This window comes from Phyllobates terribilis, unplaced genomic scaffold (genome assembly GCF_046119375.1).
Source record: "Phyllobates terribilis strain yellow unplaced genomic scaffold, ASM4611937v1 Scaffold_5__5_contigs__length_657084704, whole genome shotgun sequence".
Lineage (NCBI taxonomy): Eukaryota > Metazoa > Chordata > Amphibia > Anura > Dendrobatidae > Phyllobates > Phyllobates terribilis.
This window is the reverse complement of record NW_027362765.1, coordinates 55164207-55236192: the sequence shown is the minus strand read 5'-3', so window position 1 is coordinate 55236192 and position 71986 is coordinate 55164207. Positions and strand designations below refer to the sequence as shown.

The window sequence follows — 71986 nt, the reverse complement described above, 5'->3', positions numbered from 1 at the left end:
ATGCCCGAAGTGACGTCTGTAACTAAACACTCTCGATGTTTCCAAGGTTTTAGCAGGTATACATGGTAAAGCTGCTCAGGTTTCCTTCTTCCAGGCTGATACACCCAGTAATTTACCTCCCCCACCTTTTCTCGAACCTCATATGGCCCTTGCCACTTGGCAATGAGCTTCCTCTCGGCTGTGGGTACCAGTACTAACACCCGATTGCCATTGTTAAAAGACCTGACCATGGCTCTTTTATTATATGTGCGCCTCTGGGCTGCCTGGGCATCTAACAGATGATTTTTCACAATGGGCATGACCGCCGCAATCTGGTCCTGCATACTAGCCACGTGTTCAATTATACTTCTATGTGGAGTCGGTTCTTGTTCCCACGTCTCTTTGGCTACGTCCAACAGACCCCTAGGATGTCTGCCGTACAATAACTCAAAGGGAGAGAACCTTGTGGAAACCTGTGGTACCTCACGGACAGCGAACATCAAATAGGGCAGCAACATGTCCCAATCCCTTCCGTCCTTAGAAACCACCTTTTTTAACATGGACTTGAGGGTTTTATTGAACCGTTCTACTAGCCCGTCGGTTTGAGGGTGGTACACCGAGGTGCGCAATTGTTTAATTTTTAGCATTTTGCACAGTTCCCTTGTCACCTTGGACATGAAAGGGGTCCCTTGATCTGTCAGGATCTCCTTAGGTAGTCCAAGGCAACAGAACATGGCAAATAGCTCCCGTGCAATCAGTTTCGCCGAGGTGTGGCGTAGCGGTATAACCTCCGGGTACCGGGTGGCATAGTCGACGACCACCAGTATATGTTGGTGGCCACGAGCTGATTTTACAGTGGGCCCTACCAAGTCCATTGCAATCCGTTCAAAGGGTACCTCTATCACTGGCAGGGGTACCAATGGGATTCGGAAACTTGCGGTGGGTGTGGTCAACTGACATTCGGGGCAGGATTCACAGTACTTTTGGACCTCCGCATAAATCCCCGGCCAAAAGAACCGCTGCAGGATATGCTCTTGCGTCTTTTTAACCCCTAAGTGTCCACCCAGCAGGTGTGTGTGTGCCAACTCCAGAACCGCCCGACGGTACGACTGAGGTACCAGTAACTGTTCCACGACCTCGTCCCTGATTTTGTCTACCCTATAGAGCAACTCACCGTTGACTACCATGCGTGGAAATACAGTATCTGCACCGGTCTGTTGAGCTACGCCATTTACTTCTAACACCCTTTCCTGCGCCCAAGTCAGAGTGGGATCCTGTAGCTGAGCTGTTCCAAACGTGCCCCAGGACACTTCCAGCTCAGGGATCAATGGGGTCTCCTCGTCCTCTCCTGCCAGCACCTCTAGGGGAGACCTATCGGGGTCACACTCTGTCCTTAGGTTGGATACCCCTACGGCAGATACCCCTGACTCGGGTTCGTCGGATACCTCGCCTATAACAAATTTTACCAGGGGAGAGTGGATTTTGTTTTTCCACAGAGTCCAGAGCAGGGGCTAGTCTCTTCCCAACACAGTCCCATAGGGAAGAGATTTTACCACCCCCACCACATGTTTTATGTTGCCACATGGCGTGGACAAAACTACCTCTGCGGTTGGGTACTCTCAGAGGTCCTCATGGATACACACCACTGGGGTTGTCTCCTGCCACCAGCGACCCATGTACCAAAGTCACTTGGCTCCTCAAGTCTAGGATGGCCTCCCTGGGGTACCCATTAACCAGTACTTGGCACAGTTGGGGTCGGCGCTCGCCGTGCAGATGGTATGGGCATACATTGAGACCTGGCGGTTATACCTGCAGTCCATGAGCTCTGTAGTCAGGGGGCAGTTAGCAACCACATGTCCCGGCCCCTGACACCGCCAGCACCTAATAGTGGAGGTACTGTTAGGTCTTATGACCGTTTGGGAGGTAACCGGTCTCCTGTCACTCTCACTCCGGGGTACCCCTTCAGCACGGGTACGGTGCTGACTGTCCTCAGCAGAGGGACGCGACCCCTTTCCCGGTTCTTGGGTTGGCAGGGATTGGCGTGACAGCCACGAGGTGGCAGAGTCTCGGACGAAGTCCTTAGTAGCCGAGCAGCGAGACTGACCACCAGGTCAAGGATGCCGGGGTCCCCTTGCCCCACCCAACGTTGGATAGCGGCTTGCAGAGTCCTCAACAGCCGGTCGACCACCACCCTCTCCACCATCTGGGCTGGAGTCAAAGACTCAGGCTGGAGCCACCTCTTTTCCAGCTGCAAAAGGTCATAAGCCTGAGACCAGGCGGGTCAGGTCTCCACATAGGCCCATGTAAATACGCGCTGAGCCCTCATGCATGTATTGACCCCCAGTCGGGCAAGGATCTCACCTTTGAGCCTCTGGTAGTCCTGGGCGTCCTCCCGACTGAGGGTGAAGTAGGCCTTTTGGGCATCGCCGACCAGAAACGGAGCCACCACTTCTGCCCACTGGCCAGCTAGTAGGTTTTCCCGCTTTGCTGTGCGCTCAGAAATAGTCAGGAAGGCTTCCACGTCGTCCTCCCGTCCCATTTTCCATAACGCTGAGTGAACCTTGTCCCGGGCCTCTCGACATTCCGGAGCTGGTGCAGTCGGCGTCTCCCGCAGGGCAGCAATCTGTTTCAGCAACAGTTCATTTGTTTTTTGCTGCTGCTGGTACAGTAGCTGCTGCTGCTGATTATGCTGCTGCTCCTGCTCCAGCCACTGGAGACTCAGGTGCTGCTCCTGCTGTTGCCACTGGGTGAGTACCAGCTACTTTAACAGCTCCTCCATTTTGTCCACGGGGTGGGGCTGAAAGGTGGTAGGCCGGATTGTGGTCATGCAGCTGCCGGTGGGGGTATGCCTCAGTCACAATGCCCGCATTCTCCACCAAGCTGTAAGGCGGCGGTGTTCACACCGTGCTGTAACTGAGGCAGTGACCCAAGCAAGTCAAACATAAACAGCAACTCACCGGTAAACAGAAAAGTCCTCCGGTTCGCAGCCAGGTTATTGGGAGTCATTAAACAACGGTTGCCGTGGGCAACAGCGGCGTCGGGCCACTTAGAGCCTGACAGGTGCAGAGCCTTCCCAGGCGTGGGTTCAGCTGCTCACAGACCCGCCAAGCTTATCTGCTATGTTTTCTGAACAACATTAAAGGACCTGTGGCAAGAGCCACTGGAAAATCCGGGTTGGAGGGAGGAGGCCGCCCCACTGCCTTCCTGTAGCCCCCTCCAAGAAATGAAGGCCATGCCGGGTTTTACTAATCTGCCTTGGCCAGACCAGGTCAATGCTCACCTTCATTCCTGCATTGCAGCCGCAGGTGAGTTTGTGACTGCAATGCACTCCAATGGATTTAATAGGTCTCTGTACACATTCTGGGGGATATATAACGTCCCTCGTATACGATCCCGGTCACTGCCTCACGTGTCATATACATATTACATCATTTTTGCCTATGGGAATAACAGATGGACAGAATTGGAGAGGTGAGGACTCTGGAAATGTCTGTGGTGAGATTTATTAATGTGTCTCTCTATAACCAGGATTACACAGTAGTGAAGAAGACCTCTAGAGAGCGCTGTCAGGACCCTGTGTCTGAGGGATGGGGAAGACCCCTGAGCCCTCTGATGGGACCTCCACCTCAACGTCTGATACATGAGGACATCAATGGCCAGAAGATCCTAGAACTCACCTACAAGATGATTGAGCTGCTGACTGGAGAGGTCACACTGCTGGGAATGCTGGGACATTATACAGTAACGCTATGAAGGGCTCGAGGTGATGACAATATAATTGTATGTGTCAGGTTCCTATAAGGTGTCAGGATGTCGCTGTCTATTTCTCCATGGAGGAGTGGGAGTATTTAGAAGGACACAAAGATCTGTACAAGGACGTCATGATGGAGGTTCCCCAGCCCCTCACATCACCAGGTAATAGAACTAAATACACATGGCCAATAATTATCTGTATGTAAAGAATGAATTCAGTCCCTGTATGTGTTTCCTCCAGTTCTATCCAGTAAGAGGACAACACCAGAGAGATGTCCCCGTCCTCTTCTTCCACAGGACTGTAAACCAGAAAATCTCAATGTTCCTCAGGATCATCAGGTAGATGGAGGGAAGGTGTCATGAGATCTCCCCTATGATGTGTAGACGGCTGTGAAGGTCTTGTGTTCAGTCTTGTTTTATCCACCAGTATTATATGTTTTATACTTGTGTAATGAGAACGATGGAGATGACAGGATTAGAGCTGATCATAGATGTGACTTCTCCATCTGTCTGTGACTTTTACAATATTTGTTTCAGGGTAAAGATCTGACCCATATTAATACTACAGAGACATATGTGAGGGGTGATGAGCGGTGTAAAGAGGAGATTCTTATATATGACTATGTAGGCAAGTAGTAACAAATGCAAAGATAAGTAACATATTTTACCCATTCACTGGCTGCTACAATTTAGTGGTGAAGTTTTTAAAGGCATGATCATAGAATTTACTAGCAGAAAAATCTGCAGTAGAAACGCATAGAAACATTGTTTGTTCACAAAAAGTATAAGTGGATAGAATTGACATGGAGATTAATTTACCATGCAGAAAAAATCTCAGGACCAGTCTCTGTTTAGACCGAATAATTCACCCTTACTGAGACATCTGTATATTAACGGATATGCTAACGAGGCTGTAGATCTTTAGCATTTGTCTCTCCAGCTCTATTTCCGCGCAACATCGCCACCTCCTGCTTGACTGGCAGCTCCTTTGACTAAACTCACACATAATAGAGGCTGTCAGTCAAAAAGGAAGTGGTGGTGCTGGGCGGGGAATAGAGCTGGAGTGACAAAGGCTAAAGATCTACAGGCTCATTTGCATATCAATTAAAACACAGATTACTCAGTAACTGGGGAAGGGACTGGCCATGTAAAGGTGTTGCTGGACTTGTCTTTAAAAGTGGTCAATGCACATAAAAAAAGTTTGGGGAGTGAAATCCTGCTGACAGATCCCTTTAAAAAACTACTGTTGCCACTAGAGATGAGCGAGCCTGCTCGTTACTCACTCGAGCATCATTGTGCTTGAGATGCTCGTTTTTTTTAATGCTCGTGCACAAGCTCAAGTCCTCTCCCCACATGTTTGGCGCTTATTAGACAGCCAATAAACATGCAGAATTGCCTGCCAGTCACTATAATGCTGTAGCCATGTTGGTAGTGGCATTACTGTGATTTGCTGGCTGCATAGCATCATTGTGTCTATATAAGACCTGTGACCTTATGCTCGTCAGTCTACCCCGGAAACACAGTAGGGAGAGCTACTGCAGTACAAGGGACAGAGTTTTAGCTGTGGATAGGCAGTGACTCAACGCCAATTTTATTTCTTTCATCTGCAACAACAGCTCTTATTAGGTCTCATTATAATCAATATTAATACTGCTGTTAGCAGTAGTTAGGGAGAGCTTGTGCTGGAGGCAGAGTGTAGGACAGGGTAGGGTTCATTGGCCGTCCTTTCTGCTGCTGGAACTCATATCAATATCCCTTCTCAGGACTACTAATATTCTTTTTGCTCTTAATCTTGCAAATTGTTGTGAAAAGAGATATTACACACCATTTATATTGCTCAAGTTGTGCGTTAAAAGCATACAGTCAGACTTGGTTGATTGGAATAGCATTGCTATACAGTATAGTGCAAGCAGTGAAAAAGTCCATCTGAGGTGTGCTAAATTTGCTGCGATACAAATACTGCAAAGTTTTCTCAGCCTCAAAATATTATACGTCATGTAAACTGCGTCAGTTGTGCCTTGGAAACATACATCCAGACTTGACCGGTAACCAATAACATTGCTATATTGCTACTGTAGTGTAACAAGTCCATCTGAAGTGGGCGAATTTTACTTTGATAATAATCCTGAAATTTTTTTGAAGCAGCAATATATTATACACCATTTAAACTGCGCCAGTTGTGCATTGAAAACATATATCCAGACTTGGCTGGTAAACAAGAGCATCTCTGAGATGGGCAAATTTTACTGCGATAACAATTCTGCAGAGTTTTTGAAGCAGGGAAATATAATACGTAATTTAAAATGGCAAGGCGGGTGGTAAGGGACAGGGAAGTGGACGTGATGCTGATGGTGAGCGCAGAGGCTGAGGCCATGGGCAAGGTGAAACTGTTCCTGCTGCGGAAGCACAACAAACACACACATCATGTCGCCATAGCTTCCTGTCACACTTTTTAGGGGGGTGCGGAACACCACTGTTGAAGCCAGACCAGTGTGAAAAGGTTGTTGGTTGAATAACAGATAATGCTTCCAGTCAGTTTACTTAGTTTGCCAGCACCACCCTGTCTTCCGCACAGTCCAGTCTCAGTAGCCGTGATTCTGCAACACAATCCTCACCTTAATCTTCCTTCCTACCCCCATGCCAAGTGCCTGGAGACAAGTGATCCCACATTTGAACACTCCGAAGAGCTGTTCATATTTCCATTTATAGGTTCTGGACTCTCGCCCTTGCTGTTTCAAGAGGGACATGAGGAGATCACGTGTAGCAATGCCCAAATATTTGAGCAGCCATGGTCACAAGAAGGCAATGGTGGGAAACTGCAATTACTGTTGCAAGAGGTGGATGATGATGAGACACAATTGCCAACAAGTGATGTTGTTAAGTCAGCAACTCAGGAGGAGGACCAGGGTACGGAAGTGGAAGACGAGGTGGCGGACGATGAATTCACTGACCCAACCTGGGAAGGTGAGATGCAGAGCAAGGACAGAAGCGCAGAGGGGGAGGGATCCATAGCACCACAACAGGCAGGAAGAGGCAGTGGGGTGGCCAGAGACACAAGGTGGGCAACTGTTTTCCAGAACACAAACACAAGGGAAGTTGCTAGACCAAGGGTTTTGTCTTCTCAAGTCTGGCACTTTGTTATAGACTGTCCAGTTAACACAAAAAAGGCCATTTGCAACATCTGCCATGCCAGCATCAGCAGGGACAGCACAACTACCAGCCTGACCACCACCAGCATGCTCAGGCACACGACAGCAAAGCACCCGACTAGTTGGGCCGAATGCCAGGGTCAAGAAACACTGTCTGTAGGTGACACCACTTCCTGCAGACTGCTTGCACTGGAAATGTTGCCGGTTAGGCTTGTGGAGATGGAAGCTTTCCGCAGCCTCATGGTGGTGGCCGTCCGTCGGTACTCTGTCCCAAGCCGACACTATTTTTCCCGATGTGCTGTTCCCGCCTTACACAAGCATGTGTCCCATAACATCAGCCGTGCCCTGACCAACACTGTTACTGGAAAAGTCCACTTAACCACAAACATGTGGACACGTGCTTGTGGCCAGGGATACTACATTTCCCTGAGAATACTGGGAGAATATTTTGGAAGCCAGGTCCCAGTCAGACCCTGGGATGGAACATGTGCCACCGACACCGAGGATTGCGGGCCCTGGTTCAGTCAGGGTTGCCTCACTTTCTACAGCACTTCCTGCACCACCTCCTCAGCCTCCATTTCTAAAACATCAACATCAGTCACAAACTGGAAGCACTGCCTTTGGCCAAACGGCAACAGGCTTTGCTGAAGCTAATCTGCTTAGGTGACAAACCGCACACTGCCGCAGAATTGTTGAAAGGTCTAACAGACCAGACTGATCTGTGGCTTTCGCCCCTGAACCTACAGCCAGGCATTGTCATGTGTGACAACGGCCGAAATCTGGTAGCGGCTCTGAAGCTTGGCAACCTCGCACACGTACCATGTCTGGCCCACGTATTCAACTTAGTGGTTCAGCGATTTCTCAAAACCTACAGAGATCTGCCTGAGCTACTTGTGAAAGTACTCTGTGTGCGTGCCCATTTCCACAAGTCACCTACAGCTTCTGCCACCCTGGCAGTACTGCAGCAGCGTTTGCAACTTCCAGCTCACCGACTGGTGTGCGATGTTACCACTCGTTGGAACTCAACGTTACATACAGTACAGACCAAAAGTTTGGACACACCTTCTCATTTAAAGATTTTTCTGTATTTTCATGACTATGAAAATTGTACATTCACACTGAAGGCATCAAAACTATGAATTAACACATGTGGAACTATATACTTAACAAAAAAGTGTGAAACAACTGAAAATATGTCTTATATTCTAGGTTCTTCAAAGTAGCCACCTTCTGCTTTGATGACTGTTTTGCACACTCTTGGCTTTCTCTTGATGAGCTTCAAGAGGTAGTCACTGGAAATGGTCTTCCAACAATCTTGAAGGAGTTCCCAGAATGTCTCCTTAGGTATGAGGAGATCCAAGATAGGGCCAAGTCTGTGATGACGAGAGATGGGAGAGTCTGTAGTAAGAGGGAATGGGCTACTGTATCAAAGGCAGATGACAGGAGGAGAAGGACAGAGTAGTGTCACTTGGATTTGGCGGTTAGTAGGTCATTGGTGACTTTAGTCAGGGCAGTTTCAGTAGAATTGTGCGGTCAGAAGCCAGATTAGAGGCGGTCAAAGAGGGAGCAGGAGGAGAGGTGGGAGGACAGCTCAAGATGGATGTGTTGTTCCAGTCGTTTTCAGGCATAGGGTAGATGTGATATGGGGCGATAGCTAGACAGAGAGGATGAATCAAGGGATGACTTTTTGAGGATGGGTGTGATCGAGGCATGTTTGAAGCATGAGGGGAAGACACCAGTTGTTAGTGAGAGGTCAAAGAGGTGGGTTGGGGTTTGGATGAAGACTGCGGTAAGGTTGGGGATGAAGTGGGACAGGATTGGGTCAAGTTCACAGGTGGTGAGATGTGACTTGGAGAGTAAAGAGGAAAGTTGATCTTCCGTGATGGCGGAAAAGCTGGTTTTAGAGGCGGAGAGCTGAGTAGTTGTGAGGAGGGACTGTGGGGACTGAAGGCTTTTGCCATATGTTGTCAGTCTTTTGCTTGAAGAATGAGGCAAAGTCTTCAGCTGAGATGAATGAAGAGGGAGGGAGAACTGGGGACAGAGGAGAGAATTGAAAGTTCTGAATAGCTGTTTAGGGTTGTGAGACAGGGAGGATATGAGAGATGAGAAGTATGTTTGTTTTGCTGCAGTGAGTGTGGTCCTCAAAGTAGTAGGGCTTGTTTGAAGGCGATAAAGTGCTCTTTGGAGTGGGACCTTTTCCAACTCCGTTCAGCAACCCTTGAAGCCCGTCTCAGTTCTTTAGTCATACTTGTGTGCCAGGGTTGCCTTTTGATTTTGCAAGCTTTGGTACGTGTGAGGGGGCGACCGATTCAAGAGCTGCAGCTGTTGTGGTGTTATATAAGGCGGCAGCAGCATCTGCATCGTGCAAGGAATTTACATTGGGTACAGAAAGTATTCAGACCCCTTTAAATTTTTCACTCTTTGTTTCATCGCAGCCATTTGGTAAATTCTGAAAAGTTCATTTTTTTCTCATTAAAGTACACTCTGCACTCCACACACAGAGTGGAGCACAGTGCACAGAAATTTAGAAATTTTTGCAAATTTAGTCAAAAAGAAAAACTGAAATATCACATGGTCACTACATGTGAACCAAAATCCTTTAGGAATCTTCACATTTCATGATGCCTTGCACACAGTGCCAGAAGCAGCAAAACAACCCCTACATATCTTTGAACCTCCACCATATTTCACTGTAAGTACTGTGTTCTTTTATTTGTAGGCTTCATTCCACTTACAGTAAAGAGTTGAATGATGTGCTTTAACAAAAAGCTCTATCTTGGTCTCATCTGTCCACAAGACGTCTGCTGTCGACCTAAAAATAGTGGGGGTCCGCCTGCTGGCCCTCCAAGTTTCAAACTTTACAGAATATATACGAAAAAGGAAATTTGACCACCTCAGATGGGATACATTATATTGCAGTAGCATTATATGGCTATGCAAAGCAGCCGACTGCTGGCCCTCCAAAAATGCTTACTGAGGGCAGGCTTCTGGCCCTCTAAAATTAGAGTGAAGGCCGCCTGATGGCCCTCTAACAATAGTGAGAACCACCTGCTGGCCCTTTAACAATAGTGAGGGCCAATTGCTGGACCTCTAACAAATGTAAGGGCCACCTGATGGCCCTCTACAAATAGTGAGGGCCGTATGATGGTACTGAAAAAAAAATTGTGACTTTGAGTCCCTCCTTCATAAATTAAACAGGATGTGTCTGATCATGTCTCACACACACGGCCAGATAAGGTAGTAAAATGTTAAAGTTACATTTCCTGGTGAATGCTTTTTTCACTATTGAATGTGATGCTTCCATGGGTCTTCACCATGCTGTTCCCATGCCATTTCATTGCTGTTTTCAACGATTTGAGCCATTTTTAGTTCCCCTCCAGACTTCTGTGGAGGGGGGGCCGCCGGAAAAAGTTTCCCATTGACTTCCATTATACGCCGAGCACCCAAGCATTACGAATTTGCTCAACCAGAGTAACTAGTACCCGAGCATTTTAGTGCCCGCCCATCACTAGTTGCCACCAATGTCTTTGTTGATATTTGCAATTTAGTACTATTAATATAGAAATATTTTTCTAGAAATCTTATAATTTTATGGTACTGTTATTGAAAAATAATAAAATCTGTTATTTTCTTGGCAGGTGACTGTACAAGGGGCTCAGTGGCACATCTACTATTTACAGAGCTTAAAGCTAATAGTCACAGTGTCACTGAAGATGCATATAAATAGCATGCCATTATCCCATATATACCTCCAGATCTTAAAAACAAAAATCTATCATGTGCTAATTTTCAACGGCTCCAATTTTCTGATGCACCACAGACTGTTCAGCCAAATGAAAGTCAGAGAAGGGATGCTAAACATCAAAGAGTTCACCGAGGAAAGAAGTCAGGTTCAAGTTCAGAATATGGGAAGTTTTATAGCTATAAATCATCAACACTTATTACAAATCAGAGAATTTACTCAGGAAAGAAGCCATATTCATGTTCAGAATGTGGGAAAAGTTCTCCTTACAAATCACATCTTGTTATACATCAGAGAACTTACTTAAGAGAGAAGCCATATTCATGTTCAGAACGTGGGAAAAGTTTTCCTTTCAAATCACATCTGCTATACATCAGAAAATTCACTCAGGAGCGAAGTCTTATTCATGTTCAGAATGTGGGAAAAGTTGTGCTTTAAAATCACATCTTGTTATATATCAGAGAACTCACACAGGGGAGAAACCATTTTCATGTTCAGAATGTGAAAAATGTTTTAGCAATAGATTAAATCTTGTTAGACATCAGAAAAATCACACAAGGAAGAAGCCATTTTTATGTAATGAATGTGGAAAATATTTTAACCAGAAATATTATTTAGTTACTCACCAGAGAACTCACACAGGGGATAAACCATTTTCATGTCCAGAATGTGGGAAATGCTTTATCTCTAAATCATAGTTTCTTAGACATCAGAGAACTCACACAGGCGAGAATCTATTTTTATGTTCAGAATGTGGGAAATGTTTGAACCAGAAATCACATCTTGTTGCACATCGGGGAAGTCACAAAAAGGGGAGAAGCCATGTTGATGTACTGAATGTGGAATAAATCATAAAGCTAAAACATCAAAGAACTCACACAGAGGAGGCACCATTTTCATGTTCAAGTGTGAGAAATGTTTTATAGAGAAACTGAAACTTACTAGGCATCAAAAAACTCAGAGGGAAGTAGCCGTGTTCTTTTTTTTTTTGAACGCGAAAAAAATTACAAAAATTATTGTTGATATAAAGTAACACATCTGCCAGAGGAAGGGAGAGCCATTTATAAAATGAAATGTAAACTATTACTCATAAACATATTGAAAAACAATTTGCTAACAAAATAACCTACGATATCTAGTGCCTCACTCTTCTGCCCGATCTAATATTAGCAGAAATTCTGCTAAACGTGATCAGGACAGTTGCTGAGACAACCATCCAATGCCAGCTTGTCTCGTCCATTTAAGAAGTTGTCCTATTATATGGGACTAGTTGAGAATCGAGTGATTGCTTCAGCAACTCTCCTGATCAGATAAAGCTGCGTGATCACCACACCTGATGTCCAACCAGGTGGAAGAGAGAGAGGTTGGGCAGCCTTTTTTAAATGATCCAATCATTATAAAACATCTTTTTTAACTTCTTCTCATTTCATACATTATATTTTATGGGAGATTTAGGAGGACATATGCTGCTGGATCCTCTCATCTGAAGCATTCATATATTAAATATTTGAAAGAAGATTAGAAGCCTGTTTAGCCCTCTGGGCATGGGTGTATGGAGCTGAACCTACTATATACACGTCAGCATATAGCAGAGATTGGAGATGGTTGTCCATTACTGGATAATCCCTTTTTAATAACTCCACTCTGCAGCACAAAATAATTAACGTGCATACTTAAAAAATATATAAACATTATAATAGTTTGAATAATCCCAATTTTTTTCCCACAGATCATTTTAACTGCTAAACAAAATGTCATAAAAAAAACTAGCTCCAAAAAATAATGGCAAAATTGTGTTTTTAATTATTTCAACTTGTTTTTCTCCTGGTGTTTCAGTATATTATATGGCAAAGTGAATTATCCCCTCCCCCCCCCAAAAAAAACAAAAAAAAAAGGCACTATGCAGTTATGTTGATAGAAAAATAAAAAAATTATGACCCTGATTCATAAAATCAATTTTTCCAGAATTGTGGCATAATTGCTTTGAAAACTTGTAAAATTTTCACTCAAAATTGTGCAAAAATTTTGCACGTTTGGGTAGCTTCACAACTGTTTTTCCAAGCTCCACCAAAATAGGCAGAGTTGGGGTGGAGGTGCAGTGGTGCCATAATGCCATAGCTTGTCTTATTCATGATTAGTTTTAACATAGAGTAAGATTTTTGGTGTGGCACATGGAGGCACATGCCACTTGTCAGACACTCCTGATTTATTAAGAGGCAAGCACCTCTTAACGAATAGGGAGCCTCTGACTTCAACACGCCCCCTCATCAAATTGGTGAGAAAATCACCAGTCTTGATGAATTGGGAGTCTAGGTCTCTTGGAAGAAGAGTAGGAATGAAAAATATATATATATATACCCAGTTGGGAAGTTTTTAAAACTTATATTCTAGACGGATAGGGATTTTAGAGGGGGGGGGGTCGAGCAGCGGCTTCTCACAGAGTCACTTTTGCTTCCCTGTATTTACCCACTGCATATCAGGATGGGGCTCTCTGCACATACTTTGAACAGATGACATTGTTTGCAAAGGGTATGATGGCCCTAAGTAGACAACAGTAAAGGGTTACATGGTCTTTCATACCCAATGCAAAAACGAATATTGGACTGCCTACATGAACGCCAACCGACTGATTAGTGACTTCTTTATTCAACGGATAGAGACTTCTCTTTTCATTCAGCCTCCCATGATGCATACACGAGGATTGATTATTTATTATTAAGACACCAGACGCTCTGCTAAAGTTGGCATCTTCTTTTCAGACCATGAACTTATTAGTATATCTATTGAACTACCTATTTTCATGATTAAGAAATGTCATAGGCAATTAAATTCATCTTTTCTTGCAGACCCTATTGTGAGTAAAAATTACAGAGGACACCTATTTTTGCCGTTCGCTCTGATATGGAAACTGCCCCATGTTTAGTCTGGGAGGCTGATGAATGCATGGTGAGAGGGGTTCTTATAAAACACCGTCCTTATATTAAACGGAAACAAGCTCACAAGATCTCCCAACTGTTGGAGTAGATGGCGGAGATGGGCGTAACTGATATAAACTACGGCAAAGGTCGCAAAATTTTTGTTCAAGAATTTTTGCAAATTTTTAAAGCAATTACGCCAGAATTCTGACAAAATTTCTTTAATGAATCAGGGCCATAATCTTTTTATTTTTCTGTCAACATACCAGCATTAGAATAGAAAGGAGTAGCAATATTTAAACACAACAGCTATATCTGGTCTAGAATTGTTGGGACTGCAGGAAGTTGATTTAAAAGAAAACAGTTTGGTTTTGTGATCAATGTTATCTGTTAGGCCTCATATAGACATCTGTGCAAATCAGGCTAAGTGACTAACTCCTACACTCACTTTTTTGGGATTTCTTTCTGCCCTACCCCTAAACCCCCATCCCTGGCTGCCTCCTTACTCCTCAATATCAATATTATTTTCTCTTCATTCTCTCATACTAAGTTCAGCTGTCTAGGACAGCTAGGTTTAAGAGAAATTGTCAGTAGGATCAACCTTCCTAAGCCGTCTATATGGATATGTAGGTCATAGAAAGTTGAATAAAATGACACCTTCATATCTGCAATCTCATGTTTTAGTCCAGACAAATCCACATTTTTCATAATGTGTGTAACATTCCTGGCGGCGTGCTTGCATGGTGCACCACCTCCCACCATGCAAGACCGCAATCTTACCTCTCAGTCCATGCTGCACTCTTTGCTCCAGTACCTGCTCTGTCCATGTCTCTTGTCTGATTGCTTAGGGCGTCGGAGTGGCTTTCTGCTTGTTTCTTATAGCTACTGTGTGCACAGTCCTAATGCGTCCCCAGCCTATTGCTGTGAGTCACTGGATACTTAAACCCCCTCCACCCAGTAGGAGGTGCCTGAGCAACACTTTCACTCAGTTTGTCTTTTGCAACTGAATTCCCAGGTCCTGTCCTGTATCTAGTCTGTTCTGCCACCCTGGGGGCTGAGTACCCAGGGCCGCTACCTGTACCTCTGACTTTTAGTCTGTTCCCGCCACCCTGGGGGCTGAGTACCCAGGGCCGCTACCTGTATCTCTGACTTCTAGTCTGTTTCCGCCACCTTAGGGGCTGAGTTCCCAGGCTCGTTCCTGTATCTGGTTCCCGGTTCAGTTCCTGTCTGAATAGTGTCCTTGCCCGTTACTTGTTTCTCTCAATGTCCGTACCTTCTCTTTTCCTGCAGTGTCTGAACCTGCACCTAACTCCAACTCGTTGTCTCTGTACTTCTGTTTGTGAGTTTTGTGTCCACTCGCTACTTCATTGTAAATACTTTGTGGGTATCTGGTTCTGCTTGTCCCCTTTTCCCTGCCTCCGTATCTACCTCCTGTGTTCTAACCATCTTCCTGTATTTTCCAGTCTGTTCCATGTGAACAGAGCCCTGTCCTGTTTGCCTTCACCTTCTGCTCTGCTTGTTCACCGCTCCGGCGGTTCCGCTCTTCCCGCTTGTCTACCGCACCTGCGGTTCTGTTCTGCTCTGCTTGTTCACCGCTTCGGCGGTTCTGCTCTGCTCCACTTGTTCACCGCACCTGCGGTTTTACTCCGCTCTGCTTGTTAGCCGCACCTGCGGTTTTGCTCCGCTCTGCTTGTTCACCGCACCTGCGGTTTTGCTTCGCTCTGCTTGTTCACCGCACCTGCGGTTTTGCTCCGCTCTGCTTGTTCACTGCACTTGCGGTTTTGCTCCACTCTGCTTGTTCACCGCACCTGCGGTTTTGCTCCGCTCTGCTTGTTCACCGCACCTGCGGTTTTGCTCCGCTCTGCTTGTTCACCGCTCCTGCGGTTTTGCTCTGCTAGTCCACCGCACCTGCGGCTCTGTTCCTGTATCCCAGTCTGTACTGGTTCCTATCCAGCCTGTGTTCATACCTGCCAGTATCTGCCTGTCTACATTCCAGCCGTGCCTGTCAGCACCTGCCTGTCTGCATACCAGCCGTGCCTGCCAGTACCCACCTGCCTTCATACCAGCCGTGCCTGCTAAGTACCCACCTGCCGTCATACCAGCCGTGCCTGCCAGTACCCACCTGTCTGCATACCAGCGAACCTGCCTGTTCCTGCATTCCCCAGTGTGGGTCAACAGCTGTGACCGTGGTTTGACCTGGAGTAGCACCTGGTCCCTCTGCTCGGTTCCTCCCTGGTTCACGGAGTCGACTGAGCCGCCGTGCGACCTTGATCGGACCGGGTTGATACTTAGTTACGCCCCTCCAGGCACTCCTCGGTTCATGGTCCAGTGGGATCACTAATCACGCTCACGCCAGTCAGTCCGGGCGCGAGCGTAACAATGTGTAAATGAGCTGTTAAGAGCTATGGGCATGACACAGATCTCCCTGAGAATCTGCCTCCAGAGCTTATTTTAAAGAAAGGGGGTGTTACCAGTGTGAGACATATAATGAATTGACAGTTTCTCTTCTGATCTACATGTATCACAATAGTAATACCCCGTTCCATATAAAATAATCTCTCGTGGCAGATTCTTTGGGAGATTTATGTCCAGCCCATAGATCTTTACAGCTAATTTACATATTAAGAAAAATGTGGATTTCTCTGGAATAAGACATCGAATCACATGTCAAGATATCATTTTATTCGGATTCCTATGATCCACATGCCAATATAGACGCTTTAGGGGGTTGATCCTACTGACAGATTCCCTTTAAGGGGCATTATTTCTTTGAATTAACTTTTTATAATTAAATACATAACTCTTTGACATGGAATGAAGCTAGTGTGGTTCGCTATCTCAACTTTTCCCTGTGTATAATTAGTTTTGAGATGTATACATAACCTTACAAATTCACATGTTTTAGAATCTTGCTGGGAGTTGGGTGTTGCATGTATGATTTTGTACTGTGTTCCGTCTTCTTTCTTGGTCTTGTATAAATAAAGAATTTTTATATATACAGAAAAAAATTACATCCTTATATTTTGCATCTTTATTTTTTTATTCTTTAAAAGTTAAGATATTGCTCTAGTGACCAAGGAGTTGAAGGAGAGTTGGTAGGGGTTTTGAATATACAGGTGCTTCTCAATAAATTAGAATATCATCAAAAAGTTAATTTATTTCAGTTCTTCAATGCCAATGAAAACACAAAAGTCATTATCTCAGTAAATTAGAATACTTTATAACAACAGCTTGAAAAATGTTTTTAAAATCTGAAATGTTGCCCTACTGAAATGTATGTTCAGTAAATGCACTCAATACTTGGTCGGGGCTCCTTTTGCATCAATTGCTGCATCAATGTGGCGTGGCTCGGAGGCAATCAGCCTGTGGCTCTGCTGAGGTGTTATGGAAGCCCAGGTTGCTTTGATAGCGGCCTTCATCTCATCTGCATTGTTGGGTCTGGTGTCTCTCATCTTCCTCTTCACAATGTCCCATAGATTCTCTATGTGGTTAAGGCCAGGCGAGTTTGCTGGCCAATCAAGCACAGTGATAGGCTATGTGCCCACGATGCAGAAATGCTCAGGATTTTTCCTGAGCGTTTCTGCATCTCCCTGGCAGAAAAAACGCATGCGGATTGTACATGCGGATTGTACATGCGTTTTTCCTGCCAGGGACATGCGGATGTGAAGCGTTCTTGACAGTATATCAAGGCTGCATTATACAATATATGTACTTTTTACCTTCTGTGTCTCCCCCACTTCCTCATAGACTGTAAGCTCGCGACCAGGGCCCTCACTCCGTTCGATATGAGATATGCTTATTCTGTATTGTCTGTATAAGTCCCCCCTAAAATTTGTAAAGTGCTGCGGAATATGTTGGCGCTATAAAAATAAACTTATTATTATTATTATTATTATTATTACATGCATTTCCGCATGCGGGTTGACAAGCGCTTTCCAAGCGATATTAGCATCACTTGGAAAGTGCTTGACAACTTGGTCACACTATATAAATCCATGCAAAAGGCATGGATTTATATAGAGTAACCTTAAAGAATGGTAAAAAATAAATCTATACTTACCTTCTGATGGCCCCGGAGTCTAGCTTCGCTCCGTCCTTGCTTGCCGGCAGCTCGCAGTACACTACACTGAAGGACCTGCCGACGTCAGCGTTGCGTGACCCGTCACATGACTATGACGTCAGCGCAGGTCCTTCAGTCCACCGCGAGTTGCCCGCAAGTGAAGACAAGGAGAGAGGGGGCCATCAGAAGGTAAATATAATATTTATTTTTTATTTTATTATTTTTTTCACAGGTTCTATGGTACCCGAGTCCGGAGGGGAGTCTCCTCTCCTCCACACCCGGGTACCATCCGCTCATTGGAACGCATGGATTCCGCATGTACAGATGCAGTGATGCGGAATACATGCGTTCCAATGCAAGTCAATGGCGGCGAAAACGCAGCGCTTCTGCAAAATAATTGGTAGTGCTTCTTTTTTTTCCGCAATGATAACCCGCAGCGGAAATTTCCGCAGCATGTGCACAGCACATGCGGATTATCATTGGGGAACATGGCAGGCCTTCTACCATGTGTTTTTTAAGCGTTTCTGCAGCATCTTTGCTGCTGCGGAAATGCTTAAAAAATGCATTGTGGGCACACAGCCATACTGTTGTTTTTAAACCAGGTATTGGTACTTTTGGCAGTATGGATAGGTGCCAAGTCCTGCTGGAGAATGCAAATTCCATCTCCAAAAAGATTGTCGGCAGAGGGAAACATGAAGTGCTCTAAAATTCCCTGGTAGACGGCGGCACTGACTTTGGTCTTGATATAACACCGTGGACCACCACTGATGATATGGCTCCTGTAACATACCTGGCGGCGTCCTTGCATGGTGGTCCATCTCCCACTGTGCAAGAGCGCGCACTTGATCTCCAGTCCAGAATGTCTCTCTGGCTTCCCTCCATGCTGTCTGTTTGTGTCTGTTTCTGCTGCTTAAGGGCGGCGCCCGATCACTTCCTGCTTTTTGTACCTGCTGTGGGTCACACCCCTTGTACGTCCTCAGCCTATTGCTGTCTGTCACCTGGTATATAGCTCAGCTGCTCCCATCTATCACTGCCTGAGCATAGTGTTTCATTCAGTGTGTGCTTTCACTCTGAAGGTGCCAGGTCCCGTTCTTTGTCTCCTGTCTTGCTGTATCAGTTCCCGTGTCTGAACTGAGTCCTGTCTATGTCTCCTGCCTTGCGGTATCAGTTCCCGTGTCTGAACTGTGTCCTGTCTATGTCTCCTGCCTTGCGGTATCAGTTCCCGTGTCTGAGCTGAGTCCTGTCTTTGTCTCCTGCCTTGCGGTATCAGTTCCCGTGTCTGAACTGAGTCCTGTCTGTGTACTCTTGCCTGCTGCCTTTCCTGGAGGCTGTATTTCCAGGCCTGTCTGAACACGCTCCTAGCCTGTTCCTCCCGCCTTCTAGGGGCCGATTACCTAGATCCGTTCCTGTATCTTGTCTGTCCTGTCTGAACACGCTCCTTGCCTGTTCGTCCCGCCTCTCTGGGGGCCGATTACCCAGACCTGCTCCTGTATCTTGTCTGAACACGCTCCTTGCCTGTTCGTCCCGCCTCTCTGGGGGCTGTATTCCCAGACCCGCTCCTGTGTCCCGCTGCAGTGTCGGTCTCGTCCGTACACTCAGTTCCAGTCTGTACTCTCTCCTATCTTTCATCTGTCTTTTCTCTATGTCCGTTCCTTTCCTTTTTCTGCAGAGTCTGAACTCGTACCTAACTTCTGCCTGTTGTCTCTGTACTCCCGTTTGTGAGTTTGTGGTCCACTCGCTACTTCACTGCAAGTACCCTGTGGGTGTCTGGCTCTGCCTTTCCCTTCCTGTCTGTTCCGTGTGAACAGAGCCCTGTCCCCCCTACTCAGCCTTGCCTGCTCTGACTCCTTTGCTCACTGCTCCGGCGGTTCTAGCCTGCTCTGACTCCTTTGCTCACTGCTCCGGCGGTTCTAGCCTGCTCTGACTCCTTTGCTTATCGCTCCGGCGGTTCTAGTCTGCTCTGACTCCTTTGCTTACCGCTCCGGCGGTTCTAGTCTGCTCTGACTCCTTTGCTTACCGCTCCGGCAGTTCTAGTCTGCTCTGACTCCTTTGCTTACCGCTCCGGCGGTTCTAGCCTGCTCTGACTCCTTTGCTCGCTGCTCCGGCAGCCTTGCTCCGCTCTGACCCTTTTGCTCGCTGCTCCGGCAGTCTTGCTCCACTCTTGCTCACCGCTCCAGGCGGCCTCATCCTGCTTTACTCTTGCTCACTGCTCCGGCAGTCTCGCTCAGCTCTGATCCTTTGTTCACCGCTCCTGGTGGCCTTGTCCTGCCCTGTTCTCGCTCACCTCTCTGGACGGCCTCACTCTGCTGTGTTTGTCCGCCACATCTGTGGTTCTGTTCCTGAGTCCCAGTGTGTACTGGGTCCTATCCCGCCAGTGTCCCTACCTGCTAGTGCCTCCCTGTCTGCACTCTAGCTGTGCTTGCCTGTACCCCTCTGCCTGTATTGTTCCTGAGTCCCAGTGTGTACTGGGTCCTATCCCGCCTGTGTTCCTACCTGCTAGTGCCTCCCTGTCTGCACTCTAGCTGTGCTTGCCTGTACCCCCCTGCCTGCATACCCGCCTGCCTGCATACCAGTCGTGCCTGCCTATACCCACCAGTCTGTGTGCCAGCCTACCAGTCTGTTCCTGTATTCCCCTGTGTGGGTCAACCCCCGTGTCCGGAGTTTGACCTGGAGTAGCACCTGGTCCCTCTGCCCGGTTTCTCCCTGGTGCACTGGCGTCGTATGCCGTCGTGCCACCTTGGTCGGATCGGCCAGATACTTAGTCACGCCCCTCCAGGCACTCTTCGGTCCATGGTCCAGTGGAACCACAACACCCGCACACGCCAGTCAGTCCGGGCGTGTGCATTACAGCTCCCCAAATCATCACTGATTGTGGAAACTTCACACTAGTCCTCAAGCAGCTTGGATTGTGTGCCTCTCCACTCTTCCTCCAGACTCTGGGACCTTGATTTCCAAATGAAAATTGGAACTCTGGGACCTTGTGGAGTGTGTCAATGACTGCCTTCTAGACATCTGTCAATTCAGCAGTCTTCTCCATGATTATGGAGCCTACTGAAACAGACTAAGGGACCTTTTTAATGCTTAGGAAGTCTTTGCAGGTGTTTTTTGTTAATCATTTTAATTTACTGAGATAATGACTTTTGTGTTTTCATTGGCTGTAAACCATAATCATCAACATTAACAGAAATAAACACTTGAAATAGATCACTCTGTTTGTAATGACTCTATATAATATGAGTTTCACTTTTTGTATTGAAGAACTGAAATAAATTAACTTTTTGATGATATTCTAATTTAGTGAGATGCATCTGTAAATGTGAAAGGGTTATTCACATAGTAAAAGGGTTGGTCCAAAATTAACATTGATTTTAATCCTAAATGTCAACCAATATAATGTAATAATCTAATCGCTTTTCTAATATATTTTAATTACAATGCCCCTACTGTTCCCTCTCTGCTTTTTTTCCTTCTATTTTGATGACATTTCATTTGAGAATCTCCAGTGTATGCTTGGATACACACTGTAGCATCGGCGTCCCTGCCCTCTGCTAGGCAGGGACGCCGTCCCTCTCACCTCCGCGCTCCTCACGTGGGTCCCTCCAGCGCTCCTCTCTCTGTCATCGCAGCGGCGTCTCTGCCCCATGTCAGACAGGGACACCGTCTCTCTCACCCCCCGGCTCCTGGCGCGGCTTCTCCCTGCGCTCCGTTCCCTGCTGTGGCCGGCGCGCGTTCCTCCTCCAGCAGAGTGCTTAGGGCGCGCGCGCGCACTCCCCCCCTCTTAAAGGGACTGCGCGCGTCTTCCTAAAAAGTCTTCTCACATATAAGGCACCTCCTCCAAAATGGAGGTGCCCGAGCAACAGTTGTCGCACTGTGTCTTCACCTCTGCTTCAGCCCTCAGGTCCCTCCGCTAGCCTGTCTAGTCCAGCCTGATTCCTGCCTGTCACCTGTCTGCTACCTGCCGGCACCTGCTGTATCTCTCTACCTGTTTACCTGGAAGCACCTGCCAGCACCCGCTGAGTTTATCTACCTGCTTATCCGGAAGCACCCGCCAGCACCTGCTGAGTTTATCTACCTGCTTATCCGGAAGCACCCGCCAGCACCTGCCGTGTCTATCTGCCCGCTGGGTTGAAGGTACCTGCCGTCTACCCAGAGTCTGTCCCCGTCACTTGCCGTGACCTCCTGCCTGTCTACCCAGAGACTGTCCCCGTCACTTGCCGTGACCTCCTGCCTGTCTGCCCCGAGACTGTCCCCGTCACTTGCCGTGAACACCTGCCTGTCTACCCCGAGACTGTCCCCGTCACTTGCCGTGACCACCAGCCTGTCTACCCAGAGACTGTCCCCGTCACTTGCCGTGAACACCTGCTTGCCTTCCCTGGGAGTCACCCGCTTCCTTACAAGGACTTCCCCTTTGTATTGCAGCTCAGAGGTTCCACCTCCGGATCCGTTACAGTTTGCTCGGGCCATGGAACCCGGTGGCGCCCAAGCTCCCTCGCTCTCGGACCTATGCCATGAACTATCCCGTCAGAGGTCCCAACAGGAGTCCATCCTGAGCCACCTGCGTAATGTTAACTCCCGCCTGGACACACTGACTGCCTCATCGGGACCTGCTTCCAGTCACACCACTCCTACCCCGGCAGCGTTGCTGCCCATCAATACCATGGCATCCCTTCCCAGTCCCCGCCTATCCGCCCCGCCTCATTTTGGTGGAGACCCCGCCTGGCACGAGGCTTCATTAATCAGTGCACCCTGCACTTCGAACTTTTGGCACTCCAATTCACCACCGACCGGGCCAAAGTGGCCTTCATCATGTCCCATCTCACTGGGGAGGCACTGGCTTGGCTAAATCCCTTATGGGAGAGAGGAGACCCCCTGGTGTCCAACCTACCAGCCTTTCTCACGGCTTTCCGGAAAGTCTTCGACGAACCAGGACAAAAGACCTCATCCGCCTCCTCCCTGCTACGCCTCCGCCAAGGGAGTCTCACCGTGGGCCAATATGCCATACGGTTCCGTACCCTTGCTTCCGAGCTTGCCTGGGATAACGAAGCCCTGGTGTCCGTCTTCTGGGAAGGCCTATCCGGCCGGATTAAAGATGAACTCACCGGTCGGGACATTCCTACCTCCCTGGATGACTTAGTAACACTTGCCACCCGGATTGACATCCGGTTCCAGGAGCGTACCAAAGAGGTCACCCGTGAGAGGAGGTTTCCCCGCCTTGCTCCCACTTTCCAGAAACCCGTCTCTTCCTCTATAACTCCCCGGGCGCACTCGCCAGAGCCCATGCAGGTCGACCAGACCAAGATGGTCAAAACCCGTCAAGAGTCACGCAGTGCCGAGGGGAGCTGTTTCTACTGTGGCAGTAAGGAGCACCGGATCAGTTCCTGCCTGGAGACACCGGGAAACGCCAGTGTCTAGGATCGCTCGGAGAGGTCGTCCTAGACAAAAGTAAACCCCCTCCATCTCTGATGCTGTCGGTCTCTATCATCTGCGGGGAGAACCGCTACTTTGAACTAGCTCAACTCGATTCTGGAGCTGCCGGAAACCTCATTTCCCAGTCCCTGGTAGAGAAATACCGCATACCCACTAAACCTTTGGCTGAACCCTTATCTGTTGCCTCTGTGGATGGAGGGCTCTTACCGCTAACCATCCAACTCATCACCGAACCCATAACTCTGCAGGTGGGAATGCTGCACTCGGAGAGGATCTTCTTCCATGTTCTACCTGGACTCTCTCACGCCCTTTTGTTAGGCCTTGCTTGGCTCCAGGGACATGCACCCGTGCTGAATTGGCAGAACGGAGAAGTCCTTTGCTGGGGGCAGGACTGTCATAAGACTTGTTTAGTTCCTGTTCGTCCTGCTCATCCTTCTCCTACTCCAGCCAATGTACCCGGTCTACTGGTTCCTTATTGGTCTTATGCTGATGTTTTCAACAAGAAAGAAGCAGAGACATTACCCCCCCATAGACCATACGATTGCCCAATCGACCTGGCACCCGGTGATACTCCACCCCGTGGGCGTATTTACCCGTTGTCCGCTGCCGAGACCCGGGCCATGTCTGAATATATCGAGAAGAATCTGGCCCGGGGATTTATCCGGAAATCTACCTCCCCGGCGGGAGCAGGCTTCTTCTTCGTTAAAAAGAAGGATGGCTCACTCCGTCCCTGTATAGACTATAGAGGTCTTAACCAGATCATGGTGAAGAATAAATACCCCCTTCCGCTCATTCCTGAATTATTTGACCGTCTGAGGGGTGCCAGAATCTTCACTAAGCTGGATCTTCGTGGGGCGTATAACCTAGTCCGTATCCGTCGGGGGGATGAATGGAAGACGGCATTCAACACCCGGGATGGCCACTATGAATACCTCGTAATGCCCTTCGGCCTCTGTAATGCTCCCACTGTCTTTCAAGAGTTGGTCAATGACATCTTCCGTGACCTTCTCTACTCCTGCGTGTTGGTGTACCTGGACGACATCTTGGTCTTCTCTCCGGATCTTCCCACACACCGGAGGGACGTTCGTCAGGTCCTGCTCAGGCTCAGGCAGAACCACCTCTACGCAAAATCTGAGAAGTGCCTCTTTGAGCAGACCTCGCTTCCATTTCTGGGCTACGTCATCTCCCAGACCGGCCTACGAATGGATCCTGAGAAACTTTCTGCCATCCTGAAGTGGCCCCGATCGGAGGGGTTGAAGGCTATTCAGCGGTTCCTGGGCTTCTCCAATTACTACCGCCTCTTCATTCCGCACTTCTCTTCCCGGACTGCCCCTATCTCCGCGCTCACCCGTAAGGGCGCTAGTCCCAAAGAATGGCCGGCCGAGGCTGAAGAGGCCTTCCTTTCTTTGAAACAAGCTTTCTCCTCCGCTTCTGTGCTGCACCGTCCGGACTGCAACAAACAATTCTTCTTAGAAGTAGATGCTTCCTCCTCCGGAGCCAGAGTGGTGCTCACCCAAAAGTCGCCATCCGGGCGAATGGTAACCTGCGGCTTCTTCTCCAAACTCTTCTCCTCGTCTGAGCGCAATTATTCTATAGGAGACCGATAATTGTTAGCAGTTAAATTGGCACTGGAGGAGTGACGTTACCTGCTCGAGGGGGCTCTTCACCCGGTAATAATTTATACGGACCACAAAAGCTTGGCTTACCTCCAGAGTGCCCAAAGACTTAACCCACGCCAGGCCCAGTGGTCCTTGTTCTTCACCCGCTTTGATTTCATTCTTCATTTCCGCCCGGCAGACAAAAATATCAAAGCCGATGCCTTGTCCCGATCCTTTCTGTTCTCCGATCTAGAGGAGGAGCCTAAGCACATCATCAACCCCGCCAAGGTAATGCAAGTGGCTCCCTTGGATCTGAATCGTCTTCCACCCGGTAAGACGTTTATGACAGTACCTGATCGTGAGAAGGTTCTGCACTGGGGACATTCGTCTAAGCTAGCCGGCCATGCTGGCCAAAAGAAGACCCTCCAGCTTATTGCCCGGCATTACTGGTGGCCTACCCTGCGCAAGGAGGTAATGGACTTTGTCTCGGCCTGTGCGTCCTGCGACCGCAACAAGGTTCCTAGACATCTGCCAGCCGACCGCCTTCTGCCTCTTCCTGAGCCTGCTGCCCCGTGGCAGCATATAGCCATGGACTTTATAACGGATCTCCCTGTCTCTGCTGGTTGTACGGTCATTTGGGTGGTCGCTGATCGCTTCTCTAAAATGGCCCACTTCATTCCCCTGCCGGGTCTTCTGTCTGCATCTGAGTTGGCTAAGGACTTTATTCTTCATATTTTCCGTCTCCATGGTCTTCCTCTCCACATTGTGTCCGATCGAGAGGTTCAGTTCACCTCTTGCTTCTGGAGAGCCACGTGTAAACTGCTGGTGGTCACCTTGGACTTTTCTTCTGCTTATCACCCACAGTCCAATGGTCAAGTAGAGCGGATCAACCAAATCTTAACCAGTTACCTCCGGCACTTTGTTAATGCCCACCATTCCGATTGGGTGGATCTTTTACCGTGGGCCGAATTCTCCTACAATAATCACAAGAGCGAATCCTCTTCCACATCCCCGTTTTTTACAGTCTACGGCCAACATCCACGGATCCCGTTTCCCGTCTCCGCCTCGGTGGACAACCCGGCTGCGGAATCTCTTGTTAGCGAATTCTCCACCATTTGGGAGAGTACCAGATCCGCACTTCTTCAGTCCTCCGAGCGGATGAAGAGACAGGCTGACAAGAGATGTCTGGATCCGCTCCAATTCCGTCCTGGAGATAAGATCTGGCTCTCGTCCAAATATGTCCGGCTCAAGATTCCTTCCTACAAGTTAGGGCCCCGGTTCATCGGCCCACTGGAAGTTATCAAGCAAATCAACCCGGTGGCCTATAAATTGAAACTCCCGGCCAACTTGCGGATCCCCAACTCCTTCCATGTATCTCTCCTCAAACCCGTGGTACTTAACTCTTTTTCCAAGTCTTCAGGTACGCCTCCTGCTCCGGTTTCCGCTGAAAACGAGTTTGAGGTAGAGAGCATTCCGGCCACCAAGAAGGTAAGAGGAAAGACCTTTTTTCTAGTGGATTGGAAGGGGTTTGGTCCTGAGGAGAGAACGTGGGAGCCCCGGGAGAACATACATGCCCCGCTCATCCTTGATAAATTTCTTTCTGGCCTAAAGAAGAGGAGGCAAAAAGGAAGGGGGGGTACTGTAGCATGTGCGTCCCTGCCCTCTGCTAGGCAGGGACGCCGTCCCTCTCACCTCCGTGCTCCTCACGTGGGTCCCTCCAGCGCTCCTCTCTCTGTCGTTGCAGAGGCGTCTCTGCCCCATGTCAGACAGGGACACCGTCTCTCTCGCCCCCCAGCTCCTGGCGCAGCTTCTCCCTGCGCTCCGTTCCCTGCTGTGGCCGGCGCGCGTTCCTCCTCCAGCAGAGTGCTTAGGGCGCGCGCGCGTACTTCCCCCCTCTTAAAGGGACTGCGCGCGTCTTTCTAAAAAGTCCCCGGCCAATGGCCAGAGGACTTCCCACATTTAAGGCACCTCCTCCAAAATGGAGGTGCCCGAGCAACAGTTGTCGCACTGTGTCTTCACCTCTGCTTCAGCCCTCAGGTCCCTCCGCTATCCTGTCTAGTCCAGCCTGATTCCTGCCTGTCACCTGTCTGCTACCTGCCGGCACCTGCTGTATCTCTCTACCTGCTTATCCAGAAGCACCCACCAGCACCTGCCGCGGCTATCCACCTGCTTACCTGGAAGCACCTGCTTGCACCCGCTGAGTTTATCTACCTGCTTATCCGGAAGCACTCGCCAGCACCTGCCGTGTCTATCTGCCTGCTGGGCTGAAGGTACCTGCCGTCTACCCAGAATCTGTCCCCATCACTTGCCGTAACCTCCTGCCTGTCTACCCAGAGACTGTCCCCGTCACTTGCCTTGACCTCCTGCCTGTCTACCCAGAGACTGACCCCGTCACTTGCCGTGACCTCCTGCCTGTCTACCCCGAGACTGTCCCCGTCACTTGCCGTGACCACCTGCCTGTCTTCCCCGAGACTGTCCCCGTCACTTGCCGTGACCACCTGCCTGTCTACCCCGAGACTGTCCCCGTCACTTGCCGTGACCACCTGCCTGTCCACCCCGAGAATGTCCCCGTCACTTGCCGTGACCACCTGCCTGTCTACCCAGAGACTGTCCCCGTCACTTGCCGTGACCACCTGCTTGCCTTCCCTGGGAGTCACCCGCTTCCTTACAAGGACTTCCCCTTTGTATTGCAGCTCAGAGGTTCCACCTCCGGATCCGTTACACACAAACAAGACATCATCAGGGAACATAGTCTGTGGTCACTGTCACAACATCTATCCTTACCCTGAAATGAAGTGTCAATAGTGACGTCCGTTTCAGGGTCTAGGCTAGAACCTGTGCTACTCTGAGCATTTGCCAATTGCCAATTCCAATGTATTCTCAGTAGGAGTTCCCTAATCACTGTGTGGTTTTACTTTTCAAGGCGCCGTAACAGTGCGCTTCCTCGCCGATTCTAATGGGAAGTGCTGAGTCGGCAAGAGAGCGCACTGTTAGTGCACATTGTAAAGGAGAGAATGTGGAAAGCTGAGACCAGTCCTGCCCCCGAAGCAGTGACTGACTGGGGTACAGACCTTGCAGTCTTCCGCACATACACTTATGGCTGCCTGCGGTTAATATCAGACCTACATGCTATATTTCTATCCAGATGGGGGCGGATATGATGTTATAGTTTTCAGTATCAACCTGTTATATACCTTAGAGTTTACAAGTAACATGTCTACTTACATGGTGTAGGGTTTATTAGTGAAAGATATCTAAATTTAAACTTTAGAACAAGCTGTTGTATAGATACACTGTTTCTAGTTATTATACGTATCTATATAATACATATGCAAAAAAAAAAAAAAAGGGTATGTACGTATAAGTGGCTGTGTGGGTAGGTATGTAGGTGTGTATGTATATATATATATGTATTTATATACTTTAAATATAAATGAGTATGGACAGATAATTAAATTTGGTTCTCTTTTTAGTGGGTCCTTTAGGTTACTTATAATTTGGCAGTAGTAGTAACGTTCGGTGGCTTCCAAAGAACATTTCCTTATTTTCAATTCTCAGGGGTACCCATCTCATGTATGGCCCCCTGGTGTGGAGGGGTAACCATCTCAGGTATGGCCCCATGGTGTAGAGGGGTAACCATCTCAGGTATGGCCCCCTACGGTGGAGTTATAACCATCTGAGGTATGGCCCCCTGGGGTGGAGGGGTAAACATCTCAGGTATGGCCCCCTGGGGTGGAGGGGTAAACATCTCAGGTATGGGTAAAGTCCCTGGGGTCAGGACAATCATGATTTGCATGTCTACAGAATAAATTGACTCCTACAAGCCAGAAACACCGGCTGGCGGGGAGAACGGAAAGAGGTAGATATGTTTGCCAATACAATCAGTAGCTTCAAGGACCCTCTCTGTTTTACATGTGACTTGATAATTCTGAAGTACGGATTGTAACTGTTTATACTAACCAACTCCTGTTTCTTTCAAGGTTCTCATCGGTATAAGACAATAATCGAGAGCATTAACACAAACAGCAATGTATCTAATCTGGGTGCTCTTGAGTCGGTGGGAGCGACCAAGGGTAATCAAGTGCATCAACACAATGGGCAGTATGCCTATCCCTGATGCCCTGGAGCCAGTGTGAGCGGCTAAAGGAAAAATCTCATCAAGCGAGCTACAAACTTAGAGCAATACGTGTCTAATATGGATGCCTTTTGCAGCGTCATGTCACGGCAGCTGGTGTGATCGGGTCTTTGCTTTAGGGTCCTTGAAGTTGGTTATAAATTTGTATGGGAGTGCCAACAGGACATGGATCCCTCGGTTATAATTGGTATTTGGGTCTGGTGATTTATGGGACTTACGACAAAGGAATGTCGAGTCCCAGGTGTAGCGGTTTTAACCGTTTCTGAACCCCTTTTTGAGGGGGTTCATGGTGCTCCTGAGCTTGAGGATTGCGTCTGGGAATAAATGCATTGAGGTCACCAGACTCTTCTTAGCTTCAAGGATCCTAACACGAGCGGGCAACCTCCCTCCTTTTTCACAGATGCCAATGAATAATCAACTGGACTAAGGTCTCAGGGAAATTGGATGCGCGCGACCTGCAGGACCTATGGTCACGTGACTGTGGGGAAAGACGAAAGCAGCTGTGGCCTGGCCTGTCAACAAGGGCCTGGGAAGAGCAATAGAGCACTGCGGACGGAGATGGACCGGGCAGCGGGAGAGGTAACATACCCTCCTTTTCCCCCACCGGCCAGCTAGTTGCATACAGGGTTTTATAGCTACCCCTCTCCCCACCCCCCATTGGGGTTCACCCAGGGTTTTGTCGCCCCCACATCGTCCTCCTTGCCTGCTAATCTCACGCAGGCTTTTGTAGCCCCCTCTTCATCCCCCTTGCGTACTAATCTCACGCAGGCTCTCGTAGCCCCCTCTTTGTCCCCCCTGCCGGTGAGTCTCATGCAGGTTTTTGTAGCCCCCTCTTCGTCCCCCATGCCTGCTAGCCTCACACAGCCCCCCCGGGCTTACCCAAGACCTGCCCAGCACCTCGGCCCCCTGGGAATTTCCACTCCTCTACCCTTCGACGGCAGCGGGAGATTCCGGCATCACAGCGGGACTGACAGGACGGCCAACAGAGGATGACCGTGACAGATGGCTGGATGCTGGAATTTCAGTCGGTGTGGCGGCACCGTCCATGCGGCCCGGTTCTCCTCCACTGGTTTGGATAATTGGTCACTCCTACGTCCACTGGGGCGCATTGTGAGCAGCCGTGCGACAAGATGGAAGGCAACTTCACATCTCAAGGGACAAAGCCGCTAAATGCTGGCTGGGTTTTAGGGGGATGGGGTGGAACAAGGTATTGCAGGAGGTAAATACGTTTGTTTAGATCGCCCCCCGCACATACAGCTGTTACACATGGGGGTAATGACTTAGGGATTCGGCCATGTAGGAAACTAATTAGAGATGTCAGGCACGATTTTTCATGGCGTCGGGCATCTTTCCCGGGGATGATAACAGTCTGGTCAGAGATTGTTGCTCACAAGAGTTGGTGAAACGCCTGGTCAATAGAGTCTGAATAGAGCACGGAGGAAAGTGAACAGGGCAGCTTTGAGATTTGTTTCCGAAAACGAGGGAGTATCAATTCGGCATTTTGGCTTGGAAAGGGGGGTCTCGAGTACTTAAGGTGTCAAGTACTCTCGTTGTTGCATGCTTAGGGTCCTTGAAGTTGGTTATAAATTGGTATGGAAGTGTTCACAGGACATGGATCTCTCGGTTATATGTGTGATACTGGGGTCGGGTGATTTGTGGGACTCACGGCAAAGGAATGTCGAGTCCCGGGTGTGGCGTTTGAAATCCCTTTTGAATCCCCCGTTTCTAGGGGTTTGTGGTGCTCCCGAGCTTGAGGTGCACGGCTGGGAGTTAGTGGAGTTGTGTCATTGGGATCACCAGACCCTTCTTAGCTTCAAGAATCTTAACGCGTCTTTATGTATATATAAAAATATAACACGTTGTTTATTATTGCGGTAATAAAAGGCCAATGTGGCCAATTACATCTAACGTCATGAGTTCCCTAATTACTGTGTTTAATTACTTTTCAAGGCGCCATGACAGTGTGCTCCCTCGCCGATTTTAATGGGAAGCTCTGAGCCGGCAAGAGAGCACACTGTTAGTGCACATTGTAAAGGAGAGAACGTGGAAAGCAGAGACCAGCCCTGCTCCCGAAGCAGACATGCCCCCTCTTGCTGGCTTGTCACTTCCTATTAGAGCTGGCAGAAGAGCACACGGTCACTGCATATTGAAAAGGGCCCATTTTCTCTCCTTATTTCCCATGCAGGAAAAGTATTAAGTACAATTGCAAGTTTTTATGCCATTTGCTTTTAAAAAAATTGTCTAAACCAGGGCGTGAATGCTGATGGTTTCTTAAGCCTTATTTCAATGTCCCATAAACCTCATATATGTTTTTCAAAGGTTTTATGGACTGATGAGATGAGTGACGTTTTAAGGACCAGATGGATAGTCTTGTGAATGGAACATCAAAGGGCACAGACATCTGCTTCAAATCAGACATGAGCAAGATGGAGGCGGGGTACTACTAGGGGCTGGGATTATTAAAAATGAACTAGTTGGACTTTTTCAGGTTGAAGATGGACTTAAAATCAACTCCCAAACCTTCTGGCAGTATTTAGAAGACACTTTCTTCAAGCAGTGGTACAGGAAAAAGTCTGCATCTTTCAAGAAAACCATGATTTTTCTGAAGACTGTGGGGACCCCCAACCAAACCCAGACGACCAGCCCCCCTACCGCCACCCCTTCCTTAACAATACAATAATGTAACTCTTACAACTGGATGGGTGAGGATCAGTCACAGCTTTAATAACACTTTAACTCATTCCATTAGAAAGGCATTTTATTTCCAAAAATAATTCCGCTTGTTGCAGCATGCCCTGTGTCTCCACACCGGCAAGTTGGCCAACAAGAATAACTTTCCAACATGTCCTTTCTATTTCCAGGCCACGGAGGATCCTGCATACTCGTAGGCAGGACTCCGACCCCCACCCATCATTATTAACGCTTGTTCCACTCCGTTCTGGAGTCCTGACAGGAAAATGTCCAGTCCAATATCCGTTAAATGAACACCATCGGGCCTTAGCAGGCCTGTTTTATCTCCTTCCAGCTCTCGGTGTTTTATCACTACACCACCTCTTTCCTTTACAAATTTTGCCATCCGAATATTTATTAGCTTCCTTGTCCGTTCGATGGCCGTGATGTCTCGCGCACCTTGCCATACAGCTCTCGGCACAATCTCTGACCATACTATGGTTAGTTTACTAAAAAATGCTCTGAAGCGCTCAGTGTCTAGCTTCATTATTGCCATTAGTTCTGCACTTTTGTAATGACCGAGGTCGTTTCCCCCGGCGTGTATAACTAAAATGACCGGACCTGATGCTTCTTTACCAATGTCGATTACCTCCATTAGTACCTGTGGCCATCGCAGGCCTCCAATACCTCTCTAGTTGAAATGTGTTATGAAACCCTATATTCCTCCCGCCTGGGCGGACTTTCGCCCTTTTTTCTGCCCAATATATATACGAGTGGCCTATCACCCACACTGTTGGCTTATCGTCACCTGTAAAAGAAACAAACCACATTAGGATAACAAGTCCGGTCTTATGTATCTCGCAAAACACGCGGATCGCCATCTTCCTATCCTCTGAACTTCCGTCTCTGACAGTCCTGCTCGAGCTGCTTCCGTGGCTGCGCCTATGTGGAATGAGTGTGTCCCGTAATCTTTGGGGTGGTACCCTGCTGATGTTAGGCATTTATTAAATATAGCTTGGAACTGGTATCTTGATAATGGAGTTCCGTCAATGTGTGATAGGAAGAAATAACTTTGTGGCCTGATGGCTGTATATGTTTTTACTATTGTTACCGGACACAGTATACTGTTAGTGGGTTGTAAAAGCACCCAAGTGCCCCTGCCCGCTGGGTCCGTTTTGGATTTGCGTATACGTAGGCGTATTGCATTATTGGCTATGACTACGTCCTGGTGTAATAAGCCTCCACTGGTGGTGATTTTGGATCGAGGGACTAATTCGCTTATGCGTAGCGCCCCAAAGAAGGCGATCGCAAATGCAGTAGACAGTAGTGTTGCTTCAAATTGTGAGTGGCATGTTAATGGTGTTAGGGATATTATTTTTGAGAGCAGATTTAGTGACATGGGACGTCTGCACTCCTGACTTGGCTCACGTCTTTTCCATCCTTTTAAGGCTTGCCTGATGATGAATCTTTTTGTCACATCTCCCCAATTCAGTAGTTGGAAATGAAATGCCACTCCAGTCAGCCACCGCTGCGCTGACGCCCCTGATATGCCCCTCATCATTAGCTGGTGGAGAAATTCTATGGTTACATCTAGTCTGGCTTGTTCACATAGGTCAACCCGTCTGCCTGCTACTAGTCGTGTCCAGTCTTCCCATTCCTTACCGTATGCTTGCCACGGTGACGGGGCGACTGATGCTCTGATTAATGGCATCAGCTGTTCGCCACTATATCCCATAGGGAGGGTGGGCGTTGGGAAGGAGCTCTCTGAAAACCTGCCAATTGAATTGTGATAAAGCGTTAGCAACAACGTTAGACCCCTCAGCATCAAGGCTAGCGCGAACCCATATATTGTGTTTTAGGCACAGGAATGCTAGCCGGCGTAGTAGGCCTAGCACTGGGAGAGACGATGATGCCATCTTATTAAGGCAGTGCGCTAGGCTGGTGTTATTTGTTTTGAAGCGTATATTTTTGTTAGCTAGGTACGTGCTCCATATTTCTATGGCTACCATTATTGGGAAGAGTTCCAGGAGTTTTTTGTTAACCCTTGTTTAGTCCAATATGGAGGCCATAAGCCCGTGCACCACTGGTTATCTAGTATCGCTGCATATCCGCCGGCTTCTGCTGCCCCCGTGAATAATCTTAGTTCAATGTTGGACTGTTTTGCTGACATAAATAACGTGTGACCATTGAATGATTGTAAGAAGGTTTTCCACACCTCTAAGTCCGCCCGAAGCTGCCTGGTGATTCTGATTCTATGACTCGGTTTTAATGCACGTTTTGTTGCAAGGGATAAACGACGAGAAAAAACCCTTCCGACTGGCATCGCCCGGCTCGCAAACACGAGGAGGCCTAGTAACACTTGCATCTGCTGTAGTGTTACCTTCCGTACCGCGCAAAATCCCTCGATCTGGTGTAATGTTTTTTGTATTTTTTTCCGTTGGGAGGCGGAACAACCTTGCTGTGGTGTCGATTTCGATGCCTAAAAATGATAGCTTTGTTGTGGGGCCTATGGTTTTTGTTGGACATAATGGGACTCCGAACCGTCGAGAGATGTTTGTGAATTCGTTAAGTAATGATTGGCATTGATTTGAGTCTTTTGGTCCGACGAATAGGAAGTCATCTAGGTAATGTGTGATGGAGCTATTGCCGGTTTCGTACCTCAACACTCATTCTAGGAAGGAACTGAATAGTTCGAAGTAATAACAAGATATTGAACAACCCATTGGGAGGCAAGTGTCGTAGAAGTATTCATTGTCCACTTGGCATCCCAGCAGGTGGTAGCAATCTGGATGCACCGGTAGTAGGCAAAAGGCGGATTCTATGTCGGATTTAGCGAGGAGCGCTCCGGGCCCCGCATCGCGTACTAACATTACTGCTCTGTCGAACGACGCGTAGGAGACCGAGGCGTCTTCAGACGTAATACCGTCATTCACAGACTCTCCTTTTGGGTAAGATAAATGATGGATAAGCCAGAATGAACCTGGCTCTTTTTTGGGGATTATTCCCAGAGGGGAAACTCTTAGGTTACTGAATGGTGGTGTTGGGAAAGGGCCCGCCACTCTGCCTAGAGCTACTTCTTTTTGTATTTTTTGCCTAAGTATTTCAGGGTGTTCTTTTGCAGATTTAAGGTTATTTGCAAAGGTGGGCGATTTATTACGTTTGAAAGGGATGAAAAAACCGTATGTGAAACCAAAACGTAACTGCCCCGCCGCGTCTTTCTTAGGATATTGGTCTAGCCAGGGGTCCATCACGCTTACGCTCACCGGGGTCCTTGGATTCTGACTGTGGGAGTTTAATTGATAATTTGCTTCCGGGACGAGAACATCTTGCTGCGGGGTGGGCTGCTCCACAGGCTGAACATTCATGTTTGTATCTGCATAAGGCGTAGAAACGACAGTGTCCCTCACTGTACTGCCAGCAGGCCCCGGGTCTACGTACAACCACTGAATTTTGGCCTGGTGTTGCCGGTTGTCCAGTAGCCGTTGTTGGAAGGGGATGTTTCTGTGACAGCATTAATCGCAACCATACGTCTGTAGCTTTTACCCCCCAGCCTAGCTGTGGTTGCAGGGCCAACCGCCTCCGGAACTCTTCATCGTAGCGCCACCATGCTGGACCGCCGTGGGCTTTGTATGAGTTATACACCATATCCTGGTATATGAATAGTTCCGAGCAGCGCTCCGGATGCTTTTGGCCCATGATGCAACCCAGCACAGAAAACGCCTGTAACCAGTTATTCATTGTCTTTGCGACCTTTTGTCTGTTTCTGTCGAATGGTCGGTCGGCTACCCTTTTCCCTTTGTCTATAGTATGTTGGTCAGCGGTTACTAGTGACCAAATGTCGATGTAGTCATTATTTCATATTTTAATTCTGGTCTCCTCGTCTATGTGTGAGCCTAATGGGCTAATCCCGCAAAAGAATGCGTCCTTGTGTACGCTGGCTAATGGGGGAGTTGTTTTAGAAGAATTATGTATTGCGCCTGGTGGCGCGGATAGTTTTTCGACTATGGCCATTTCAGTTATACTTATATTGCACTCACCCATTTATGCGGCTGGAGGAGGGACTCCAAAGTTTGGAGGGACTCCGACACCAGTCTCGCTCGGGGTGAGCGGCGTGCCTCTGCTCGTAGACCTGCGTGAAATCGATGCATCGTGCAGGCTGTAAGCTCTGGAGGGTGCCCTTGTATCATTTCTGTCCCCCGAAGGACGGGATCGGTGCAAGCGGCTGTGGTTTGACGATGCGCCCGACATCTCTGATGCGGAGGATGGTGAGCGCCACCTTGAGGATCGTGACCTGTGACCCCTCCTGTTAGATGCTGATCTCCGCTTTGCTTGTGACGACCACTTCCTTTGCCAGTGACTCGTGTGCGATGATGTAGATCTGTCGGAGGAGGAACTACATCGAGTTTGCCTGGAGTCTCTGTGTCCCTGACGGTGTATGTGGGGTTCTGCGCAGTATACATGTGTCCCGCCGGGATGTGGCGGTGCTATTTGTGTCCAGCTAGAGGGCGATGGTATATCGGTGTCAGGCACGTGCGTCGCTGCGTTATTAAAGGGGTATATGGAGGAGGCAAGGATGGGCTCTGAAGTGTTCATGCTCCGCATAGTGTCTATCAGGGGGGTATTGATCATGTGACTGGGCGCTGGATGGGCTGCGGTGATTACACGGGCAGCCATGTCCCATGGATGTGTAGTGTCACGAGTTCTGTTCTGGGAACTTTTTCTTTTATTTTTAATAGGGGCTTTTCTGAGGGGGGGTGTTTGGGGGGGAGGCAGAGCACAGCCCCCGGCAGAGAATTCCTGTCTGGAGCTCTGCTCTGTCACAGCCCCTGATATGTGTTGTGGGGGGGGGACTGAGTACTGTTTGGAGGTCCGCTTTTTCTGTGAGGCTGCGGGGTGCTATGCCGAAAGCGCTCTGGAGGGCGGGAGTGCCGGCTGGACCTCCGCTCTCCAGGGCGCTGATCGGGGGGATGTGGGACAGGATTGATATTGGGGGTGGGGAACAATGGGCTCTGTGCCGTCTCCAGAGCCGGCGGTGGGCAGGAGCCCTGAATCTGCTCTGCGCCCGCCGCCGACCCTGCAGACAGCACACCTTTCACTCTGGGACCAGCAAAGAAAGGGAGGAAGGTGGGATGTCCCGGTGTTTATGTATCCATGGGACGGCTTGTAGCCGTCCCTTTCGCTTCATTGGATCCTTCCGGGGGCTTCAGGATCACTGGTCAGTAAGGGGCAGCGAAGGGGGGGTCACCAATCGCCATGGCCCAGGGAGGGGCCACCACAGTCAGTGACTCCCTCCTTATTTAGTATGGAGTCTATCAGGACAATACTCCATTGCAAGCAACAAAGTCTCAACTGCTTGGCTGCCTGTAAAGGCAGGCCTTAAAGATGAAAAAAATAAGGACACTGGCCCTTTACAGTTAAGGAAAACAGTGACCTCTCTGATTAGTGTCTGGGAGGCTGTGGTTGGTGCTGCCCAAAAAATTGATTGACAACAGATTAGGAAACTGAAAGACTCTATGGATGAGTCCACGGCTTGACTGTTATTGAAAAGAAGGGTGGCTATATTGGTCATTGATATATTTTTAAATGTCAGAAATGTATTTTGAACATTTTGAGTTGTTTGGTTGTTTTTCTTACTGTAACAGATGAAAAATTTACATTTTTCTTTTAGTTGCCTAATAATTATGCTCACAGTGTACGTAAAGATATTTGCTTGTACTGCGGTGTTCTGTATTATCTTGGTGAATCTTCTGCTTCACATCTTGGAATTTTCTATGTTGCATTTTGTCTCCTGTCTTCTTCGGCTGGCTATGACGCTTCTTTTGCACTGTATGATCCATTTTTAACCTTGTCTGTCTGATGGAATAAAGTAAATATATATTTATACTTAAGCAAGAATATATACAGTACCTCCGGCACTACAAAATATGCATAAAAATTCTTGACCAGTGTAACAAAACCAAACCAACATTTCGGCTTACACCTTTTTCAAGGTTATCTATACAGAGAGAACAAAATATAATAGATGTAAATATCAATGGTGGTTCTAGCATAAATATAGAGAATACCATGAACAATGAGACCAATAAAGAAATGCTGTCAATATAATGAAAAATCTTCATCTATAAATACAGTTCACGGAAGTAATTGTAGATGAATAATGAATAATCTGAAAGAAATGAAAATATATCACAAAAATTATATTAGTCTATGAACTATCAGGATACCGGTGACCTCAGGTAATGTTCATATTTCCAAGTGAAAAAAAGTGCCCCAGATAAGAGAGAGCCCAGGTCCAAAGAAAGACCATGTGTGTCCTTACTTAAATGAATGGCCGTGCCTCATAGAAAAAAAGAGAAGGAAGACGTACCATAGGGATGATATAAATCTCAGAGAAGTGAGATCGCTTACCCGGCCCATAGAGGAAGTAAAACAACCGTGCATGCGCAGGCTGCGTCGCTTGCGTTCCACCATCACTATGGGTGCCACCGCTGGGAAATCATAGAAGGGCGCATGCGTGGTGTATAGCTGGCGTTCAACCATATATAGCGGTGTGACAATACCATTTAAAAGGCGTCTGCACTATGTAATATGGAGACAAGGAAAGGAGAACCACCAAATGTCAGGTACAAAAATCAATTAGACATTAGCTATATGAAAAACCTTTATTGACGGGATGGTTATAGTGGTAATACAGACACAAGATAGTCCGCAAACACAATAGTACAAATACAACATCAATGTAATCAATAAACATGGATCACAGAAAACTTAGTATACAACAATTGCAACGAGTATGTCAAAGCCAATCTAGCAAATATGAAAATGATGGCAATGTATGGTGCCCGAATGATGCATAAGGTGACAAAAAATCAACACCTCCGTACACGCGCGGCTCCGCACTCCTCGTACACGCGCGGCTCCGCTCCATACACCTCGTACACATGCGGCTCCGCTCCGTACTCCTCGTACACACACGGCTCCGCTCCGTACACCTCGTACACATGCGGCTCCGCTCCGTACTCCTCGTACACACACGGCTCCGCTCCGTACACCTCGTACACATGCGGCTCCGCTCCGTACTCCTCGTACACGCGCGGCTCCGCTCCGTACACCTCGTACACACACGGCTCCGCTCCGTACACCTCGTACACACACGGCTCCGCTCCGTACTCCTCGTACACGCGGCTCCGCTCCGTACACCTCGTACACACGCGGCTCCGCTCCGTACACCTCGTACACACGCGGCTCCGCTCCGTACACCTCGTACACGCGCGGCTCCGCTCCGTACACCTCGTACACACGCGGCTCTGCTCCGTACACCTCGTACACACGCGGCTCCGCTACATCCACACTGTAAACCCCTCCTGACCCCACACATAACCTTCACCTCATCCAGCACCATGACAACCAGCACAGCAGAGTCCTGCATCCACTGAGGCCCCTGATCATGTGACCCCTGACTCCTCCCCTCCTGTGACCTCATCACAGGTCCTGTGCGCACAGAACAGCCATATATGTGGTGGTGGCTCTGCAGGTGGAGGTATGTGGAGATCCCCCATTACTGGGCGCAGGGGACATTAACCCCTCCATTCCCGGAGATAGTGCCCCCTTCCCCCAGTTCTGCCATGTGTATATGTACAGTAATATAACGCTGGATGTGCTCATGTATACAGGGGGCATTAACCCCTCCATTCCCGGAGATAGTGCCCCCTCCCCCCAGTTCTGCCATGTGTATATGTACAGTAATATAACGCTGGATGTGCTCATGTATACAGGGGGCATTAACCCCTCCATTCCTGGAGATAGTGCCCCCTTCCCCCAGTTCTGCCATGTGTATATGTACAGTAATATAACGCTGGATGTGCTCATGTATATAGGGGACATTAACCCCTCCATTCCCGGAGATAGTGCCCCCCCCCTCCCCCAGTTCTGCCATGTGTATATGTACAGTAATATAACGCTGGATGTGCTCATGTATACAGGGGACATTAACCCCTCCATTCCCGGAGATAGTGCCCCCTCCCCCCAGTTCTGCCATGTGTATATGTACAGTAATATAACGCTGGTTGTGCTCATGTATACAGGGGGCATTAACCCCTCCATTCCCGGAGATAGTGCCCCCTTCCCCCAGTTCTGCTATGTGTATATGTACAGTAATATAACGCTGGATGTGCTCATGTATACAGGGGGCATTAACCCCTCCATTCCCGGAGATAGTGCCCCCTTCCCCCAGTTCTGCTATGTGTATATGTACAGTAATATAACGCTGGATGTGCTCATGTATACAGGGGACATTAACCCCTCCATTCCCGGAGATAGTGCCCCCTCCCCCCAGTTCTGCCATGTGTATATGTACAGTAATATAACGCTGGTTGTCCTCATGTATACAGGGGACATTAACCCCTCCATTCCTGGAGATAGTGCCCCCTTCCCCAGTTCTGCCATGTGTATATGTACAGTAATATAACGCTGGATGTGCTCATGTATACAGGGGGCATTAACCCCTCCATTCCTGGAGATAGTGCCCCCTTCCCCCAGTTCTGCCATGTGTATATGTACAGTAATATAACGCTGGATGTGCTCATGTATACAGGGGTCATTAACCCCTCCATTCCTGGAGATAGTGCCCCCTTCCCCCAGTTCTGCCATGTGTATATGCACAGTAATATAACGCTGGATGTGATCATGTATACCGGGGACATTAACCCCTCCATTCCCGGAGATAGTGCCCTCTTCCCCCAGTTCTGTCATGTGTATATGTACAGTAATATAACGCTGGATGTGCTCATGTATACAGGGGACATTAACCTCTCCATTCCCGGAGATAGTACCCCCTTCCCCCAGTTCTGCCATGTGTATATGTACAGTAATATAACGCTGGATGTGCTCATGTATACAGGGGGCATTAACCCCTCCATTCCCAGAGATAGTGCCCCTTCCCCCACTTCTGCCATGTGTATATGTACAGTAATATAACTCTGGATGTGCTCATGTATACAGGGGGCATTAACCCCTCCATTCCCGGAGATAGTGCCCCCTTCCCCCAGTTCTGCCATGTGTATTTGTACAGTAATATAACTCTGGATGTGCTCATGTATACAGGGGGCATTAACCCCTCCATTCCCGGAGATAGTGCCCTCTTCCCCCAGTTCTGCCATCTGTATATGTACAGTAATATAACGCTGGTTGTCCTCATGTATACAGGGGACATTAACCCCTCCATTCCCGGAGATAGTGCCCCCTTCCCCCAGTTCTGCCATGTGTATATGTACAGTAATATAACTCTGGATGTGCTCATGTATACAGGGGGCATTAACCCCTCCATTCCCGGAGATAGTGCCCTCTTCCCCCAGTTCTGCCATCTGTATATGTACAGTAATATAACGCTGGTTGTCCTCATGTATACAGGGGGCATTAACCCCTCCATTCCCGGAGATAGTGCCCCCTTCCCCCAGTTCTGCCATGTGTATTTGTACAGTAATATAACTCTGGATGTGCTCATGTATACAGGGGGCATTAACCCCTCCATTCCCGGAGATAGTGCCCTCTTCCCCCAGTTCTGCCATCTGTATATGTACAGTAATATAACGCTGGATGTGCTCATGTATACAGGGGACATTAACCCCTCCATTCCTGGAGATAGTGCCCCCCTCCCCCCAGTTCTGCCATGTGTATATGTACAGTAATATAACGCTGGATGTGCTCATGTATACAGGGGACATTAACCCCTCCATTCCCGGAGATAGTGCCCCCTCCCCCCAGTTCTGCCATGTGTATATGTACAGTAATATAACGCTGGTTGTGCTCATGTATACAGGGGGCATTAACCCCTCCATTCCCGGAGATAGTGCCCCCTTCCCCCAGTTCTGCTATGTGTATATGTACAGTAATATAACGCTGGATGTGCTCATGTATACAGGGGGCATTAACCCCTCCATTCCCGGAGATAGTGCCCCCTTCCCCCAGTTCTACCATGTGTATATGTACAGTAATATAACGCTGGATGTGCTCATGTATACAGGGGACATTAACCCCTCCATTCCCGGAGATAGTGCCCCCTCCCCCCAGTTCTGCCATGTGTATATGTACAGTAATATAACGCTGGTTGTCCTCATGTATACAGGGGACATTAACCCCTCCATTCCCGGAGATAGTGCCCCCTTCCCCCAGTTCTGCCATGTGTATATGTACAGTAATATAACGTTGGTTGTCCTCATGTATACAGGGGACATTAACCCCTCCATTCCTGGAGATAGTGCCCCCTTCCCCAGTTCTGCCATGTGTATATGTACAGTAATATAACGCTGGATGTGCTCATGTATACAGGGGGCATTAACCCCTCCATTCCTGGAGATAGTGCCCCCTTCCCCCAGTTCTGCCATGTGTATATGTACAGTAATATAACGCTGGATGTGCTCATGTATACAGGGGGCATTAACCCCTCCATTCCTGGAGATAGTGCCCCCTTCCCCCAGTTCTGCCATGTGTATATGTACAGTAATATAACGCTGGATGTGCTCATGTATACAGGGGGCATTAACCCCTCCATTCCTGGAGATAGTGCCCCCTTCCCCCAGTTCTGCCATGTGTATATGTACAGTAATATAACGCTGGATGTGCTCATGTATACAGGGGGCATTAACCCCTCCATTCCCAGAGATAGTGCCCCTTCCCCCACTTCTGCCATGTGTATATGTACAGTAATATAACTCTGGATGTGCTCATGTATACAGGGGGCATTAACCCCTCCATTCCCGGAGATAGTGCCCCCTTCCCCCAGTTCTGCCATGTGTATTTGTACAGTAATATAACTCTGGATGTGCTCATGTATACAGGGGGCATTAACCCCTCCATTCCCGGAGATAGTGCCCTCTTCCCCCAGTTCTGCCATCTGTATATGTACAGTAATATAACGCTGGTTGTCCGCATGTATACAGGGGACATTAACCCCTCCATTCCCGGAGATAGTGCCCCCTTCCCCCAGTTCTGCCATGTGTATATGTACAGTAATATAACTCTGGATGTGCTCATGTATACAGGGGGCATTAACCCCTCCATTCCCGGAGATAGTGCCCTCTTCCCCCAGTTCTGCCATCTGTATATGTACAGTAATATAACGCTGGTTGTCCTCATGTATACAGGGGACATTAACCCCTCCATTCCCGGAGATAGTGCCCCCTTCCCCCAGTTCTGCCATGTGTATATGTACAGTAATATAACGCTGGTTGTCCTCATGTATACAGGGGACATTAACCCCTCCATTCCTGGAGATAGTGCCCCCTTCCCCAGTTCTGCCATGTGTATATGTACAGTAATATAACGCTGGATGTGCTCATGTATACAGGGGGCATTAACCCCTCCATTCCTGGAGATAGTGCCCCCTTCCCCCAGTTCTGCCATGTGTATATGTACAGTAATATAACGCTGGATGTGCTCATGTATACAGGGGTCATTAACCTCTCCATTCCCGGAGATAGTACCCCCTTCCCCCAGTTCTGCCATGTGTATATGTACAGTAATATAACGCTGGATGTGCTCATGTATACAGGGGGCATTAACCCCTCCATTCCCAGAGATAGTGCCCCTTCCCCCACTTCTGCCATGTGTATATGTACAGTAATATAACTCTGGATGTGCTCATGTATACAGGGGGCATTAACCCCTCCATTCCCGGAGATAGTGCCCCCTTCCCCCAGTTCTGCCATGTGTATTTGTACAGTAATATAACGCTGGATGTCCTCATGTATACAGGGGTCATTAACCCCTTCATTCCTGGAGATAGTGCCCCCTTCCCCCAGTTCTGCCATGTGTATATGTACAGTAATATAATGCTGGATGTGCTCATGTATACAGGGGGCATTAACCCCTCCATTCCCAGAGACAGTGCCCCCTTCCCCCAGTTCTGCTATGTGTATATTGTAAGGTAGCACTATTCAACATGCTGAGGGGTACTCGCTTCACCGGGTCAATTAAAGCACACATGCAGCGTTCCGGTAATATGAAGTCCAGCAGTTTATTACACATCATAAACCGCACATAACATAGTCCATCTCAGTGGCTCGCAGGAATGTTACACATGTATCCCAGAGCCCTTTGAGTGGCAGCTATGCCCGCTTGGCTTCAAATACAGACTTCTGCAAGGTACAGCAACAATATTCACTTATAGCGCCGATTTATCTTTGCCGGGGCTCAGCTGCTTCTGTCAGCTGGGTTCTGCCACTGCTGTGACTTTAAGGCTCCCAGACATAGTCTCCAAGCCACGTGCCTTCCAAGGCTACTGGTATCTCAGACACAGGGATCCAGACTAGTGGAGTCCCAGACACAGGGACCAGGCTTCTTGCCTCACCAGGCCTCTCTCTCCTCCGTTTCAAAACCACCAGGATTTGTATATCCTTTTGTGCACACAGGACCTGTGATGATGTCACAGTCATGTGATCAGTCACCTGAGGGGGAGGTAAATGGTCAGCCAGAACACACCCCCTGGACATTTTAGAAATACCGCAAGCCGCTGCATTACAATATGTACAGTAATATAATGCTAGATGTGCTCATGTATACAGGGGACATTAACCCCTCCATTCCCGGAGATAGTGCCCCCTTCCCCCAGTTCTGCCATGTGTATATGTACAGTAATTAGTGTTGAGCATTCCGATACTGAAATATCGGGTATCGGAATTCCGATACTTAATTCCGATACTTTTGCAATATCGTATACTGGAATCGGAAGTTCCCATAATGCAATGAGCCAGTTTCATTTTATTCAGCCAATGAGGATCCTAAGAAGTGTGGGCACATCCTGTTAGGCATGTAGGCATCTTAAATAATGGCATGTCTGTGATTGGCTGCTGAAATGATGTCATGATGCACTATAAAAGCCGCCGCTGCCATTTTGAGCTCACTCTGCTGTGAATTCAGTTAGGGATAGGACGCTGTTGTTCTGAGGGACAGTTTTAGCTACCTATTTAGTCTATTCTGCTTTACCCAAGCTACTTTATAAATCGCTGTGCCTTGCAGCGCTAGTGCACAGTTCTCTGTGCTGTTCACCGCTTTCTGCAAGGTCTGTGTGTGTGAGTGCAGCTCACCCTGTAGTGTGTGCTTCAACCACGTCTGGGTGTAGTGCACTCAGTGTGTGTCACTGCCTCATACATGGTCCTTTTTTGCCAATTCATAATTTTTCCTGATATCTCCTATTAGTGTGGTGGTTCCATCCGTATTCAGCTAAATTGGTTCCAAACACACTATATAGGAGTAGATAGAGAAATTTTTTTGGTCTTGCAGCGCTAGTGCACAGTGCTCTGCATCTGTACTGTTCACGGCTGTCTGCAAGGTCTGGTGTGTGAGTGCAGCTCACCCTGTAGTGTGTGCTTCAACCCCGTCTGGTTGTAGTGCACTCAGTGTGTGTCACTGCCTCATACATTGTCCTTTTTTGCCAATTCATAATTTTTCCTGATTTCTCCTATTAGTGTGGTGGCTCCATCCGTATTCAGCTAAATTGGTTCCAAACATACTATATAGGAGTAGTTAGAGGAGCCTTTCTGCAGCATTGGGCCCTGCAGCCCCAGCCAGATTAGTATTAGCCTATTTTTTGTAGCCTCATCTATTGCATTGTAGGTTACCTTCCTACATTGTAATAGCTACAAAAAGTTTGTGATACTATCGGTATTACATCTTTAGGCACATCCAGTGTCTTTTTGTGACAAAAAAAAACTAAATGAAGTTCACCAAACACTCCACTTTACAGTTGTGTAGGCCACATTAGCTCATATTAAAGTCTAGTCCACACTTTATAAAATTAGTGTTTCTTATACCTGTTAGCAGCTGTTCAGGAATAAGCACACTAAGCCCTTAGTACTTTTCTGCCTATCTTTATCAGTCTACCAAGGTGAAGAAGGCAGGGAGTAAGGCATGTGGGCGTGGGCGTGGAGATTCTGCAGGGAGAGGACGTGAGGATTCTGTGCCTGCAGGGAGAGGACGTGGGGATTCTGTGCCTGCTGCGGGCACCAGTGACTCAGCATCCCCCAGTTTTACCAGGGAACAGTCCTTTATGCGCAGCTTTGTAGGAGCTAGCCGTACCCCACTGCTGCGGGAGGACCAAATTGAAGCCGTTGTCGGATGGATGGCAGCTAACGCATCGACTTCAATTAGTTCCAGATCCTCTCAGGTCCTGAGCACTGAAGAGCACCCATCTGTCTCTTCACCACCTGCCAAATTGCCCAGGCAGTCAGAGAGCCCTGGACAGGAGCCATCTCTACGTCTGTTCTCTGAATCTCTTGGCTTGGAAAGAGGGGGCCAGCCAAGCAGAATTCGAGAATTTGAAGAAGAGGTAGTATGCAGTGATGCGCAACCGCTTTGTCTCTCTGAATCTGAAGAGGTGGGTGGGCCAGTGCCTATGGTCAGCAGCACACCTCAGTACGCATCTGATGATGAGACTCAGGTGCCACTTTCTGGTGCGTACTGTGCTTTCGAGACTACCCAGGAGAAGCAGTTGTTTGAAGAGGGTGGTGTAGATGATGAGGTCCTTGACCCATCATGGCGTGAGGGACAGGAAGGTGGTGGGAGCAGCTCTGAGGAAGAGATTCCCCGAACAGCCCAAAAAGGAGGGAGAGGGAGGGGGCAGACTTGGTTGCCTGTAGCCTCCACTTCGGCACCCATTAGGAGTATGGCTCTTCCAAAATCCAAAGCGGGCACTCCCAAGACTTGCAGTGCCTGGTCCTTTTTTGACACAGTTGCAGATGACATTTGCTTTGTCAAATGCAAGCTGTGTAATCAAGGTGAAAAGAGGGAAAAGTGTCAGCAACCTCAATACCACAAATATGTGGAAACGTGCGGACCAAGCACATGGTGGAGTTACAAAAACACACTGAAAACCTAGGCCAACCTACAGCGCCACCTACCACCTCTTCAGCTCGTGTTGTAGCCTCTTCCTGCAGCTCACACACAGCTGGTTCGGCTTCCTCACAGGATCGCCATGGAAGAATCTCTGGCACTGTTGTACAGAGACACAGTGTAATTCCACCCACAGCACCACTTTCCCAGTCATCCTCACACTCCCAGGCCAGTCTACAGCCAACGTTAGCACAGGCATGGGAGAAAAGGTGCCCATACTCGGCAAACCACCCCCGAGCACAGGCTCTGAATGCTGGCATTGCTAAACTACTGGCCTTGAAATGCTATCATTCAGGCTGGTGGAGACTGACACATTCCGTAACTTTATGGCATTGGCAGTCCCACAATACAACGTGCCCAGCCGCTTTTATTTCAGCAGGCAAGCCGTCCCTGCCCTGCAACATCATGTGGAGGGAAAAATTAAACATGCGCTACAAAACGCCGTCAGTAGCAAGGTCCACCTGACCACCGATGCGTGGACCAGTAAGCATGGACAGGGACGATACCTTTCCCTCACTGCCCATTGGGTAAATGTTGTGGAGCCGGGTACAGATCTTGAGAGTGGCGCTGTACGTGTTCTGCCAACTCCAAGGATTGCAGGAATCCAGTCTGTACACATTGACTCCTCCTCATACTCCAGTTCCTCTGAATCAGCGCTGCAGGAGCCGTCACGGTCTACCTCCACATCGACCCGTGAACGGTTGGTTACCTGTTATGATGACCGATATGAGCACAGCCGTGGCCAAACATCAACAGGCCGTATTAAAATTAATTTCTTTGGGGAATCGAAGCCACACAGCGCAGGAGCTCTGGAATGCCATCAAGCAGCAGAGCGACGTGTGGTTTGTGCCAGCAAATCTCCAGCCAGGCATGGTAGTGTGTGACAATGGCTGAAATCTGGTGGCAGCTCTGGGCCTAGGCAACCTCACTCACATCCCATGTCTGGCACATGTGCTCAACTTGGTCGTGCAGAGTTTTTTGAGGGACTATCCGGCTCTTGATGCACTGCTTCACAAGGTCCGCATAGAGTGCGCTCACTTGCGGCGTTCCAGCAACGCAAGATCACGCATTGCAGCTCTGCAGCGCCGATTACGTCTTCCGGAACATCGCATCATATGTGACCTACCCACCAGGTGGAATTCAACGTTACATATGTTGGAGAGGTTGTGTGAGCAGCAGGCTGCAGTAATGGAGTACCAGCTGCAGCAGGCGCAAACAAGTCGCAGTGCACGCCGTTCACACTTCACCACCACTGAGTGGGCCTCTATGAAGGACATTTGCCACGTTTTGCGTGCCTTCGATTATTCCACGCGGATGGCGAGTGCAGATGATACACTAGTCAGCATGACTATCCCCCTTATCTGCCTGCTTGAAAAAACACTGCAAGCACTAAGGGACGAGGTTTTGGAAGAGGTGGAGGATGAGGAGTCACAAATGCCATCTGCTTCTCTACAGTCTGCGCAACGTGGTTCCTCACAAAGGCCTAGGCAGGGGACACTTTGTGAGGAGGATGTGGAGGAGTCAATGGATGAGGAAGACATCTGTCCAGAGGAGGGAGGTACACAATGCTCTAGTAGTCAGTATCTAGAGCGAGGGTGGGGTGATGCAGAGCAGGCAGAGATCACGCCTCAAGCAGGGGACAGCGTTTCTTGGCCAGTTGGCAGTCTGCAGCACATGGTTGATTTCATGCTGCAGTGCCTGAGAAACGACCGCCGCATCGCCCACATTCTCAACACCGCTGATTATTGGATGTCCACCCTCCTAGATCCTCGCTACCGGGACAACTTACAAAGCCTCATAACACCGTTGAACCGGGAGCGTAAAATGCGGGAGTACCAAGACGCACTGGTGCATTCCATCATGTTCTCCATTCCAACCGAGAGCAGTGCTGCTAGTGCTTTACAAAGCTGCTCAGTGCGTCAAGGCAGTGGAGGAAGCTCTGCACAAAGAGGGAGCAGAAGCAGCGCCTCAGCACAAGGCAAGACCAGTATGGCCGAAATGTGGCAAAGTTTTGTGTCCCCGCCGCCACAAATGTCTACACCATCACAGACGGCTCCAGTCAGCAGGAGGCAACGTTTCCGTCAGATGGTGACAGACTACATGTCTTGCCCTCTTAGTGTACTCCCAGACGGCTCTTCTCCCTTCAAGTTTTGGGTCTGTAAGCTGGATACATGGCCAGAGCTTAGTCAGTATGCATTGGAGGTGCTAGCTTGCCCTGCTGCTAGTGTATTATCGGAACGCGTCTTTAGTGCCGCAGGTGGTGTACTAACAGACCGTCGCATGCGACTATCCTCCGATAACGTTGACCCGCTTACTTTTCTCAAAATGAACAAGGCCTGGATCTCTCATGAATTTGCCAGTCCTCTTCCAGAATAAATAATTGGTTGGCAACAGTATCCAGGTCTCCTGTTGTGTTCATGTTTCTACCACCTAAACTGTAATCCCTGAGCTCCAACACTGCCAGTTGGCGCTCGGAAGTGCCGTCTGCACAGTCAACACTTGCTGCCGTGTTTTTGGGGTTCAGTAACGTCAGCTGTTCCCCTGCTGTGCGGACCGCAATTTCTCCTGCTCTGTCCACATTCTCACTACTACAGATTTTAAAGTTGCTCCAATTACACCTCTGGCTCCTCTGTTTTCAGTATTATCCCTGAGCTCCAACACCGCCAGTTGGCGCTCGGAAGTGCCGTCTGCACAGTCAACACTTGCTGCCGTGTTATTGGGGTTCAGTAACGTCAGCTGTTCCCCTGCTGTGCGGACAGCAATTTCTCCTGCTCTGTCCACATTCTCACTACTACCGATTTTAAAGTTGCTCCAATTACACCTCTGGCTCCTCTGTTTTCAGTATTATCCCTGAGCTCCAACACCGCCAGTTGGCGCTCGGAAGTGCCGTCTGCACAGTCAACACTTGCTGCCGTGTTATTGGGGTTCAGTAACGTCAGCTGTTCCCCTGCTGTGCGGACGGCAATTTCTCCTGCTCTGTCCACATTCTCACTACTACAGATTTTAAAGTTGCTCCAATTTCACCTCTGGCTCCTCTGTTTTCAGTATTATCCCTGAGCTCCAACACCGCCAGTTGGCGCTCGGAAGTGCCGTCTGCACAGTCAACACTTGCTGCCGTGTTATTGGGGTTCAGTAACTTCAGCTGTTCCCCTGCTGTGTGTCCGGCAATTTCTCCTGCTCTGTCCACATTCTCACTACTACAGATTTTAAAGTTGCTCCAATTACACCTCTGGCTCCTCTGTTTTCAGTATTATCCCTGAGCTCCAACACCGCCAGCTGGCGCTCGGAAGTGCCGTCTGCACAGTCAACACTTGCTGCCGAGTTATTGGGGTTCAGTAACGTCAGCTGTTCCCCTGCTGTGCGGACGGCAATTTCTCCTGCTCTGTCCGCATTCTCACTACTACAGATTTTAAAGTTGCTCCAATTACACCTCTGGCTCCTCTGTTTTCAGTATTATCCCTGAGCTCCAATACCGCTAGTTGCTGCTCAGAAGTGCCGTCTGCACAGTCAACGCTTGCTCCAGTGTTATTGGGGTTCCGTAACGTCAGCTGTTCCCCAGCTGTGTGTTCGGCAAATTCTCCTGCTTTGTCCACATCCACTGTACTACTGATTTAAAACTTGCTCAAATTACACCTCTGGCTCCTCTGTTTTTAGTATTTAACCTGGGCTCCAATACCGCTAGTTGCTGCTCAGAAGTGCCGTCTGCACAGTCAACACTTGCTGCCGTGTTATTGGGGTTCAGTAACGTCAGCTGTTCCCCAGCTGTGTGTTCGGCAAATTCTCCTGCTCTGTCCACATTCACACTACTACAGATTTTAAAGTTGCTCCAATTACGCCTCTGGCTCCACTCTGTTTTTAGTATTTACCCTGGGTTCCAGCACCGCCAGCTGTTTCCTAGCAGTGTCTTTGGCACGGGTACTCCCTCCTGCCCAGCCTGGTTCCAGCACGCCAGCTGTTTCCGGGTAGTGTCAACGTCACTTTGCCTCCAATGCGTTGTCCTGTCGTGTTGCGGTCAGGTTAGCCGACTCTATGGTGCCTGCAGTTTAGGTGACTCCTATGTGGGCTGTGGGATCTGGCAATGAAGGCTGGTTCCATAGTGCCAATAGGACAAGCACCCCTTGTAGGACTGTGGGTTTTGGTAACTGCGGCCGGCTCGCGGCCTTGAAACTTTTTTTTACATGGGTACCTTCTGCTACCCATCCGGGTTCCAGTACCGTCAGCTGGTTCTCGGCAGTGCCTTTGGATTAGGTGCCTCCTTCTCGGTATCCAAGTTCCACCAACGTCTGCTGGTCCTTTGTAGTGCTTTCTGGCACAGGTACCTCCTGCTTAGTAACCGAGTTCCACAACCGTCAGCTGGTCTTCGGCAGTTCCATTGGCTCTTGTACCTTCTGCTACCCATCCGGGTTCCAGTACCGTCAGTTGGTTCTCGGCAGTGTCTTTGGCACGTGTACTCCCTCCTGCCCAGCCTGGTTCCAGCACGCCAGCTGTTTCCAGGTAGTGTCAACGTCACTTTGCTTCCAATGCGTTGTCCTGTCGTGTTGCGGTCGGGTTAGCCGACTCTATGGTGCCTGCAGTTTAGGTAACTCCTATGTGGGCTGCAGGATCTGGCAATGAAGGCTGGTTCCATAGTGCCAATAGGACAAGCACCCCCTGTAGGACTGTGGGTTTTGGTAACTGCGGCTGGCTCGCGGCCTTGAAACTTTTTTTTACATGGGTACCTTCTGCTACCCATCCGGGTTCCAGTACCGTCAGCTGGTTCTCGGCAGTGCCTTTGGATTAGGTGCCTCCTTCTCGGTATCCAAGTTCCACCAACGTCTGCTGGTCCTTGGTAGTGCTTTCTGGCACAGGTACCTCCTGCTTAGTAACCGAGTTCCAGTACCGTCAGCTGGTCTTCGGCAGTTCCATTGGCTCTTGTACCTTCTGCTACCCATCCGGGTTCCAGTACCGTCAGCTGGTCCTCGGTAGTTCCATTTGCTCTTGTACCTTCTACTACCCATCCGGGTTCCAGTACCGTCAGCTGGTTCTCGGCAGTGTCTTTGGCACGGGTACTCCCTCCTGCCCAGCCTGGTTCCAGCACGCCAGCTGTTTCCGGGTAGTGTCAACGTCACTTTGTCTCCAATGCGTTGTCCTGTCGTGTTGCGGTCGGGTTAGCCGACTCTATGGTGCCTGCAGTTTAGGTGACTCCTATGTGGGCTGCGGGATCTGGCAATGAAGGCTGGTTCCATAGTGCCAATAGGACAAGCACCCCCTGTAGGACTGTGGGTTTTGGTAACTGTGGCCGGCTCGCGGCCTTGAAACTTTTTTTTACATGGGTACCTTCTGCTTCCCATCCGGGTTCCAGTACAGTCAGCTGGTTCTCGGCAGTGCCTTTGGATTAGGTGCCTCCTTCTCGGTATCCAAGTTCCACCAACGTCTGCTGGTCCTTGGTAGTGCTTTCTGGCACAGGTACCTCCTGCTTAGTAACCGAGTTCCAGTACCGTCAGCTGGTCTTCGGCAGTTCCATTGGCTCTTGTACCTTCTGCTACCCATCCGGGTTCCAGTACCGTCAGCTGGTCCTCGGTAGTTCCTCAGCCTTCTTGTACCTTCTGCTACATTTCCAAGTTCAAGCTTTTTGAAATGGTTCTTGGTTATCACTCTGGATCTCCCTGACGAGGACCCTGAAGACGAGGACCCTGAAGACCAACCCGAAGAAGACGAGAACTCCAAAGACGACGACCCTGAAGACCACCCCGAAGAAGACGAGGACCCTGAAGACCACCCCGAAGAAGACGAGGACCCTGAAGACCACCCCGAAGAAGACGAGGACCCTGAAGACCACCCTGAAGAAGACGAGGACCCAGAAGACCAACCCGAAGAAGACGAGGACCCCGAAGACGACGACCCTGAAGACCACCCCGAAGATGACCAAGAAGATGACCCTGAAGAAGTTGACCAAGAGGACAAAGAAGAGAAGACAAGCACCAAGATACAGAAGAACAAGAGACAGAAAACCAAGAAGCAGAAATACAAGAAGCTGCAGAACAAAAAGAGGAAGAACATTAAGCATAAGACTAAAAATCAGAGCAAAAGATAATATCTAAATTATAAGCGGAAGATGACTAAGCAGTGTATGGGGGTGAGTCCGTTCCTCCTCGTGGTGCCCCTGGAAAAGACCTGCTGCTGCAGGCCAAACTGAACGCGGACAAATCCTGTTGTAAATCTTTTGTGACGGGCAGAACGAAAGGTGTAATGTCCAACCTTTTATAGATAACTACAGGAATGCCTGTCACAAATAAGAATATGATGAAGAATATGAAGAAGATGAAGAAGTAGAATATGAAGAATGTAAAAAAAAAGAATAATACGAAGAAGGTGAAGAAGATGAAGAAGGTGAAGAAGAAGTGGATGAAAAAGATGCTGAGGATGATGAAGGAGAAAGTGTGGGAGAAGTAAAAAAGAAGGTGAAGAGCATGGAAGTAGTGAAACATAAATATCTGACAAAATATAAAAATACTTAACATAGTCAATATTTCCGTAACTCAGAACATCTTAAAAAAAATATTAATTCCTGCTATTCCATTTGATTGGGCTAAACCTCTATGCCTTTATTGTCTCCCCCACCTCCCCCAATACATTCTACATTATTCTTAGTTGTTTTCCTTCATGTAGAATTAACCTACAAGGAAAGAAAGGGTTTATTTTCATTCCGATATTTCTGTCCCATTGACTTGCATTGGTTTCCGGTATCGGAATCGGCGATATCCGATACTTTTTCGGTATCGGTCCGATCCAATCCGATCCGATATTTCCCGATATCGGAAGGTATCGCTCAACACTAACAGTAATATAATGCTGGATGTGCTCATGTATACAGGGGGCATTAACCCCTCCATTACCGGAGATAGTGCCCCCTTCCCCCAGTTCTGCCATGTGTATATGTACAGTAATATAACGCTGGATGTGCTCATGTATACAGGGGGCATTAACCCCTCCATTCCTGGAGATAGTGCCCCCCTTCCCCCAGTTCTGCCATGTGTATGTGTACAGTAATATAACGCTGGATGTGCTCATGTATACAGGGGACATTAACCCCTCCATTCCCGGAGATAGTGGCCCCTTCCCCCAGTTCTGCCATGTGTATATGTACAGTAATATAACGCTGGATGTGTTCATGTATACAGGGGACACTAACCCCTCCATTCCCGGAGATAGTGGCCCGTTCCCCCAGTTCTGCCATGTGTATATGTACAGTGATATAATGCTGGATGTGCTCATGTATACAGGGGGCATTAACCCCTTCATTCCCGGAGATAGTGCCCCCCTTCCCCCAGTTCTGCCATGTGTATATCTACAGTAATATAGCGCTGGATGTGATCATGTATACAGGGGGCATTAACCCCTCCATTCCCGGAGATAGTGCCCCTTCCCCCAGTTCTGCCATGTGTATATGTACAGTAATATAATGCTGGATGTGCTCATGTATACAGGGGACATTAACCCCTCCATTCCCGGAGATAGTGCCCCTTCCCCCAGTTCTGCCATGTGTATATGTACAGTAATATAACGCTGGATGTGCTCATGTATACAGGGGACATTAACCCCTTCATTCCTGGAGATAGTTCCCCCCTTCCCCCAGTTCTGATATGTGTATATTGTAAGGCAGCGCTAGACATCATAATAGGGGATACTCGCTTCGCTGCGACAATCAATGCACACGTGCAATGTCTTTCCGTTTTAAACAATGCTCAGCAGTTTATTACTTCATAAACCGCATATGACCGGGTCCAACTCTGTGGCACGCCGACACACATGTATATAATATTCACGAGCCAAGTGGCACACCGGCCCACTTGCTCCAGGTACAGCCTTCAGCAAGGTAATAACATAGCAATGTCCATATTAATGTCCATATAACACAGGGTATTACCTTTGCCGGGTTTAGCTGTCTCAGTCCATTACTCCGCCACCACTGTGGCTTTGCGGCTTCCCAGGTGGGGGTCTCTAGCCGTCGTACCCTCAAAGGCCACTGACATCCACACAGGATCCAGGCCCTGCCTTTCAGGACTCTTCCTCAAACCTCTGCCTTCCAAGGCCACTAGCATCCACACAGGATCCAGTCTCGACCTTTCAGGCACCAGGCATCACTCGGCCTCACTAGGCCTCACACGGTCGGTGTCCCACACACACGGGACCAGGCCTTACGCCTCTCTCACAGAACACACCGGTCTCCCATCAAGCAGGGTTTATATATGCATCCCGTGCACACACACACACACACATACTGACAGGACCTTGCTGATGTCACAGTCATGTGATCAGTCACCTGAGGGGGAAGGTACATGGTCAGGTAAAACACATCCTGGACCATTACCGTAGTGCCAGCAAGTCGCTGCATTACATATCCCCCCTCTGTTCAAACTTGTGGGGTTGAACACATAATATACACAATCACTATAACCCCCAGCTCACATAGAGACCATGTACTTTACAATTGTGCTACTGAGCCCCTGGAACCTTAGTCAACGACATTAGCCCATTCCTTAGGGACCTACCATTTGTCACTGTCACTGACTTAGTCAGGTCACCTTTCCGGGTCGTAACCTTGTCAGAGCTCCCCCGCTCCCAGCGGTCAGTTGTAACCTTGTCAGGTCTCCCCCGCTCCCAGCGGTCAGTCATAACCTTGTCAGACCTCCCCCGCTCCCAGCGGTCAGTCGTAACCTTGTCAGGTCTCCCCCTCTCCCAGCGGTCAGTCATACAGTGCTGTGACTCACGTGCCCTGGTATCTAAGGTCCGGTTCGACTCCGTAATGTCCCGTCCTCTATTGGGTCGTTTGTATGGGCTGCTCAAACCTGAGTTACTGGAGGTCTCACTACCTCTAAACCCACGCCCACTACTCTCAGGACATCTTGAAAGGTCCCTAACTCCAGCTATAGCTGTTCTGTTATTTAGGGGGCCCTTTCTCTGTCTGGTCTCATAATTTCTAGACGGCTGCCATCTTCTGCTACTCAGATGATGCTGTCTATCCACTCGCAGTCTAGCGAGATTCAACTGTTCTACCTCTCGCAAGTAGGTCACTCGGTACTCCAACAGCATGCGCATATAATCCAGGCTTTCTTCTGTTCCTACAGCGGAGAATGATACCATGCCGTCTTCGTCTGGTATCCAGTCCTGATCACGTGGACTGCTTACTTTCCCCACACCAGACTTTTTGACCATCATCTGCATGGCTCGACCATTTCTCCCAACGAGCTTCCTCACCAGAACATGAGGCATCCGGATGACCTCTTCACGCATACTGTGAGCTTTCCTCAACAACTCCAGTTGTCTTAACGGCTTGCTCCATCTTCAACAGGAGAAACCGCTTCGTGCGAATACATCGCCAGTGCATGTCACTTAGGATAGCCACCCTCTTCACTGTGACTTCGGTCGTGGACAGGACCACCAGCTGTTTAGCTTCTGAGGTCAAGTACACCTTACAGGCTCCCACGGCCTTCTTAAACTCCTCATGCACGGACTCACTGGTGAATTCTTCCCTCAAATCCTCGGGTACATCTACGAGGCACTTGTACCAAGACGTTTCGGTCTCACCAGTGGTTTCCAGACGATCAACCAGCTCAGGTTTCAGGGACCACTGCTTTCCAGCATCTTCACCCTGTATGCTTCCCCTGAGCTGACTCACAGCTACAACTTCACAACTTTTCGTCTTGACAACCTCCACTTCACCTTTATCTTCCAACACCATACTCTTAGCTCTCCTCAGGACCACCTTCTCATGGTCTAAGGGAGTAAGTGCAACTTGTTTGCCTTTTCCCTTCTCCAAGGAGACCTCGTTCACCGCGTGACACTCTGCTAGGCGCCCTTTGAGCTCTAAAACTTCTTCCAGCTTAGTTACTCGCCTCTCAGCAGTCCATCTCTAAAGCTCTTCCTGCTTCAACTGCTCTTCCAGCAGCAGAGCTCTCTCAGACCTCTCCGTCTCCAATGCGCCCACTCGGCTCTCAATAGCCAGTCTCTCACGCTTCTCTGGCGTCCACTGGGCTTGTAGCAACTCCTTGAGCTGCTTGATCTCGGCTCCGACATCCACCGAATCCTCCGAGCCCACATCACTCGAGGGGGTATCTGCTTCATACCTCCCATCACCAGCGGTCAACTCCTGGCCCTGGTCTGTGGCTTTTCCGATGGACTCCTCCATCCTCTCTCGTTCGGCTTCCATCTTGCTGACGGTTTCCTTAAGGTACGTCTCCGCCTTCTGGAGAGTATCACAGGACATCTGTAGCTCCTTCACCTGAGCTTCCAGATCTAGGGTCTTTCCCCGGAGATCATCATTCTCCTCACGGGTGTCTTGCAGAGTGGTCTCAACCACTTGGCGCACTTGCTCTGCACCCGCCTTATCCTCCTCTAGTTTTTTCTTCACCTTGAGGAGATCATCATAATCTCTCTTACTCTGTTGCAGTTCCCTACTGCGTTCACCACACTCCTTCTTGGAGTCACACAGCTCCTGGTTGAGCTGTTTGCGCAGTCATCTAGGATTTGTTCGTGTCCAGAAACACCATCCTGTCGCGCCTCCTTCTCAAGCTTCAACTGCAAAACCTCTTCCTTGATTTTGCGGCGGTCCTCCTTAATTGCGTAGAACATTTCCTTCCACTGGTTAATTTCCTCATTGCTTCCCTTCAGGTCTCGCTGTAAACTCCTCACAACCTGGTATAATTTCTGCCTTTCAGACTCCAGGTTCGGCTGGTCTGAGGACACGATCTCCAGGTTTCCACATTGTTGCTGCACGTCACTCTGACACTGCTGGCTGATAGGCTCCAGCTCTTGGTCACGACTGGCCGCCTCCTCTTCCAGGACTGTCAGATCCTTCTGACTCGGTACCGTACCGGAGGTTGCTACTGGCAACGTCACCTCCTCTTCTACCTCTAATGGAGGATCCACACTTGTAGCAAAGGTACACAGTACTACACTCTCTTTATTTTCATTTTCAGCCAAGTCTACAGGAGCAACCTTTTTGTGGCCCTTGCGCCGTCGACGAGATGGGGACTCTCTCATCTCATCTAACCTCTCCTTCTACTTTCGTAGTGTCACCGTCAGCTACGGGGTCTGTGTCACTCCCCATGGTGTTGTGGACTAACAGGTCACCTCCCACTTTGACGTCACCCCCTTCTACTGGAGCTTTCCCGTTATCAACGGTCACATTGTCATTTTTAGGAGGTACCAACCCACCACCAGTAATTTTTTTTGATTTTCTATCCTCCACTCTGTTTTGAACAACCGCCCCTTTTTTAGACTCCACCCCCTTTTTAACAACCACACCGGCAGGGGAATTTTTACAAGAAAAATCAAGAATAGTCTTAGGACTCAGTTCACAACAGCTCTTACCACCTCCCCGGGCACTCTGGGACAACAAGGGCGCCCCCGGAGAGTTCAAGGAATGGTCCGCTGCCGCCTCTCTGTAACGGGCCAACCGCTCCTGTGGTTCCTGCAACATGTCCAGTTTCATGTCCAGTAGACGTTTCTCAAATAGCTGCTCCGGTTTTAACAGGCACTTGAATCGCTCAATAGCTTCAAACTCAGTTGCTGCTCCTTTCACAGCCATTTTTATCTGCTCCTGCATTTCCTCAGGACACTATTCACACACCGCTCTCCCAGGAAAAATTTCTTGGCCCCGCCGAGCCACAGCAAACCAGGTTTGAGTGCGACGCCAATCTTCGCAACCCCACCGAGTTGCAGCCAGATGCTTTAATCCACACTCGTCCTGTGCCGTTGCCCCTAGCAACCGGGCTGCAGTTGCCTCAAGCAACCAGACTGCGGTTGCCGCTAGCAACCGGGCTGCAGTTGCCCGCATTCTCCACCATATGTAAGGCAGCGCTAGACATCATAATGGGGGACTCGCTTCGCTGCGACAATCAATGCACACATGCAATGTCTTTCCGTTTTAAACAATGCTCAGCAGTTTATTACTTCATAAACCGCATATGGCCGGGTCCAACTCAGTGGCACGCCGACACACATGTATATAATATTCACGAGCCAAGTGGCACACCGGCCCACTTGCTGCAGGTACAGCCTTCGAAAGGTAATAACATAGCAATGTCCATACTAATGTCCATATAACACAGGGTATTACCTTTGCCGGGTTTAGCTGTCTCAGTCCATTACTCCGCCACCACTGTGGCTTTGCGGCTTCCCAGGTGGGGGTCTCTAGCCGTCGTTCCCTCAAAGGCCACTGACATCCACACAGGATCCAGGCCCTGCCTTTCAGGACTTTTCCTCAAACCTCTGCCTTCCAAGGCCACTAGCATCCACACAGGATCCAGTCTCAACCTTTCAGGCACCAGGCTTCACTAGGCCTCACATGGTCGGTGTCTCACACACACGGGACCAGGCCTTACACCTCTCTCACAGAACACACCTGTCTCCCATCAAGCAGGGTTTATATATGCATCTCGTGCACACACACACATACTGACAGGACCTTCCTGATGTCACAGTCATGTGATCAGACAGACATTCTGTGCGCGCAGGACCTGTGCTATGTCACAGTCATGTGACCAGTCACCTGAGGGGGAAGGTACATGGTCAGGTAAAACACATCCTGGACCATTACCGTAATGCCAGCAAGTCGCTGCATTACAGTATGTACAGTAATATAACGCTGGATGTGCTCATGTATACAGGGGGCATTAACCCCTCCATTGCTGGAGATAGTGCCCCGCTTCCCACAGTTCTGCCATGTGTATATGTACAGTAATATAACGCTGGATGTGCTCATGTATACAGGGGGCATTAACCCCTTCATTCCCGGAGATAGTGCCCCCCTTCCCCCAGTTCTGCCATGTGTATATGTACAGTAATATAACGCTGGATGTGCTCATGTATACAGGGGGCATTAACCCCTTCATTCCTGGAGATAGTGCCCCCCCTTCCCCCAGTTCTGCCATGTGTATATGTACAGTAATATAACGCTGGATGTGCTCATGTATACAGGGGGCATTAACCCCTCCATTCCCGGAGATTTTGCCCCCTTCCCCCAGTTCTGCCATGTGTATATGTACAGTAATATAACTCTGGATGTGCTCATGTATACAGGGGGCATTAACCCCTTCATTCTTGGAGATAGTGCCCCCCCTTCCCCCAGTTCTGCCATGTGTATATGTACAGTAATATAACGCTGGATGTGCTCATGTATACAGGGGACATTAACTCCTCCATTCCTGGAGATAGTGCCCCCTTCCCCCAGTTCTGCCATGTGTATATGTACAGTAATATAACGCTGGATGTGCTCATGTATACAGGGGACATTAACCCCTCCATTCCCGGAGATAGTGCCCCCTTCCCCCAGTTCTGCCATGTGTATATGTACAGTAATATAACGCTGGATGTGCTCATGATTACAAGGGACTTTAACCCCTCCATTCCCGGAGATAGTGCCCCCTTCCCCCAGTTCTGCCATGTGTATATGTACAGTAATATAACGCTGGATGTGCTCATGTATACAGGGGGCATTAACCCCATCCATTCCAGGAGATAGTGCCCCCCTCCCCCAGTTCTGCCATGTGTATATGTACAGTAATATAACGCTGGATGTGCTCATGTATACAGGGGGCATTAACCCCTTCATTCCTGGAGATAGTTCCGACCTTCCCCCAGTTCTGCCTTGTGTATATGTACAGTAATATAACGCTGGATGTGCTCATGTATACAGGGGGCATTAACCTCTCCATTCCCAGAGATAGTGCCCCCTTCTCCCAGTTCTGCCATGTGTATATGTACAGTAATATAACGCTGGATGTGCTCATGTATACAGGGGACATTAACCCTTCCATTCCCAGAGATAGTGTCCCCCTTCCCCCAGTTCTGCCATGTGTATATGTACAGTAATATAATGCTGGATGTGCTCATGTATACAGGGGACATTAACTCCTCCATTCCCGGAGATAGTGCCCCCCTTCCCCCAGTTCTGCCATGGGTATATGTACAGTAATATAACGCTGGATGTGCTCATGTATACAGGGGACATTAACCCCTCCATTCCTGGAGATAGTGCCCCCCTTCCCCCTTTCTACCATGTGTATATGTACAGTAATATAACGCTGGATGTGCTCATATATACAGGGGGCATTAACCCCTCCATTCCCGGAGATAGTGCCCCCTCCCCCAGTTCTGCGATGTGTATCTGTACAGTAATGTAACGCTGGATGTGCTCATGTATAAAGGGGAGGTCACTGACGTTAGCGGTCAGGTGATGGTTGCGTGACCATCAGCCGATGAAATGATGTCACCGCAGGTCGTGCCAGTACACCGCGGGCCGCCGAGGAGAGGGAGGAGACCGGGGGCTTCCGGAGAGGTGAATATGAATAATTTTTTTTATTTTTTACTTTATAATTCTTTTTTAACTCTTCTCCAGGCCTGGGTACGATTCGCGCATTGAACCGCATGAAATCCGCATGTATAAATCTATAAATGCAGATTTTATGCGGTTCAATGCAAGTCAATGGGTGCAATTTCACCGCGAAATCGCGCCCAAATTGGTTGTGCTGCGGATTTTTCCGTAGTGATAATCCGCAGCGGAAAGGATTATCATTGGAAAACATGGCAGACATCTTAACAAGCGATTTTAATTTATTTCTGCGGCAGAAATGCCGCCACGGAAACGCATTAAAGCCACATCGTGGGCACTCAGCCTTATCCATGTTTTAATCCTGACACAAATAAAAAGAATATTTTACCTCCTGCAGTGTGCCATCCCATGTATTTCTATGTGGCTGTGACAGTGTCGATAATGTCTGTAAAGCGCTGTGGAATTAATGGCGCTGTATAAGTGAATAAAATTAGATTGTATTGAAACAACAGAAAGCTGCTGAGCAAGTGACGCATCCCTGGAATCAGGTTCTCTTCCCCCATATTATGATGCTCCTTAGATTGAAGGGCAAAAAACTGCTGACAGATACCCTTTAACCCCTTTACCACCCAGGGTGGTTTGCACGTTAATGACCAGGTCAATTTTTACAATTCTGACCACTGTCACTTTATGAGGTAATTGCTCTGAAACGCTTCAACGGATCCCACTGATTCTGAGACTGTTTTTTCATGACATATTGTACTTCATGATAGTGGTAACATTTCTTCGATATCACTTGCGTTTATTTGTGAAAAAATTGGAAATTTGGCGCAAATTTTGAAAATTTCACAATTTTCAAAATTTGAATTTTTATTCGATTAAGTCAGAGAGATATGTCACACAAAATAGTTAATAAATAACATTTCCCACATGTCTACTTTACATCAGCACAATTTTGGAACCAAATTTTTTTTTTATTAGTGCGCTATAAGAGTTAAAAGTTGATCAGCGATTTCTCGTTTTTCCAACAAAATTTACAAAAACATTTTTTTAGGGACCACATCACATTTGAAGTGACTTTGAGGGGCCTTTATCACACAAAATATGCAAAAGTGACACCATTCTAAAAACTGCACCCCTCAAGGTGCTCAAAACCACATTCAAGAAGTTTATTAATCCTTCACTTGCTTCACAGGAATTTTTGGAATGGGGAAGAAAAAAATTAACATTTAACTTTTTTCACAAAAATGTTACTTTAGACCCCAATATTTTTATTTTTGCAGGGGTAACAGGAAAAAATGGACCCCAAAATTTGTTGAGCAATTTCCCCTGAGCACACAGATACCCCATACGTGGGGAAAAAACACTGTTTGGGCGCATAGCAGGGCTCAGAAGGGAAGGAGCGCCATTTGACTTTTTAAATGTAAAATTTGCTTGAATAATTAGCGGACGCCATGTTGCGTTTGGAGAGCCCCTGATGTGCCTAAACAGTGGAAACCCCCCACAAGTGACACCATTTTGGAAACTAGACCCCTCAATGACTTTATCAAGGGGTATAGTGTACATTTTGAACCCAAAGGTACGACAGAATTTGATAACATTAGGTCATCATATTGAATAAGTTGTCATTAGTCTTCAGCGCAAGTGCTCACTACTTGAGTTTGCATCGGGTACTCGGGTATGCACCAAGTATCGCGGGTGCTCGAGTGACATGCTCGAGTCCCCGCCCCGCATGTTTCACGGTTGTTAGACACCCAAAAAAAAACATGCGGTGATCGATTGTGCATGGCAGGCGATCCCAGCAACGTTTTTTTGGCCGTGAAGCATATGGGGCAGAGACTCGAGCATGTCACTCGAACACCCGCGATGCTCAGTGCATACCCGAGCACCCGATGCAAACTCAAGTAGCGAGCACTTGCGCTCAACACTAGTTGCCATATTGTCATCATTTTTTTTTTCTTTACTTTTGAAAAAATCCCAACCCCAAGCCTAGCACAACCCTAACCCTAGAGTATATTTTTTACACCGTTCCTCGTGTGGTATAAGTGATTAAACGATTTTATTCTTCGGGTCGGTGCGATTACAGCGATACCAGATTCATTTTTATGATTGACTGCTGTCACACACTAAAAGATGCTTTTTTTTGCAAAGACTAGTTTTTGCATCACCATATTTCGAGAGCTATAACTTTTCCATATTTTGGCCGACAGAGTCATGTGATGGTTTGTTTTTTTGCGGGACAAGTTGACGTTTTTATTGATACCATTTTCGGGCACGTGACATTTTTTGATCGCTTTCTATTCTGATTTTTGGGAGGCAGAATAAACAAAAACCAACAATTCAGGATTTTTTTTTTATGCCGTTCCGCGTGTGGTAAAATTGATAATGCAGCGTTATTCTTCAGGTCAGTACGTTTACAGCGGTACCGCATTTATATCTTTTTTTTATGTTTTGCCGCTTTTACACAATAAAAACGATTTTCTAGAAAAAATATTTTTTTTGTATCACTTTATTCTGAGAGCTATAACTTTTTTATTTTTCGGATGATGGAACTGTGTGGCAGCTTGTTTTTTGCGGGACAAGATGATGTTTTCAGCAGTACCATTTTTATTTATATTCGTCTTTTTTGTTTGGCGGTATGATGATAAAGCAAGTTTTTTTGCTTTTTTTTTACCATGTTCACTAAAGGGGTTAACTAGTGGGACAGTTTTATAGGTCAGGTCGTTCCGGACGCGGCGATACCAAATATGTGTACTTTTATTGGTTTTTTTTTTTTTTTCAGAATAAATAAATATTATGGGTTCAATATATTTTTATTTTTTGGGGATTATTTTTTTCTTAAATATTTTTACTATTTTTTTTTACTTTTCTACTTTTTTTTTTACTCTTACACATTGTCCCACTATGGGACTTTCACTTTTTGCAGCTTGATCGGCTGCATGGCATAGAGAGCAGCAGCTCCCTATGCCATGAAGCCTGTCAGCGCTGCACACTGGGGAGACATTACTTTGGTCGCACACTGCGCATGACCATTGTAATGTCCTGCCTCCTGGAGACCCGGATGTTGTCATGACGACATCGGGTCGTCATGGCAACATCCGGAAGCCGCCGCAGACATCGCTGGATGCCGGCAGGAGAGGTGAGTATAGCGATCATCTCCCCCCTTGCCACCGCAATGCTGTGATCGACTTCGATCGCAGCATTGCGGGGGTTAATGTGCAGGGAGCGGTGCGGGACCGCTTCCTGCACATAGCACCAGGTGTCAGCTGTGACAATCAGCTGACACCCGGCTGCGATCGCCCGCACCGCTTGCGTGCGGGCGCGATCGCAGCGCGCGTAATAATACGTAGCTGATCCATAAGTCCCAGGGCACAGCTACGTACTATTACTGACAAGGTCGGAAAGGGATTAAGGACCTGTGGTTTCTGGTCAGGAGTCCTTGATAGTGCCTCACAGCTTGAGAAGAGCTGATCTACAACAACTGTGTGTCATTCATATTTGCATCACATTTATGGCTAGCTACTGGGAAGCTGCTTTGATAAAACATTCAACTCATGTTCCAGTTCATACTAAAAAGAGAGAATATAACATCTACACTCTCTATTTCCTCATACGTTTCGCCTTATTATCTCCTGTAATTGTGTTTTTACATGGGGCTTTTTATGATTTTACATCAACTCACCTTCTCCCCGTTCAGGTCTCTACAATATCGGATCCTCTCAGTGGAGATCTTCTATATAAGGGAATTTTCCTGATTGACCATCAAGGATGGATAGGGACAGGGACAAGATGGCGGAGAGGATATTACACCTCACCCTAGAGATCCTCTTCCGGCTTACTGGAGAGGTGAGAGATTCTGATGACGTCACATTACATCCTTATCTATGGGAATAACAGATGGACAGAACTGGAGAGGTGAGGACTCTGGAAATGTCTGTAGTGAGATTTATTAATGTGTCTCTCCATAACCAGGATTACACAGTAGTGAAGAAGACCTCTAATGAGCGCTGTCAGGCCCCTGTGTCTGAGGGATGGGGAAGACCCCTGAGCCCAATCATGGGGCCTCCACCTCACCCCCTGATACATGAGGACATCAATTACCAGAAGATCCTAGAACTCACCTACAAGATGATTGAGCTGCTGACTGGAGAGGTGACACTTCTGGGACATTATACAATAATAATGTTAAGGGATCTGGGTGATAATGGTATTATTACATGTGTCAGGTTCCTATAAGGTGTCAGGATGTCACCGTCTATTTCTCCATGGAGGAGTGGGAGTATTTAGAAGGACACAAAGATCTGTACAAGGACGTCATGATGGAGGTTCCACAGCCCCTCACATCACCAGGTAATAGATAGTACTAAATTCAGAGTTGTAGTGAAGCAAGGTTCCTGTAATGTCATTTATTTTACAAATATTATTTTATTTGCAAACACCCATATCCAAACCGACTCCAGAATATCTGACAAACTACTTTACATACAAGAGTTTCATATGGGGTTGACTTTATGTTTTGACTCTTCTCGAGCATTGACCAGGAAGTTGGTTGGAGGACCATTTTTCCAATCCAGTCCAATGTTGGATTGTACTGGCGGACAGTCAGGAGGGGGTCCCTGTACAAGAACAGTATATAGGACCTTCACAGTCTAATAATTCATTATAATGCAAAATTCCACCTCCTTTAGAAATAGAAATGGACCCCCTTACCTCTTTGGCTCTGTGTAGCCGCACAGATTGCACAAATGATATGTCTGCCCCTGTTGGATAATTGTCCATTCACATTCGAACTGAACATTCCTACAGCTACACAACCATGAGCAACTAATGACAGGGAATTCTTTCCACCTCCGTAGCCAATCACAAATCAATATCTTCCCCATTTTTTAATGGACTAGGTCATGTACAATAATCCGACCCAGAAACTGAGAAAAAATTTTTTCTAGAGAATAAGGTCAACCTGTTCACATTTCTGAGGGCCAGATAGAAACCTGCAGATGCATTATTCTCCTACACTCAAAGAAGCAGGAGAGCAAAATTCAGAAGAGGAAATTTGTGAGAAAACAGTTAGGTGCGTTATTATGATTATCCACTGGTCCTTGATTTGAGGTAGACTTTAATATTGTGACCATTTTTACCACCAATGATGTTATATACATTAGAGTATTTACCAAATCCATTGGACTCTAACCGAACAGAACTTATCCCCAACAGAAAAGTGGAAATGAAAGAAGAATCGGGCATATCAAATTTAATTTTTTTGTTATTTTTTTGTTCTTATGGGAGATTGAGTAATGCAGGAGGTGTTGGGTAGCAACTTCCTCCCTCATCCCCATTCAAAACACATGCACTTTGGCTGAAATTAAGCATGTATGGGGAGAGGTCAGTACAGGCTTACAGTTCTCTAAAGTGTATGACAGCCTTAATCAGTAAATTGAATTCTGCTGCATGCATTGCTATTTGTATGGACTTTTTTATATAGAGATGTTATAAAATATATCACATTCTGGTTATTTTATTTTAAAGTGAAAAAAAACATCAATTTTACTTTTTGCAGGTGACTGTATCAATCATTCAAAGGGACATGTGATGTCTTCTAATTTTAAACTAGAAGATCGTGGGCTCACACAAGAAACATCTAAAGAGCAAGTCATTGCTCAAGATATAACTTCATTCTATCCAAGGAAAGATCTATCATCTGCTGATTTTCAACAACTCCTGTCTTTCTATTCATCACATAATGTTAGCAAAAATAAAAATAACAGAAGAAAAGTTGAACGTGAAAGATCTCACAAAGGGGTGAAGTCCTATTCGTGTTCAGAATGTGGTAAATGTTACACTCGGAAACCAAATCTTGTTTACCATCAAAAAACTCACACAGGGAACAAACCATTTTTATGTTCGAAATGTGGGAGATGTTTTAAAAACAAATCAAATTTTGTTGAACATGAGAAATGTCATACATGTCAGAAGCCATTTTCATGTTCAGAGTGTGGGAAATGTTTTCACAAGAAATCAGGTCTTGAAGCACATCAGAGAATTCACACAGGAGACAAACCATATTCGTGTTCTGAATGTCAGAAATGTTATAGTCGGAAATCAGATCTTATTACCCATCAGAGAATTCACACCGGGGAGAAGCCATTTTCATGTCCAGAATGTGGGAAATGTTTTAACCAGAAATCACATCTTGTTACACATCATAGACTTCACACTGGAGAGAAGCCATATTCATGTTCTGAATGTCAAAAATGTTATAGTCGTAAATCAGATCTTAAAACCCATCAGAGAATTCACACAGGGGAGAAGCCATTTTTATGTCCAGAATGTGGGAAATGTTTTAACCAGAAATCACATCTTGTTTCACATCGTATAATTCACACAGGAGAGAAGCCATATTCGTGTTCTGAATGTGGGAAATGTTATAATCGGAAATCAGAGCTTACTACCCATCAGAGAATTCACATAGGGGAGAAGCCATATTTATGTTCAGAATGTGGGAAATGTTTTAACCGGAAATCACATCTTAATAGACATCAGAGAGTTCACAAAGGGGAGAAGCCATGACGATATTCTGAATGTGGAAAAAATTATAATGCTAAAATTAATCTCAATATGCATCAGACAAAACAAACAAGGAGAAGTCAATTTTATGTTCAGAATAAATAAAATGTTTCAGTTGGACAACTAGTTTTGTTGACCCCCAACTATTGACACAATGCCAAGCCATATTCATGCCCTAAGTGTGGGAAATGTTTTGCCTACAACATGTTGTTGACATTCGTTGTATGAAGTGGACTCTGATGCTCCATTCACTTCAGGTGTTGATTGTATGGTACATCTATCACCCACCAACCAGCAATCACAAGGCAGGGTGATCAAAGTTGACCTTGATATTGTTATCTGGATGGGAAAAGTCTGTGACAATTGAGTCTTTGAGTAAATTAAGATTTATGCATGTATTTTACTTAATTGGTGGGTTGTTTGTAAGAAGGGCTCCCTTTGTATACACGTTTTTTGGCTGAGTGGGCAAAAAAACCCCACAAATTAAGTACACACAGATCTCAGCGAGACTACTCCCAACAAAGAATGCTACCATTAATGGGGTTATCCAGACTCTTTTTTTTCTATTATGGGACTAAGCATTTATCGGAAGGTAGTTGTTAACTACATTCTTGTTCTGCTGTGTGTTACAGGAAGAGGGAGAATTGTGGCCAGGAGCGGTTCTGTGACTTCTCCAATCTGGGAGAGATTAGTGCATGACAGAACAGGTACGCGGTTAGTAACTACCTACCAAAAAATGTTTAGCCCCATACAAGTAAAAAGAAGACTCCTGGACAACCCCTTTAAAGGGAATTTATCACCACATTTGACCTACCTAAACTATTAATATGGGCATACAGGTTATAGACTGCTGAAAAAAGTCCTACCTGCATGCTTCATATCAGATGCCTTGTGGATAAATCATATTTTATCAATTTATGTAAATTAGCTCCTCCAGGCTGTGGGGAGGACTTTGCCTGGAAGATAACTCCATAGCTTATTGTACATGAAGGGGGAGTTACCAGTCTAATATTTAATGGTTACTGTTACACCATTGCTGGCATCCCTGCATCTCCTCCCTCCCTCCTCCTGGCAGGGAAGACGACATACTCATCGCCTTGGCCGCTCTCCAGCTTCCGCCACTGCTCCTGTGTCTCAGGACCTGCTCATGCTGTGCAGGTCTCCTGGCAGAACGCTTAGGACATGTGCTCCCTGCCTCATAAAGGGGTAGCGCACGCACTCCTGATTTGTCCCCAGACAATACCTGGGAGACACTAGGTACTTAATGCACCTTCCCAAATAGGGAGTTGCCTGAGAAACAGTTGTGTTAGTCACTCTGCAAGCTGCTAGTCAGTTGTCAGCCCGTACCCGTTCAGCTTAACTGTACCAGTACCAGCTTAGTCTGAATCTGTACCTGAACCTGAAATCGCTGCTGTACCTGACCCTGAAATCGCTCTGGCGATACCTGAGCCTGAAACCACTCCGGCACTACCTGAACCAGTACCTGTGCTTGAAAAACACATTATGTGAACCAGCACCAGTGTCCGCCCCGTCTAAATGTCCAGTTCTGCCCTAGCCTGATCTGCTTCTGTCTCAACCAGCTACAATATCTGTTTCATCAGAATCCGCGCCTTCCTTGGACTCCGTGTCCATGTCTGCTATCTTTACCCTTGGGGTCAACTCTGCTGCAGTCCCGGGGCCTGCCCTTGGAGTGGTGCCGGGTGGCTACCTGCAGCTCAAGCCTATCTCCACCATCAGGAGCTCTAGTGAACACCAGGTAGCCGCATAGCCTTGTCCCCTCCAGGGTATGCCCAGCCCGTGGCGCAGTAGGTCCACGATCCAACAGTGTGACAGTTTGCTCATGCCATGTACCCCGTTGATCCCAAGACCTCTCCGCTCTCATAGTTATTACAGGAGATGTGTCACGCTGTGACTGTAGGAAGGCCAGAGAGAAGGGACCTTATACTGTCCCTGAATCTATGGAAGCCCTAGTCTATCCCTAACCCCAGGGTTTCTCCTGAAGGTGGAGATGCCCAGTTCTTGTACCTCTCTGTGCTGCTGCAAAATCCTGTGCAGCTCCCACCCTCCCCCTAGGGAGGAAAGGGTCAGGAGTAAAGGGGAAACACTGTCTGGACAAACAGGGAAAACCAAGGCATGATTACATCAAACCACATGCAACAATCTCAAGACAACAAGAGTGACTCTCTCCAGAACACCTCCAATGCATCCAAAAACAGAATGAAGATTCTTTTGCTCGCATGGAGAGAAGCCAGGCACACCTTTATGGAATGGAAGGGTGTGGTTCCAATAAGCAGCACAGCCAATAAACCACGAGGAACTCTAAATCCTTTCATTGCCACAAGAAACCTGTTAACTCATGAATGGCCGTGTAGATTTAAAGAGGGCCTGTGCTCGGCTAAATGCCGCTATCTTCTAATCTCAGATCTACCACAGGTCCCATCAGAACATGGCACATTCATGACAAGATGTCCCGGCAACTTGATCAGCCGGACAAAATCCTGTCATATCTATGGACAGTGAATACCCATTTGGACGCCTTGACTTTTGCTGCTTCATCCACTCCAGCCCAAGTCGCAGCAGCTGTGGCAGTGACTACTCAGCCTGCAATTCATGCAGCTGTACATGCTCCTCGTCTGTCTGCACTGCCACGTTTCGACAGGGATCCCAAGAAGTGCCGTGGATTTATTAACAAGTGCACCCTGCACTATGAACTACAGTTCCCATATGATCAGACTAAAGTGGCATTCCTAATGTCTCACCTGGTATGACTCAATCACTTATGGGCGAGAAGTGGACCTGTGACCTCGGATTTGAAGGTCTTCCTGGAGGTGTTTCGCACAGTCTTTGACGAACCGGGCTGTGTCACTTCAGCAGCATCTTCCCTCCTCAGACTGCATCAGTTAGCTCTGACTGTAGGCTAATATGCAGTCTGGTCCGCACCCTGTCTTCCAAACTTGGCATGAACAACGAGGCGCTTGTAGCTGCATTCTGGGAGGGATTGTCCGAAAGACCTGCCTCCTATTTTACATGATGCATCTATTAGTGTGGGGCTAGGTAAAATAAGAGGCAGGTCAGTGAAGGCACAGTGAGCTGTCCTAAGAGCATACAGATGAATAGGTAAGCACCAGATAGAGCCCACCCCACAGACCGCCCCGAAGCATGAGCATATCAATATCTCCAAACTGAAAGTAAAGATTACACAAGAACCATAGGATGGATTTAATCAACCAAAGTATCATTTTAATCAGTGCAATGTCGCCCACCTGACAGTATGTAGTTTACTGAGCACAATCCTGCTGACAGGTGCGGTTTAAGCAGGATTTTGCCTCTGCTCATGTGCTACATGGGCCCAAAAATCAATAAACAGTTTTTCCTGGAAGTGGATTCTTCATCCTCTGGGGCAGTTCTCATGCAGAAGTGTTCCGCTGGGAAAATGGTCATCTGCGGCTTCTTCTCCAAGGCCTTCTCTGCTCCTGAATGCAACTACTCGATTGACGATCGGGAGTTACTAGCGATTAGGATGGCTCTAGAAGAGTGCCATTACCTTCTCGAAGGAGCAGTTCATCCGTTCGTTATAAACACCAATAAAAGAAATTTGCTTACCTGCAGTCCGCACAAAGGCTGAATCCATGTCAAGCTAGGTAGTCGCTGTTCTATGCCCACTTTGACTTCTCTTGCATTTACTAATATGGCTCTCAAATTATATTAACTATAATAGCTTTTTTTCCATGGTTATTTTTTAAGAAAATATGTAAATTTGGTCTCCATAATCAAATGTTACTAGCCTCTTCCAGCAAAAGCACCAGGCATGGCTTTCTTTACTTATAGCTGCCATCCTTTGTAGTATGCTTTGTAAGTTAATTTGAAATATGCCATAGTCATCAACTTGCCACACAAAAAAAAATTTCTTCGGATCAGGAATTTCTGAGACAACCACCACTTAAAGAATTTAGAGTTTAACATAGGATGCAAATCAGAGTTATGAAACATTGGGATCAACAACCTAGGTCTACCCTGGAGAGCTCATCTGAATCTCACACTTCTCCCCCAAAATTAAATAACAATAGGTAAAGGTAGTGTGACAAGTTCACTGGCAGAATACTGGAGGGGAGATACATGTCTCTGAGACTTTTTTGCTTCAGTCATGTAAAACGTGGAGGTTTCTCCTGCATGTTAAGTGCAGAGAGGGTTAATTGCCAGAGTTACAAGGGCATGCTTTACAGGTGGATAGCTAAGTGCTGGGAGGGAAGCTACCCACCCTATCTCCTTTACAGGGTGTGGTTTAGGGGCTATAAAAAGCCAGCCTTTGGATTCAAGAGATGTTCAGTATCTCGAGGCCAGCTCCAGAGAGAAGAGCGTGTGTTTGTTCCTGCTAGCCCTGAACTGTGTGGTTTTTGCTAACCTGGAGTGGCCAGACCCCAGCAGGTGCAATGACCTTGCTGGACTCTTCTCTCATCTTGTTTGCCGTTAGGCCGGATGGGCTGTGTTTTCTTTTCATGAACTTTACATTGGTTTATGATGCTCAAATAAACCAACTGAAAATTTAAAAAGACAGTGTTCTGTTTATACCTCAATGCGTAGCTGAGTGAGCTGATCTACCACAGTTGGTGTTAGAAGTGCGGGCACTATTCCCAGCGAACACGTGTGACTGTTATAAGAGGCGCTGCATGTCCTGGGTGAAGGCGGCCGTAAGCCAGCAAGTGACGCTGGACAAATTGGAGGACCTGCTTAAGCATTTTGTTGCAGGTGCAGCAAACGCAGCACCAGCAGAATATACAGCAGCAGCAACGGGAG

The 71986-nt window shown here is 47.8% G+C and overlaps 1 protein-coding gene and 1 long non-coding RNA gene across 4 annotated transcripts; one reads left to right on the top strand and one right to left on the bottom strand.

Moving 5' to 3' along the window:
- Positions 1–31483: 31483 nt before the first annotated feature.
- On the bottom strand, positions 31484–38912 carry LOC141271963 (uncharacterized). 3 transcript variants are annotated; one of them, XR_012321952.1, is made up of 6 exons: positions 38816–38912; positions 37837–38002; positions 37118–37281; positions 35466–35806; positions 33091–33200; positions 31496–32236 (listed from the first exon to the last, which is right to left on the bottom strand). It is a non-coding gene; the product is annotated as an uncharacterized lncRNA (long non-coding RNA). The 3 variants fall into 3 exon arrangements; XR_012321951.1 differs by having other exon boundaries at positions 31484–32236; positions 35466–37281; XR_012321953.1 differs by having other exon boundaries at positions 31484–32236; positions 35466–37281; positions 37837–38007; positions 38816–38894.
- On the top strand, positions 38876–68096 carry LOC141271958 (uncharacterized). Its single transcript, XM_073682211.1, has 5 exons — positions 38876–38968; positions 64326–64474; positions 64601–64780; positions 64855–64978; positions 66186–68096. Exons 2-5 carry the CDS (start codon positions 64397–64399, stop codon positions 67193–67195), a joined length of 1392 nt encoding a protein of 463 aa, XP_073538312.1. The 5' UTR covers positions 38876–38968; positions 64326–64396; the 3' UTR covers positions 67196–68096.
- The last annotated feature ends 3890 nt before the right edge of the window (positions 68097–71986 follow it).

Excerpts from the sequence above, each read along its gene's own strand:
- LOC141271958 (XM_073682211.1), top strand. The coding sequence starts at position 64,397 with ATGGATAGGGACAGGGACAAGATGGCGGAGAGGATATTACACCTCACC. Across the intron at positions 64,475-64,600 it reads TCTTCCGGCTTACTGGAGAG|GATTACACAGTAGTGAAGAA; the intron begins GTGAGAGATTCT and ends CTCCATAACCAG. Across the intron at positions 64,979-66,185 it reads ACAGCCCCTCACATCACCAG|GTGACTGTATCAATCATTCA; the intron begins GTAATAGATAGT and ends TACTTTTTGCAG.